Source organism: Gymnodraco acuticeps, unplaced genomic scaffold (genome assembly GCF_902827175.1).
Source record: "Gymnodraco acuticeps unplaced genomic scaffold, fGymAcu1.1, whole genome shotgun sequence".
Classification (NCBI taxonomy): Eukaryota; Metazoa; Chordata; class Actinopteri; order Perciformes; family Bathydraconidae; genus Gymnodraco; species Gymnodraco acuticeps.
The window spans coordinates 1-56,400 of record NW_022992346.1 but is presented as its reverse complement, the minus strand read 5'-3'; the positions used below and the strand labels follow the sequence as shown (position 1 = coordinate 56,400).

Sequence of the window (56,400 nt, the reverse complement as noted above, 5' to 3'; positions counted from 1 at the left end):
CCTTTAATCAAGTAGAAGTACACGCATCCTTTACTCAACTAGAAGTACACGCATCCTTTACTCAAGTAGAAGTACACGCATCCTTTACTCAAGTAGAAGTACACACATCCTTTACTCAGGTAGAAGTACACGCATCCTTTAATCAAGTAGAAGTACACGCATCCTTTAATCAAGTAGAAGTACACGCATCCTTTACTCAAGTAGAAGTACACACATCCTGTACTCAGGTAGAAGTACAGATACTCGTGTTTAAAAATACTCTGGTAGAAGTACTGACTAAACTTCTTTACTCAAGTCAAAGTAAAGAGGCTTTGAAGTGTACTTCAGTAGAAAGTACCCATAGCTAGCAGCTGCTTTAAAGAGTACCTGACCTCCCCTTATATTACTAGAACAATAATGTCATTGTTAGCTAATGAATGTTTCCATGCTGAACAACGGCAACATGACATCTATGTATATACTCGCATTTTAGACTCTGTTACTAACTGTATATCTGTAGACTTGGTATGTCTTAAATGTCCGGTTAGGATGTATTAGAACGAAATCTAAAATGAAAATTGTAAACAAGCAATCTGTATGTAAAAAACCACCTGTATGTAAATTGTAAATAAGCCATCTGTATGTCAAATATGTCTTATATGTCTTATATGTCTTAAATGACATGATGAATTGGAAATGGGGGACCCTGATGTAAACAAGACGAAAGTCTTTCTCTGGTCTGCATCCCCTTAACAATTGTATGTTTTGAGCTGTACTCTACTGTACCCAATATACAAGCTGTTAATAAACTTTTCAATCAATCAATCAATCAGACAACGTTTCCATTGGTCCCTCTTCTTTAGAGAAGACCAGGAAATGATGGATACACGGATCGTGTTCAAATCAATCAATCACGCAATGACTCTAAAGAATAATGATCACGCATCAAACACACATTCAGACTAAAGGAACCAGCTGTTTGGAAAATGAGAGAAGTAGAAAGTACAGGTATTTGAGTTCAACATGTAAGAAGTAGAAAGTACAGGTATTTGAGTTCAACATGTAAGAAGTAGAAAGTACAGGTATTTGTGTTCAACATGTAAGAAGTAGAAAGTACAGGTATCTGTGTTCAACATGTGAGAAGTAGAAAGTACAGGTATTTGAGTTCAAAGTGTAAGAAGTAGAAAGTACAGGTATTTGAGTTCAACATGTAAGAAGTAGAAAGTACAGGTATTTGAGTTCAACATGTAAGAAGTAGAAAGTACAGGTATTTGGGTTCAAAGTGTAAGAAGTAGAAAGTACAGGTATTAGAGTTCAACATGCAAGAAGTAGAAAGTACAGGTATTTGTGTTCAACATGTAAGAAGTAGAAAGTACAGGTATTTGAGTTCAACATGTAAGAAGTAGAAAGTACAGGTATTTGTGTTCAACATGTACGAAGTAGAAAGTACAGGTATTTGGGTTCAACATGTAAGTAGAAAGTACAGGTATTTGAGTTCAACATGTAAGAAGTAGAAAGTACAGGTATTTGGGTTCAACATGTAAGAAGTAGAAAGTACAGGTATTTGTTTTCAACATGTAAGAAGTAGAAAGTACAGGTATTTGGGTTCAACATGTGAGAAGTAGAAAGTACAGGTATTTGAGTTCAACATGCAAGAAGTAGAAAGTACAGGTATTTGGGTTCAACATGTAAGAAGTAGAAAGTACAGGTATTTGAGTTCAACATGTAAGAAGTAGAAAGTACAGGTATTTGGGTTCAACATGTGAGAAGTAGAAAGTACAGGTATTTGAGTTCAACATGTGAGAAGTAGAAAGTACAGGTATTTGTGTTCAACATGTAAGAAGTAGAAAGTACAGGTATTTGGGTTCAACATGTAAGAAGTAGAAAGTACAGGTATTTGAGTTCAACATGTAAGAAGTAGAAAGTACAGGTATTTGGGTTCAACATGTAAGAAGTAGAAAGTACAGGTATTTGAGTTCAACATATAAGAAGTAGAAAGTACAGGTATTTGTGTTCAACATGTAAGAAGTAGAAAGTACAGGTATTTGAGTTCAACATGTGAGAAGTAGAAAGTACAGGTATTTGAGTTCAACATGTAAGAAGTAGAAAGTACAGGTATTTGAGTTCAACATGTAAGAAGTAGAAAGTACAGGTATTTGAGTTCAACATGTGAGAAGTAGAAAGTACAGGTATTTGGGTTCAACATGTAAGAAGTAGAAAGTACAGGTATTTGGGTTCAACATGTAAGAAGTAGAAAGTACAGGTATTTGGGTTCAACATGTAAGAAGTAGAAAGTACAGGTATTTGGGTTCAACATGTAGGAAGTAGAAGTACAGGTATTTGAGTTCAACATGTAAGAAGTAGAAAGTACAGGTATTTGGGTTCAACATGTAAGAAGTAGAAAGTACAGGTATTTGAGTTCAACATGTAAGAAGTAGAAAGTACAGGTATTTGTGTTCAACATGTAAGAAGTAGAAAGTACAGGTATTTGAGTTCAACATGTGAGAAGTAGAAAGTACAGGTATTTGAGTTCAACATGTAAGAAGTAGAAAGTACAGGTATTTGGGTTCAACATGTAAGAAGTAGAAAGTACAGGTATTTGGGTTCAACATGTAAGAAGTAGAAAGTACAGGTATTTGGGTTCAACATGTAGGAAGTAGAAAGTACAGGTATTTGAGTTCAACATGTAAGAAGTAGAAAGTACAGGTATTTGGGTTCAACATGTAAGAAGTAGAAAGTACAGGTATTTGAGTTCAACATGTAAGAAGTAGAAAGTACAGGTATTTGTGTTCAACATGTAAGAAGTAGAAAGTACAGGTATTTGAGTTCAACATGTGAGAAGTAGAAAGTACAGGTATTTGAGTTCAACATGTAAGAAGTAGAAAGTACAGGTATTTGAGTTCAACATGTAAGAAGTAGAAAGTACAGGTATTTGAGTTCAACATGTAAGAAGTAGAAAGTACAGGTATTTGTGTTCAACATGTGAGAAGTAGAAAGTACAGGTATTTGAGTTCAACATGTAAGAAGTAGAAAGTACAGGTATTTGGGTTCAACATGTAAGAAGTAGAAAGTACAGGTATTTGAGGTTCAACATGTAAGAAGTAGAAAGTACAGGTATTTGAGTTCAACATGTAAGAAGTAGAAAGTACAGGTATTTGAGTTCAACATGTGAGAAGTAGAAAGTACAGGTATTTGAGTTCAACATGTAAGAAGTAGAAAGTACAGGTATTTGAGTTCAACATGTAAGAAGTAGAAAGTACAGGTATTTGTGTTCAACATGTAAGAAGTAGAAAGTACAGGTATTTGAGTTCAACATGTGAGAAGTAGAAAGTAACAGGTATTTGAGTTCAACATGTAAGAAGTAGAAAGTACAGGTATTTGTGTTCAACATGTGAGAAGTAGAAAGTACAGGTATTTGAGTTCAACATGTAAGAAGTAGAAAGTACAGGTATTTGAGTTCAACATGTGAGAAGTAGAAAGTACAGGTATTTGAGTTCAACATGTAAGAAGTAGAAAGTACAGGTATTTGTGTTCAACATGTAAGAAGTAGAAAGTACAGGTATTTGTGTTCAACATGTAAGAAGTAGAAAGTACAGGTATTTGTGTTCAACATGTAAGAAGTAGAAAGTACAGGTATTTGTGTTCAACATGTGAGAAGTAGAAAGTACAGGTATTTGAGTTCAACATGTGAGAAGTAGAAAGTACAGGTATTTGGGTTCAACATGTAAGAAGTAGAAAGTACAGGTATTTGAGTTCAACATGTAAGAAGTACAAAGTACAGGTATTTGGGTTCAAGATGTAAGAAGTAGAAAGTACAGGTATATGAGTTCAACATGTAAGAAGTAGAAAGTACAGGTATTTGAGTTCAACATGTAAGAAGTAGAAAGTACAGGTATTTGAGTTCAACATGTAAGAAGTAGAAAGTACAGGTATTTGAGTTCAACATGTGAGAAGTAGAAAGTACAGGTATTTGTGTTCAACATGTAAGAAGTAGAAAGTACAGGTATTTGAGTTCAACATGTGAGAAGTAGAAAGTACAGGTATTTGAGTTCAACATGTAAGAAGTAGAAAGTACAGGTATTTGAGTTCAAAATGTAAGAAGTAGAAAGTACAGGTATTTGTGTTCAACATGTAAGAAGTAGAAAGTACAGGTATTTGTGTTCAACATGTAAGAAGTAGAAAGTACAGGTATTTGGGTTCAACATGTGAGAAGTAGAAAGTACAGGTATTTGTGTTCAACATGTAAGAAGTAGAAAGTACAGGTATTTGGGTTCAACATGTAAGAAGTAGAAAGTACAGGTATTTGAGTTCAAAATGTAAGAAGTAGAAAGTACAGGTATTTGAGTTCAACATGTGAGAAGTAGAAAGTACAAGTATTTGAGTTCAACATGTAAGAAGTAGAAAGTACAGGTATTTGAGTTCAACATGTGAGAAGTAGAAAGTACAGGTATTTGAGTTCAACATGTAAGAAGTAGAAAGTACAGGTATTTGTGTTCAACATGTAAGAAGTAGAAAGTACAGGTATTTGTGTTCAACATGTAAGAAGTAGAAAGTACAGGTATTTGAGTTCAACATGTAAGAAATAGAAAGTTCAGGTATTTGAGTTCAACATGTAAGAAGTAGAAAGTACAGGTATTTGAGTTCAACATGTAAGAAGTAGAAAGTACAGGTATTTGAGTTCAACATGTAACAAGTAGAAAGTACAGGTATTTGTGTTCAACATGTAAGAAGTAGAAAGTACAGGTATTTGAGTTCAACATGTAAAAAGTAGAAAGTTCAGGTATTTGTGTTCAACATGTAAGAAGTAGAAAGTACAGGTATTTGAGTTCAACATGTAAGAAGTAGAAAGTACAGGTATTTGAGTTCAACATGTAAGAAGTAGAAAGTACAGGTATTTGTGTTCAACATGTAAGAAGTAGAAAGTACAGGTATTTGAGTTCAACATGTGAGAAGTAGAAAGTACAGGTATTTGTGTTCAACATGTAAGAAGTAGAAAGTACAGGTATTTGAGTTCAACATGTAAGAAGTAGAAAGTACAGGTATTTGAGTTCAACATGTGAGAAGTAGAAAGTACAGGTATTTGAGTTCAACATGTAAGAAGTAGAAAGTACAGGTATTTGTGTTCAACATGTAAGAAGTAGAAAGTACAGGTATTTGTGTTCAACATGTAAGAAGTAGAAAGTACAGGTATTTGAGTTCAACATGTGAGAAGTAGAAAGTACAGGTATTTGAGTTCAACATGTAAGAAGTAGAAAGTACAGGTATTTGAGTTCAACATGTGAGAAGTAGAAAGTACAGGTATTTGGGTTCAAGATGTAAGAAGTAGAAAGTACAGGTATTTGAGTTCAAAATGTAAGAAGTAGAAAGTACAGGTATTTGAGTTCAACATGTGAGAAGTAGAAAGTACAGGTATTTGTGTTCAACATGTAAGAAGTAGAAAGTACAGGTATTTGTGTTCAACATGTAAGAAGTAGAAAGTACAGGTATTTGTGTTCAACATGTAAGAAGTAGAAAGTACAGGTATTTGGGTTCAACATGTAAGAAGTAGAAAGTACAGGTATTTGAGTTCAACATGTGAGAAGTAGAAAGTACAGGTATTTGAGTTCAACATGTAAGAAGTAGAAAGTACAGGTATTTGAGTTCAACATGTAAGAAGTAGAAAGTACAGGTATTTGAGTTCAACATGTAAAAGTAGAAAGTACAGGTATTTGAGTTCAACATGTGAGAAGTAGAAAGTACAGGTATTTGAGTTCAACATGTAAGAAGTAGAAAGTACAGGTATTTGAGTTCAACATGTAAGAAGTAGAAAGTACAGGTATTTGAGTTCAACATGTAAAAAGTAGAAAGTACAGGTATTTGTGTTCAACATGTAAGAAGTAGAAAGTACAGGTATTTGAGTTCAACATGTAAGAAGTAGAAAGTACAGGTATTTGTGTTCAACATGTAAGAAGTAGAAAGTACAGGTATTTGAGTTCAACATGTAAGAAGTAGAAAGTACAGGTATTTGAGTTCAACATGTGAGAAGTAGAAAGTACAGGTATTTGAGTTCAACATGTAAGAAGTAGAAAGTACAGGTATTTGTGTTCAACATGTAAGAAGTAGAAAGTACAGGTATTTGAGTTCAACATGTGAGAAGTAGAAAGTACAGGTATTTGAGTTCAAAATGTAAGAAGTAGAAAGTACAGGTATTTGTGTTCAACATGTAAGAAGTAGAAAGTACAGGTATTTGTGTTCAACATGTAAGAAGTAGAAAGTACAGGTATTTGTGTTCAACATGTAAGAAGTAGAAAGTACAGGTATTTGGGTTCAACATGTGAGAAGTAGAAAGTACAGGTATTTGTGTTCAACATGTAAGAAGTAGAAAGTACAGGTATTTGGGTTCAACATGTAAGAAGTAGAAAGTACAGGTATATGAGTTCAACATGTGAGAAGTAGAAAGTACAGGTATTTGAGTTCAAAATGTAAGAAGTAGAAAGTACAGGTATTTGAGTTCAACATGTGAGAAGTAGAAAGTACAGGTATTTGTGTTCAACATGTAAGAAGTAGAAAGTACAGGTATTTGTGTTCAACATGTAAGAAGTAGAAAGTACAGGTATTTGTGTTCAACATGTAAGAAGTAGAAAGTACAGGTATTTGTGTTCAACATGTGAGAAGTAGAAAGTACAGGTATTTGTGTTCAACATGTAAGAAGTAGAAAGTACAGGTATTTGAGTTCAACATGTGAGAAGTAGAAAGTACAGGTATTTGTGTTCAACATGTAAGAAGTAGAAAGTACAGGTATTTGTGTTCAACATGTAAGAAGTAGAAAGTACAGGTATTTGTGTTCAACATGTGAGAAGTAGAAAGTACAGGTATTTGTGTTCAACATGTAAGAAGTAGAAAGTACAGGTATTTGTGTTCAACATGTAAGAAGTAGAAAGTACAGGTATTTGGGTTCAACATGTAAGAAGTAGAAAGTATAGGTATTTGAGTTCAACATGTAAGAAGTAGAAAGTACAGGTATTTGAGTTCAACATGTAAGAAGTAGAAAGTACAGGTATTTGAGTTCAACATGTAAGAAGTAGAAAGTTCAGGTATTTGAGTTCAACATGTAAGAAGTAGAAAGTACAGGTATTTGAGTTCAACATGTAAAAAGTAGAAAGTTCAGGTATTTGTGTTCAACATGTAAGAAGTAGAAAGTACAGGTATTTGAGTTCAACATGTAAGAAGTAGAAAGTACATGTATTTGAGTTCAACATGTAAGAAGTAGAAAGTACAGGTATTTGAGTTCAACATGTAAGAAGTAGAAAGTACAGGTATTTGTGTTCAACATGTGAGAAGTAGAACGTACAGGTATTTGTGTTCAACATGTAAGAAGTAGAAAGTACAGGTATTTGAGTTCAACATGTAAGAAGTAGAAAGTACAGGTATTTGTGTTCAACATGTGAGAAGTAGAAAGTACAGGTATTTGTGTTCAACATGTAAGAAGTAGAAAGTACAGGTATTTGGGTTCAACATGTGAGAAGTAGAAAGTACAGGTATTTGAGTTCAACATGTAAGAAGTAGAAAGTACAGGTATTTGAGTTCAACATGTGAGAAGTAGAAAGTACAGGTATTTGTGTTCAACATGTAAGAAGTAGAAAGTACAGGTATTTGAGTTCAACATGTGAGAAGTAGAAAGTACAGGTATTTGGGTTCAACATGTGAGAAGTAGAAAGTACAGGTATTTGGGTTCAACATGTGAGAAGTAGAAAGTACAGGTATTTGGGTTCAACATGTGAGAAGTAGAAAGTACAGGTATTTGTGTTCAACATGTAAGAAGTAGAAAGTACAGGTATTTGGGTTCAAAGTGTAAGAAGTAGAAAGTACAGGTATTTGGGTTCAACATGTAAGAAGTAGAAAGTACAGGTATTTGTGTTCAACATGTGAGAAGTAGAAAGTACAGGTATTTGTGTTCAACATGTAAGAAGTAGAAAGTACAGGTATTTGTGTTCAACATGTAAGAAGTAGAAAGTACAGGTATTTGAGTTCAACATGTGAGAAGTAGAAAGTACAGGTATTTGAGTTCAACATGTAAGAAGTAGAAAGTACAGGTATTTGTGTTCAACATGTAAGAAGTAGAAAGTACAGGTATTTGTGTTCAACATGTAAGAAGTAGAAAGTACAGGTATTTGTGTTCAACATGTAAGAAGTAGAAAGTACAGGTATTTGAGTTCAACATGTGAGAAGTAGAAAGTACAGGTATTTGAGTTCAACATGTAAGAAGTAGAAAGTACAGGTATTTGGGTTCAAAGTGTAAGAAGTAGAAAGTACAGGTATTTGGGTTCAACATGTAAGAAGTAGAAAGTACAGGTATTTGTGTTCAACATGTGAGAAGTAGAAAGTACAGGTATTTGTGTTCAACATGTAAGAAGTAGAAAGTACAGGTATTTGAGTTCAACATGTAAGAAGTAGAAAGTACAGGTATTTGTGTTCAACATGTAAGAAGTAGAAAGTACAGGTATTTGAGTTCAACATGTAAGAAGTAGAAAGTACAGGTATTTGTGTTCAACATGTAAGAAGTAGAAAGTACAGGTATTTGAGTTCAACATGTGAGAAGTAGAAAGTACAGGTATTTGAGTTCAACATGTGAGAAGTAGAAAGTACAGGTATTTGAGTTCAACATGTGAGAAGTAGAAAGTACAGGTATTTGAGTTCAACATGTGAGAAGTAGAAAGTACAGGTATTTGGGTTCAACATGTGAGAAGTAGAAAGTACAGGTATTTGTGTTCAACATGTAAGAAGTAGAAAGTCCTCTGTGCAGACTATTCTATTTACATGTATATAGACTTTTTGCACTACTTTTTATTTGTATTTAGTATTTTTGTATTCTATGATATATGTTGCTTTGTTGGAGGAGATCAGGTCAGAATAATTTCATTGCCATTTCTACACTCTAGCTGCTGAGCATATGATGATAAAACCTTTGAATCTTGAATCTTTGAAAACTGACCTCGGCCACGCTGATGCTCTGCTTCCGGCCTCGCGGTGCCTCGAAGAACAGCTGCTCTTTGTTTCCTGTGTTCACCTGCAGCAGCTTACCTGCAGGGGACACAGCTCCATGCTTACCAGGAAATACATTTCACTTTCTGTTTCTCAACATTCTGGGACTTAAATCTCAGAGAATATTAGTTTTGTTTTTCTCTTACATTTATGACTCAATCTTGGAAGTTTTTCCCCCTTGCCTCAATCTGTATTTATACTTGACCTTCACTGGCCTTCATACATAGATACATGGTATATTTCATGATTTGATTGTGTCTGTATTATTTGTGCAGACAGATTGGAATTAGCTGCAAACCATTAGCCTGTTAGCGTAGCCTTACCTCTGGAGTCCCAGTCGATGTGTGTGATGTAGCTTCCCGCTCCTTTGCAGATTCCCACCCTCTTGCTGGTCAGAACGTTGTAGATGTCCACGAAGGAGTCGTGTGACGCCACGGCCAGGTACTTCCCGGAGTCTGAAACACAAACAGCTGATGGTCACAGACGGACCAATCACACGCCGCCTCCTCACACCTGCGTGGTGCGTTCAGGTACCTTGGGAGAAGCGGATGTCCGAGATGAGCTCCCTGCGGTGGTGGAAGGTCACCATGTCCTCCAGCGTGTCAGCGTTCACCACCAGGAAGCTTCCGTCGCTCAGACCCACTGCCAGCGCCTTCCCGTCCGGAGAGAAGGCGCAGCAGCGACCTCCTGGGGGGGAGAGACTCTTTAATGAGAGGAACCATGAAGATAAAACAAATAGTCGTTATAGGCCGCAAGGTGAACCTCGAAAAGTCCTTTAGAAAAGAAATCCCGCTCCACAGAAGTGGAACTACATAATCTTTAGTTCATAAAAAAGAACGAGTCATGCTTATCCACCAAAGAAAAGTTTGTCGCTAAAATTCCTGTCAATTATTCTAGGCACGTAATTATTGGCTGAACTATTCCCTTCAAAGCGTAATAATATCTTGGTCAAAAGTAGTGCCACGGTTTGTCACGTGATCGTGCTACACCAATTGGGTAGCTGCATATTGTCAACAGAAGTGAAAGATGGCCGCCTACAGGGTTACGCTAAACCAGACCAAATGGATTCTAAACAGTGCTGTATGCTTGTTTTATGTCATGTTTTGTCATATGTCTTAATACATCACTAAGTCCGAGGTATTTGCGTTATATACGCGATATTTGTGAGAGGTTTTACTATCTGGGAACAGAGTTGACCATCGAATCAACATTGGCTAGCAGCGTTTATCAGCCAACTCCAGCTACAACAACATTCCTGGACTACCATGTTCGCATCGCTAGGTTCATTGGCTGAGCTCGTGGATTATTCCATTAGACTGAGGACTTTTTGTCCGTCTGTTGTTATTGTTATCCTGTACACGTTAAATGCACTCTTACAATAAACATGACTTGATTTCATACATAGCTGCGTCCAAGAAGGTTAACTTGTTACGTTAAGTAATTTAGATCAATAAAATGCAGTACTTATACCAATGACCATTGATTCATTTATTTACTCATTCATCATATAATAATTTGATGAATTGCATTATTATTATTATTATAGATTATTATTATAGATATATAGATTATTATTATAGATATATATAGATTATTATTATATATATATAGATTATTATTATAGATATAGATTATTATTATAGATATATATATATTATTATTATAGATATATATATTATTGTTATAGATATATATAATATATATATTATATTATTATTATTATTGTAATATGATAATATTGTATTTGTAACTTCAAAATCAATGCCACCGTTGTAAGCTTGTCCTGTACGTATTCCATCTTGTATTGGTAAAATAATCAACCTTTTCGTGCTTCACAGACGTAATATGCATGTAACAATGTTTGTGTGTTGATAATTTTGACTTTTTGAGACTTTCTGGTGCGTTTCCTCGTCCCCGCTACTCGATGAAACCATGGCGGTCGCCATTTTTTCCAAATCTGTTTGTTGATACCGGTATATGCAGCTACCCAATTGGTGTAGCACGATCACGTGACGGACCGTGGCACTACTTTTGACCAAGATATTATTACGCTTTGAAGGGACTAGTTCAGCCAATAATTACGTGCCTAGAAGAATTGACAGGAATTTTAGCGACGAACTTTTTTTTGGTGGATAAGCATGACTCGTTCTTTTTTATGAACTAAAGATTGTGTAGTTCCACTTCTGTGGAGCGGGATGAAACGATAACAGGGTTCACCTTATGGCCTATTACTGAGAGGAACCATGAAGATACAACAAGTAGTCTTTACTAAGAGGAACCATGAAGATACAACAAATAGTCTTTACTGAGAGGAACCATGAAGATACAACAAGTAGTCTTTACTGAGAGGAACCATGAAGATACAACAAGTAGTCTTTACTGAGAGGAACCATGAAGATACAACAAGTAGTCTTTACTGAGAGGAACCATGAAGATACAACAAGTAGTCTTTACTGAGAGGAACCATGAAGATACAACAAGTAGTCTTTACTGAGAGGAACCATGAAGATACAACAAATAGTCTTTACTGAGAGGAACCATGAAGATACAACAAGTAGTCTTTACTGAGAGGAACCATGAAGATACAACAAGTAGTCTTTACTGAGAGGAACCATGAAGATACAACAAGTAGTCTTTACTAAGAGGAACCATGAAGATACAACAAGTAGTCTTTAATGAGAGGAACCATGAAGATACAACAAGTAGTCTTTACTGAGAGGAACCATGAAGATACAACAAGTAGTCTTTACTGAGAGGAACCATGAAGATACAACAAGTAGTCTTTAATGAGAGGAACCATGAAGATACAACAAGTAGTCTTTACTGAGAGGAACCATGAAGATACAACAAGTAGTCTTTACTGAGAGGAACCATGAACAACAAGTAGTCTTTACTGAGAGGAACCATGAAGATACAAGTTCTTTACTGAGAGGAACCATGAAGATACAACAAGTAGTCTTTACTAAGAGGAACCATGTAGATACAACAAGTAGTCTTTACTGAGAGGAACCATGAAGATACAACAAGTAGTCTTTACTAAGAGGAACCATGAAGATACAACAAGTAGTCTTTACTGAGAGGAACCATGAAGATACAACAAGTAGTCTTTACTAAGAGGAACCATGAAGATACAACAAGTAGTCTTTAATGAGAGGAACCATGAAGATACAACAAGTAGTCTTTACTAAGAGGAACCATGAAGATACAACAAGTAGTCTTTACTGAGAGGAACCATGAAGATACAACAAGTAGTCTTTACTGAGAGGAACCATGAAGATACAACAAGTAGTCTTTACTGAGAGGAACCATGAAGATACAACAAGTAGTCTTTACTAAGAGGAACCATGAAGATACAACAAGTAGTCTTTACTAAGAGGAACCATGAAGATACAACAAGTAGTCTTTACTGAGAGGAACCATGAAGATACAACAAGTAGTCTTTACTAAGAGGAACCATGAAGATAACAACAAGTAGTCTTTACTGAGAGGAACCATGAAGATACAACAAGTAGTCTTTACTGAGAAGGAACCATGAAGATACAACAAGTAGTCTTTACTGAGAGGAACCATGAAGATACAACAAGTAGTCTTTACTGAGAGGAACCATGAAGATACAACAAGTAGTCTTTACTGATAGGAACCATGAAGATACAACAAGTAGTCTTTTACTGGAGAGAACCATGAAGATACAACAAGTTAGTCTTTACTGAGAGGAACCATGAAGATACAACAAGTAGTCTTTACTGAGAGGAAACCATGAAGAATACAACAAGTAGTCTTTACTGAGAGGAACCATGAAGATACAACAAGTAGTCTTTACTGAGAGAACCAAGAAGATACAACAAGTAGTCTTTACTAAGAGGAACCATGAAGATACAACAAGTAGTCTTTACTAAGAGGAACCATGAAGATACAACAAGTAGTCTTTAATGAGAGGAACCATGAAGATACAACAAGTAGTCTTTACTGAGAGGAACCATGAAGATACAACAAGTAGTCTTTACTGAGAGGAACCATGAGATACACCAGTAGTCCTTTACTGAGAGGAACCATGAAGATACAACAAGTAGTCTTTACTGAGAGGAACAATGAAGATACAACAAGTAGTCTTTACAGAGAGGAACCATGAAGATACAACAAGTAGTCTTTACTGAAGAGGAACCATGAAGATACAACAAGTAGTCTTTACTGAGAGGACCATGAAGATACAACAGTAGTCTTTACTAAGAGGAACCATGAAGATACAACAAGTAGTCTTTACTGAGAGGAACCATGAAGATACAACAAGTAGTCTTTACTAGAGAGGAACCATGAAGATACAACAAGTAGTCTTTACTAGAGGAACCATGAAGATAACACAGTAGTCTTTACGAGAGGAACCATGAAGATACAACAAGTAGTCTTTACTGAGAGGAACCATGAAGATACAACAAGTAGTCTTTACTAAGAGGAACCATGAAGATACAACAAGTAGTCTTTACTGAGAGGAACCATGAAGATACAACAAGTAGTCTTTACTGAGAGGAACCATGAAGATACAACAAGTAGTCTTTACTAGAGGAACCATGAAGATACAACAGTAGTCCTTTACTAAGAGGGAACCATGAAGATACAACAAGTAGTCTTTACTGAGAGGAACCATGAAGAACAACAAGTAGTATTTACTGAGAGGAACCATGAAGATACAACAATAGTCTTTACTAAGAGGAACCATGAAGATAAAACAAGTAGTCTTTACTTAAGAGGAACCATGAAGATAAACAAGTAGTCTTTACTAGATGGGAACCATGAGATACAACAAGTAGTCTTTACTGAGAGGAACCATGAAGATACACAAGTAGTCTTTACTGAGAGGAACCATGAAGATACAACAAGTAGTCTTTACTAAGAGGGAACCATGAAGATCACAACAAGTAGTCTTTTACTGAGAGGAACCATGAAGATACAACAAGTAGTCTTTAATGAGAGGAACCATGAAGATACAACAAATAGTCTTTACTAAGATGGAACCATGAAGATACAACAAGTAGTCTTTACTGAGAGGAACCATGAAGATACAACAAGTAGTCTTTACTGAGAGGAACCATGAAGATACAACAAGTAGTCTTTACTGAGAGGAACCATGAAGATACAACAAGTAGTCTTTACAGAGAGGAACAATGAAGATACAACAAGTAGTCTTTACTGAGAGGAACCATGAAGATACAACAAGTAGTCTTACTGAGAGGAACCATGAAGATACAACAAGTAGTCTTTACTAAGAGGAACCATGAAGATACAACAAGTAGTCTTTACTAAGAGGAACCATGAAGATACAACAAGTAGTCTTTACTGAGAGGAACCATGAGATACAACAAGTAGTCTTTACTGAGAGGAACCATGAAGATACAACAAGTAGTCTTTACTAAGAGGAACCATGAAGATACAACAAGTAGTCTTACTGAGAGGAACCATGAAGATACAACAAGTAGTCTTTACTAGGGGAACCATGAAGATACAACAAGTAGTCTTTACTGAGAGGAACCATGAAGATACAACAAGTAGTCTTTACTGAGAGGAACCATGAAGATACAACAAGTAGTCTTTACTGAGAGGAACCATGAAGATACAAAAAGTAGTCTTTAATGAGAGGAACCATGAAGATACAACAAATAGTCTTTACTAAGAGGAACCATGAAGATACAACAAGTAGTCTTTAATGAGAGGAACCATGAAGATACAACAAATAGTCTTTACTAAGAGGAACCATGAAGATACAACAAGTAGTCTTTACTAAGAGGAACCATGAAGATACAACAAGTAGTCTTTACTGAGAGGAACCATGAAGATACAACAAGTAGTCTTTACTAAGAGGAACCATGAAGATACAACAAGTAGTCTTTAATAAGAGGAACCATGAAGATACAACAAGTAGTCTTACTGAGAGGAACCATGAAGATACAACAAGTAGTCTTTACTGAGAGGAACCATGAAGATACAACAAGTAGTCTTTACTGAGAGGAACCATGAAGATACAACAAGTAGTCTTTAATGAGAGGAACCATGAAGATACAACAAGTAGTCTTTACTAAGAGGAACCATGAAGATACAACAAGTAGTCTTTACTGACAGGAACCATGAAGATACAACAAGTAGTCTTTACTGAGAGGAACCATGAAGATACAACAAGTAGTCTTTAATGAGAGGAACCATGAAGATACAACAAATAGTCTTTACTAAGAGGAACCATGAAGATACAACAAGTAGTCTTTACTGAGAGGAACCATGAAGATACAACAAGTAGTCTTTACTGAGAGGAACCATGAAGATACAACAAGTAGTCTTTACTGAGAGGAACCATGAAGATACAACAAGTAGTCTTTACTGAGAGGAACCATGAAGATACAACAAGTAGTCTTTACTAAGAGGAACCATGAAGATACAACAAGTAGTCTTTACTAAGAGGAACCATGAAGATACAACAAGTAGTCTTTACTGAGAGGAACCATGAAGATACAACAAGTAGTCTTTAATGAGAGGAACCATGAAGATACAACAAATAGTCTTTACTAAGAGGAACCATGAAGATACAACAAGTAGTCTTTACTGAGAGGAACCATGAAGATACAACAAGTAGTCTTTACTGAGAGGAACCATGAAGATACAACAAGTAGTCTTTACTGAGAGGAACCATGAAGATACAACAAGTAGTCTTTACTGAGAGGAACCATGAAGATACAACAAGTAGTCTTTACTGAGAGGAACCATGAAGATACAACAAGTAGTCTTTACTGAGAGGAACCATGAAGATACAACAAGTAGTCTTTACTGAGAGGAACCATGAAGATACAACAAGTAGTCTTTACTGAGAGGAACCATGAAGATACAACAAGTAGTCTTTACTAAGAGGAACCATGAAGATACAACAAGTAGTCTTTACTGACAGGAACCATGAAGATACAACCTCATTAATAGTCTTTACTGAGAGGAACCATGAAGATACAACAAGTAGTCTTTACTGAGAGGAACCATGAAGATACAACAAGTAGTCTTTACTGAGACTAACCATGAAGATACAACTACAACAAGTAGTCTTTACTGAGAGGAACCATGAAGATACAACTACAACAAGTAGTCTTTACTGAGAGGAACCATGAAGATACAACCTCAACAAGTAGTCTTTCACATGCTGATATACAAGAGAGGGAGTTACACAGTTACAAGATTGAGGAATGCCGGTTATTGTAGGTAATCATACATCCTGTCATGTACAAAATAATGACTTTTTCCTGAAAAATTCTGACTTTTTTCTGAAAATCTAAACATTCAGACTTTTTCTCAAAATTTGACATTTTCCTCAAAATGTTGACATTTTCTCAAAATTCAGACTTTTTTTCTCAAAATCTCAAAATGCTGACTTTTTCACAATATTCTGAGTTTTTCACAAAATTCGGACTTTTACACAAAATCAGATTTTTTTTTCTTTCTAAAATTCTAAAAATCCTGATTTTTTTTCGGAAAATCACAAAAATCTGACTTTTTCTAAAACAAATTGCATTTTACTGAAAATCTCAAAACTGACTTTTTCTAAAAATGTCAAATTTCTGACTTTTTTTCTCAAAATGTTGACATTTTCTCAAATTTCGGACTTTTTCACAAATTCTGACTTTTTCAAAAAAAATTCTGACTTTTCTGAATACTTTAAAATGTTAATAATCACTGGTCAACAGTCCGGTGAACAGGTGAACTGTGAACTCTCTCACCCTTCTTCAGTTTGCGGACGGCCACCATGCGATGATTGGCCGACAGCTCCCAGATCCTCAGGGTTTTGTCGTCGCTGACGGTGGCGCAGACAGGAAGTAGAGGATGAGCCGCCAGACCCCACACCTCCCCCTCCATGTGACCCTGAATACAACACAACAACAACATGAAACTCCAACAGACAGTGAATGCATCACATTGGCTTTTCAAAGACCTTTACCATGCCTTTATCTTCAGTAGACCCGACTACTGTAATAGTGTCTTCTTATTTAAATAAATAACGGTCCCTCTGACCTGCAGCAGGAGGGTCATCGGGCCGCTCTTATCGATCTCCAGGATCTCTCCATTCTTGGTGCCCAGCAGGATGTGACCGTGACCCAGAGTGATGGCTCTGATGGAGGGGTTGTCCTCCAGCAGCAGACCTGACACACATGTAAGAGAATATTTTAATCTGATCTTGATTATAGAGTTTCTTATTGTTTCTTAGAATCTGTGATACTGCAAACATCTGTAAGTATCAGTCAAAAACTCCTCTGTAAGTTGAGGTCACAGGTCAAACGCTTCTCCTATATCCGTGGGGGAAGGGTCCAGGCCTGTCTGCATTTCCTTAAGACAAGTAGATTATTGTCTCCCATCTGCTATTGATTAGGTAAACGCGGGCTTCTGTGGGCCCGCCTCTCCTCATGTTGCTGCGTGTTGGGGCTATTCGGGGGCAGAGATGATTTTGGTGGACCACAGGACAGTGTGAAACTAAGTGATCTCCCCGGCCGTATTTGTTTGTATTGTGTTCAATAAACTCTCAGTGCTTTGGCTAACGACGTTCCAGACACCTTCATTCTACCTCAACATTGCAACAACAGAAGTTTATCTTCACAATTGGCGTCACGAAACAGTACCAAGATTTCTTCAGAGACTGGTAAGTGCTATTTCAAATCTATTTGAACACTGCCTTACCAGACTCTGTGATTGACGGTATCAAAATTACCTGTGAAACTGCGCGAGTGCAATTTGTTTTGGTCTCTCTACTCTGTACATTTGGGGCATAATTATAACCTGAGAAATCGGTGTCAAATGGGGATTCTATCCTGGCCGGTTTTTCCTGTGATTGCTGCTGGGGCAAGTGCCCACAGAAGCAAGCACAGCTCATGTATAAAACAATAAGAATATTTGGGGCTAATAAATAACCTCGGAATATCGACTTTTACCGATTTCCGCTGTGTGTGGTTCCTAGAATTAAATTACTGGACAATTACACACTGCAAATATTCGGAGAGACTTTAAGGAAAGCATCAGCAAGGTGGAACTTCTGTTTTCAAAAAGCAATGTGAGGATTTGTAATTGAAACAAATCGCCGAATTCTGGAGATTTCAACGGGTTAAATCAGATCAATCCGCCTCGGGTATCTGCTCAGCCTGCAGGAGGAAGGGCGAATTCCCCTCCCCCCTGTGGTGAACGGCACACGAGGAATGTAGAACACAGAGTTGTACTTTTGTTAATCACACCATGAGCTTGAGAACTAAATTTAGCTATTAAATGGGAAGGGTGATACCAGAATATTACATTCACACTGTGTTTAATAAACTAACGGATTATTGAATTGGCTGTTGTTTAAAAAACAAAACAAAAAACAAAAAAAAGTACTGAATTAATTAAAAATCTCTGCTCTCGGTCGGTAGAGCAGTTTTACCACTACATTTGCATAGTGGTTTTGATTGAGAATAAGGTAGTTTATTGCTCATCAACAGATTACTAGTAAATATGGCTGAGAAGAGCCCATATTAAACAGATATTTCAGTGCTCCCGTTGAGGTTTCCGTAATTTCGGATTAAATTAAACTGGATGACTTTTTGGCCAGGGCGCTGATTTTGTTGCGAGTACATGTTTGTTTGTCTAATTGCAGTGTTTGTTTTATTGTACTAACCGTTAAACATGGGTAATACTGCCTCCACAAACGATTCAGTTGGTAAGAGGAAAACCATTTCACGCACAAAGACACTTACAAAAAATCCAATTGCAGAAAACCACTATACGCATTTGTTTTCTCCAAACATGCCGTCTGGAATTGTCGGAAGGACCTTGGATTGGTCTAAAGTTATGCCGTTTACATCGTTACTTTGCGAACACTCACAACAGATTAATCAGAAAGGATTGATTCAATTTGACTGGCCTCTTACAGGTAGTTTTGATATGGCCGTGTTGTGGCAGGCCTTTAAACTGGTGGAAGATAATTCTAATTGTTCATGGGATCAGAAATACATGACAGAATGTGTGAAAGCTTGGATGACTATAGCAGAAAAAAGGGGTTATGAGGAGCGGAAGAATGCAAAATCTGTTGGCAGCGAGCGAGGCTCCATTGAGCTCAAGGCGCTTATTGATAAAGTTTCTCAATGTGCAAAAAGTTGTCATTTGCTTAGCCTAGAGGCTGCTTTTGATGTAAGATCAGAAAACATGTCTAGAATTAGGGAAAGACACGGTGAAAATGTTCCAGACATTGCAAAATCAGTAATGTATGATTGGGTTAAACGACAAGGTAGATCTCCAAGCCCATCTCAGCTCATTTGTATTTTGACAGATGCGGGGCTGTTGGAAGGAAAGCAGGCTGTCTCTCTCTGTACACAAATAATTCCCGCGACAGAACTCTCAAATCCCGTTGCGAGAAACTCCGATGATGATCTGTTAATGACAACTGCCGCTATCATGAATGAAAATGGGTTGAGATATCAGACAGGACAATATAGAGAATTAGAATCGGCACACGAGGAGCAGAGTGCAGCAGCAGGGGAAGGGAATCTTTCACACGGCAGTCCGTTACAGACCCCCACTCCTCGCACTCCGCCACTCCTCTTACAAGATCATCCAGGTTCGCCGTACGGCAGCAGTTTTCCAAAACATGTCCAGCGTAAATACATCACGACAATGCAAACATCTCAGAATAATAATTCTGCAAAAACTGTGACCGCCCCGAAAATTCTGATAGGAGAGGTTCCAGTTTTTAAGCCCTGGACACCCGCTGAGGTCATTGATGTCACTAACCACGCTCCCAGTCCCACTAAAAGTCCAGATGAGTATCTGTCATGGTTGACTAATGTCTGCTCAGTTTATAACTGTTTGGTTCATGATGTTAAATAGCTGATAATCTTAACATACAAAGCAGATTGGCCCACGTGCAGAGACGAGTTTAAATTTCCTGAGTGTACGGCCGCAGGAGATTGGCCTCTGACACAGACGCGAGACATGTGGATACAAAACGTCGCCGCATTGGCTATCAGAGCATGCGCTAAGACTCACACAGATTTCTCCCAAGTGACGGCTTGTGTACAAAACTCAGCAGAAAATGTCCCAGAATTTATCCAGCGTTTCATGACAGTTTGGGACAATAATGCAGGCATTAAAAGAGAGGGTAATGATTTGTTTGCCATACAGACCTTGTTACATAATTTAATCCCAGAGACAGCTCAGGCGTACATGATGTCGACTCCCGATTGGCAAATGAAATCTTGGAAAATGACTATCACCACAATGCGTGCGTTGCATAGGAGCCAAATATTCCTTACCCCCAGAATTTCACAACTGCTTCAACAATTTCCTCAAAACACCCAGGCTTATCAAACGCAGGGACAAAACCACACACAGCAGTATCAAAATCAGGGGAGATCACAGGATTATCATGATAAGAGCAGACAGCAGCAGAACAAAAATCCCCAAAAGTTGATGCCATGTCATGTTTGCGGAGAGACCGATCACTGGGCAGGACAGTGTGATAAGCGGTGGGGGGTCCAGCAGCACACACAGCCCCCCCTTACACAGCCCCCCCTCACCCAGCCCCCCTTTTCCCAGCCCGCCCTTCCCCCCCCCCCCTTCCCCAGCAGTCCAGACATCTGGCATTAACGCAGCCTCCACGGTATGACAGACAGATCCAGGAGCAGAACGCTCAACAAAGCGGATTTAATAGAAGATAGGGGTGCCAGGAAGATATAGGATCAGATTCACAGCATTTCCCCATTCAAGCAGCAACAATTCGCCTTTCCAATAACCCGCGTGAAGATCCGATTATGCCCGTTGATTTTAGTGGTACGGCTGTAGATATTTTGATTGACAGCGGAGCCACCTTGTCTGCCGTGCGTACTAAGGAGAAAGTGTGTGAAGCAACCAATACATTTGTCACAACCATCGGTGTTGCTGGAATTTCTATGTCCGAACCCATTTCAGAGAACACTAATGTTTCAATTAATGGATCAAACGTGGAACACTCTTTCATTATTTCAGATGGAAGTCCTATTAATTTAATGGGCAGGGACTTACTATGTAAGTTACAGGCAACAATACATTGCACTTCAGACGGATTGTTTTTGACAATTCCTGACAGTAAGGTCTATCAGGCAGTCCAATTCATTCAATCATCGCGAGACAACCTTTATTGTTGGTCATTTCCAGATTTCAACATGATTTCTGTTTTCTCCACAACAGGGATTCAGAAGATTGCTAGCATTTCTCCGGTGTGTGCGTCTTTAATGTCTCTTATGCGACCTGTGTTGAATTGTCATTGCACAGCAGCCTTTAATCCGTCAGATGACTACGTGCGATCAGTAAGAGGTTTTTGCAATAGTTCAGATCGGTTGATAAGTGAACAATATTTATTCATTGGCCGACAAGGATGTGCATTACCCCTCAGGCTAACACCCTCACATCGGGGCTTTCATCTTGAAGAAACCCTCCCCTACATCACAGTGGCTGTTACGCCAGGCAGTAACCCAAAAGAGGTGGGGGCCATGGCAGCCCGCTGCCAGGCCCAGCTGGAAGCCTCACTTTCCCCTCTCTCACACACACACACACGCACCTAACGTAATTAACTTTGGAGGGGAGCATTTCCTGCTGCGTCTCGTGGAGCCAATTGCTCTTCCCCAAAGCACCTTCCTTCATTTACAACCAAACCCCCCACAGAGTATGGCCCCCCCCTCAGATTTTTCAGAAGTCCCAGCTACATTATGGGCAAAACACAAGAATCATGTTGGGTTTGTTGCCTCAGCGCCTCCACATCGAGTAACACTTAAAGCCAACGCCAGATTGCCAGCTATCAGACAGTACAATTTTCCCCATAGAGCCATTTTGGGGATTGAAGGAGTAATCCAATCTTTGCTTGATCAGGGCGTGTTAATTTACACAACCAGTCCCTGTAATACTCCAATTCTACCCATACCTAAACACAATCGCCCTGATGAGTGGCGCTTTGTCCAAGATTTGCAAGCTATTAATGCTATTGTCATTCCGACAGCTCCTATAGTGCCGGACACCAATTCGATTTTAGCTTCTCTGCCCCCGGACTCTAAGTACTACACAGTGATTGATTTATGTTCAGCGTTTTTCTCTGTTCCTCTGCATCCAGACAGCCAGTATCTGTTTGCATTTACTTTTAAAGGTAAACAAATCACATACACGCGCCTCCCACAGGGGTTTGTTGAATCTCCTACGGTGTATGCAGCAGCTGTGAGGAGATATCTGGACACTTTGGTCCTGACAGGAGGTAGTACCTTGCTTCAGTACGCAGATAACCTGTTGTTAGCTTCTCCCAATAAAGACGCCTGTCGCATCGACTCCATTCTGCTCATGAAAAGACTTTCTGAATGCGGACACAGAGCATCCCTGGCCAAGTTGCAATACTGCCAGACTGAGGTCACGTATTTGGGTCACATTCTGAGGGATGGACACCGTCTCCTCTCGCCAGCAAGGATTTGTCTGTTGAACAAAGTACCACCACCTCGCACAAAGAAGGACATGCTTTCCTTCTTGGGCATGGCAAATTATTGCAGACACTGGATTTTTGAGTATGCTGCGATGGATTCTGTCCTGCGTGCTGCCACTCTGCAGGCTGCCCCTAACATTGTTCAGTGGTCTGAGGACATGCACACTGCCTTTCAGGACTTAAAGCAGGCCCTCACATCTGCTCCTGCCCTGGGTCTACCTGATTACCATCAGCCGTTTCACCTGCACGTCCATGAGAAGGGGGGCTTTGCAACGGGCATCTTGGTGCAGAAGCATGGCTCTAATTTCCGGCCTGTTGCATACTACTCATCTCGACTGTCCCCTGTGGTGCTTGGTATGCCTTCATGCCTGCGTGCTGTGGCCGCAGTTGCGATAGTTGTAAAACAATCCTCTCCCATTGTACTGGCCAGTGACTGTGTAGTACATGTCCCACATGCAGTTTTGCATATTCTGAACACCTCTGCTACTCAGCATATGACGGCAGCAAGGCGATCTGGTTATGAAGCGGTAATTCTTTCAAGTCCACACATCACTCTTAAACGTTCCCCCCCCCTAAACCCAGCTACACTGGTGCCAATTCCAGATTTTGAAATAACACATGACTGCATCACAACGATTGACATGTCTTCCTCCCCCAGAGCTGATATGTTGCAAACCCCTATCCCTAATTCAGATATGATTCTATACACAGACGGGTCTGCGAGCAGGCCGTCTGACACAGTACACTTAGCAGGCTATGCTGTTGTGAATGACTGGGAAGTTTTAGAAAGCCGGGCCTTGCCAAATGGCACGTCAGCTCAGGCTGCAGAGTTGTATGCTCTGCTCAGGGCGTGTATTTTGGCTCAAGGTAGAGTTGCAACCATTTTCACAGACTCCAGGTATGCATTTGGTGTGTGCCATGATTTTGGTGTCTTGTGGAAAATGCGCGGTTTCTTAACATCGGCTGGTAAGCCTATTCAACATCATGCGTTAGTAGCTGAGCTATTAGACGCTATCCTGCTCCCTGCACAGCTAGCAGTAGTTAAATGCGCTGCTCACACAAATTCTAATGATCCTATTTCGCGTGGAAATGCGTTAGCCGACACCGCGGCTAAACAAGCAGCAGTTTCCTCCTCTTCTATGGTGCTCCAATGCCCCTCGACACAACCCGCAGAAACCATTTGTTTGCCTTCCTGTAATGATGTCGCAGACATGCAAGCCCGCGCTGATGTTAGGGAGAAAGATTTATGGCTAAGACGAGGTTGTACACTTGACGCTGAGTCCAGCTTGTGGCTCCACCCAGACGGCCGGATGGTCTGTCCCCGTTCATTCCTCCATGTTTTGGCACATGTTGCACATGGCAAATCACATGTAGGAAAAGGAGGGATGAATGGGATTATAAAGTCACAATGGTTTGCTCCAGGCATTACACTAGCTACACAGACACTCGTAGATAGATGCATGATATGCCAGCAGACAAGAAGAAGAAAAGGTCCAGTTCAGCATGAACATTTACCGCCCCCCTCGGGGCCCTTTGTAAATATGCAAATTGACTTTTCGCACATGCCACCATGCCAAGGATTCAAATATATTTTGGTGATAGTGTGCCAGTTCTCCAAATGGGTAGAGGCCTACCCTACCAGAAAAGAAGACGCCAGAACAGTTGTAAAGTGTCTTCTCAAAGATGTTGTCCCTAGATTTGGTGTTCCAGCAGGGATTAACAGTGACAGAGGTCCAGCATTCATTTCTAAGATAACCCAGAGTCTAGCTACAGTGTTAGGGTTCAAATGGCAATTGCATGTTCCCTATCATCCACAGAGCTCAGGCCAGGTTGAGAGAATGAACTTGACTATAAAGGAGAAACTCACTAAAACAATGTTGACCACAGGACTAAAATGGGTAGACGCGCTGCCGCTAGTTCTGTGCTCAATCAGAAACTCACCAAATGCAACGACAGGGCTCAGCCCACACGAAATATTGATGGGAAGGCCAATGTTCACAGGATCTAGCCCCCCAGTAATACCCCACAGACTCACTCTTTTGTGGACATGACTAACTATGTCAAATATCTAACTGACATGCTGAGAAAGTTTCACAGGCAGGTGGCTGACAGGCTCCCCCAGCCTGGTGAGGAGCCCACCCACCCTTTTCAGATTGGTGATAATGTACTAATCAAATCGCTTGAAAAAGATTCTTTGTCTCCCAGGTGGAAAGGTCCTTTCCAGGTATTAATAGTAACCAGAACAGCCCTGAGAGTACAAGGTAGAGCGGAGTGGATTCACGCTTCAAGATGTCATCTCTCTCCTCTACCGGATGCTGGCGTGTGAAGGCAGTCATCATCATCGTCGTTCTAGGGTTACTGTACCTGGCGAAGAACGCCCTGCTAGATGAAGCTGTGAAAATCCCAACGACAGGTGGAGAGGGCTCTCGCCCGTCTGAGGGAGAAAATAAGGTGCTCTTATCTAAGAGCGCAGACGACTTGACCACTCAGGGTCCAGACCCTGAGGGCAAAACAACACCAACGGGCAAAGCAGTGCCTAGCGACAAGGACAGGTTGTATCCAAACACCACACAGACATTCAGTATGGTGCAAGAGACACAAAGAGAGAGAAAAGGAGGGAGAATAAGGAGGATTGTCTCCCTCCCTGATCATAAGTGCAAAAATGCAATGTAATGTAATAAGTCAGAGACTATTTCCTTTAACTGCCCAATTTCAATATGTGACTCATCTAACTGTATTATTGTGTTTCCTGTGTCCTCAGTTTACCCAACATGGGAGATATATCCAAAGAACCAGGACTCTTGGTTCAGAGTCGCACCAGAGGGGGTAAGGATGGCTCTTAACACCATCGAAGAAATGCCCCCAGAACTGTGGTGTAGCACTGTATAACAGTTCAAGACACTGATAAGGGATAAGGTAAAATGCACAATGAGGAAGCCAGATTACCGGGTTCCCAATCCAGGTGATACTGCATGCACATTTACTGGACCAGATAGCAAAACAAATGTTCCATCTACTCCACTTAAACAATCAGGAGGTGATGTTACTCCACTTAAACAATCAGAAGGTGAGGTAGATTCTTCAAAAAAGGCCTTAATTACTCCTTTTAAACAAACTAAAACTATTTCTGCAGTAAGTTTAATGTTAGACTACGCACATGAACGTAATGTTAGCAACTGTTGGCTGTGCCAAAATATGCCAGAATCAATGCATTCTCCCATGTTTAGCCCAATTCCTTTCACAAAAGCTGATTACGGTTTAGTAAGCTGGAATGACATAGCATCCAGAATTAGCGACGAGGCGGAGGATTGTTATACTCCTTCCTACCCAATAGACTCTGAACAACCCTTACAATACAAGGGCTTAGTCTCTCTCATTGTTGATACAGTAAATAAAGATTACCTGCCTGACGGTTTCAAACGGTTGATGTTTTTAAAACTAATATATATGAAGAAATACGTTAACCTAGCTTTTGAATATAGATTCCAGTTAGCTCTAGCTCAGACTAATTGTTCGGCTAACGTCACAAGTCCATGCATAATGCAACCACACACACCCACTTTGTTAGTTGAAGCTTTGGTAACAGTTGTGCCCTGGTTCGGCTCTAGAACAGTGGACTCCGTTGAGGTTAAAATACATGACTGTACGCAGCCAATACCCTTAGGCAAGCCCCCTACACGTGACTGCTCAGTATATGTTCCCCCAATTGTTGTGCATGAATGGAAGAATGTGTCCATCTGCTTCCAGAATGCAGTAGGATCTCACACCTCTCCTGATGTGGGACACAGCGACTGTAACGCCATAGTGAGAGTAAATTTAGCCAGAATTCCCCTCCCACAGAGAGTTTACTTAGTTTGTGGGGACCGGGCCTATGGCTGTGTGCCATATGACGTTTTTTATGGTACCTGTTATCTAGCCTACCTAATCCCTTTAATCCGTAAAGTAGAGGCTAAGGAGATCACAGCGATTCTTCCCTCTCTACACAGGAACAGCAGGTCAATTACACAAGGACAAAAGATAGCTAACCTATTCTTGCCTTGGTACGGTATTTATGTTACTCAGCAGGAAATTGTGGTCCTTTCAAAAGTGGTAGAACACCATCTAAATGTATCCAACACAGCGATGTTAGCTGAACACAAAGAATTGCAGGAAGTTAGGACAGTAGCACTACAGAATCGTATGGCGCTTGACCTCCTCTTAGCTGCCCAAGGAGGAACATGCAAGGTGATAGGATCTGAGTGCTGTTCTTTTATTTCTGATGCCACACCTGAAGTTATGGACATGGCTCATGATACTGCCAGGGGAATAAAAGAATTGCATGAAACTCATGGGTTTACATTTGGGGAATTAAGTGGAAACTTTGGATCTTGGGGAGCGGGGTTGGTTAAATTTGTTGTTACTGTTTCAGTGTTTATCTTGGTTGTGCTAATCCTAGTGATCTGTTTGATCACTGTAGTTAAATTAGCCATACGAAGGGTTGCCAAGACTGCCCTCCAGGCCCCACAAAGACTAGTTGGGCATTCGACTGTAAAGGACACAATATTAATGTACAATGCCGAGCTTCCGGATCCCTGGGTCTCCATCGTGATCTCTGACCCGTGGGTACCTCCATTCAGCGATTGAGATGTTGTTTAAAGTTGATATTCTGAATAAAGAACAGAGGTTTTGATAATTGATTACAGTTGATACACTGGATTAAAGGACAAATGTCTGATTTTTCCTATTCAGGTTGTTATACAAATAAAATGTCTGATTTTTCCTTTTCAGATTTTGAACAAATGTATTTGAATGAAATAAATGTATCACTAAGTGCCTTACTCTTGAATAAAGCGTAATGAAGTAAACGTAAAGTAATGTTAAAGATTGAGGACACTGTAACTTTACAGATTACAGATTGATCGATTCATCACTGTGAATTTATACCTTAACTAGGAACCTTAGCTGGATCTCTCATGATTCTGATTTATACCTCAATTGGATTTCTCATAATCCTAAATTCTAATTGTGTTTTTAATAAGTAATTGCCTTAAAGTAAATCTTTGAGATGTAAGCTGATTTAGAATTTGTGTTTGATGAATGAGATTAACTGAATGATAAATGATAAAAGATCTTATTTTTGAAACATATATTTTGCTATAATATTTTGTATCCCATGTGTTTATTATTGTGCCTTTTGACAAAAGATGCCAAGCACTGAAGAGAGATGATTTTTATTATGATTGACTGTGTTCAATCATGGTGATTGAAGTGTTTTCAATTCTGTTTACTTTTGATGTAATTAATGGGAGTGAGCCCACACAACTCTGAAGACGCTTATTGATTTAAGTATTGACTGAAATATTCTTAGACTAATGTTAATTGGTTATCAATAGATTGATAAAAAGAGTGAATCTGTAAGAGAATATTTTAATCTGATCTTGATTATAGAGTTTCTTATAGTTTCTTAGAATCTGTGATACTGCAAACATCTGTTTGTAAGTATCAGTCAAAGACTCCTCTGTAGGTTGAGGTCACAGGTCAAACGCTTCTCCTATATCCGTGGGGGGAAGGTTTCAGGCCTGTCTGCATTTCCTTAAGACAAGTAGATTATTGTCTCCCATCTGCTATTGATTAGGTAAACGCGGGCTTCTGTGGGCCCGCCTCTCCTCATGTTGCTGCGTGTTGGGGCTATTCGGGGGCAGAGATGATTTTGGTGGACCACAGGACAGTGTGAAACTAAGTGATCTCCCCGGCCGTATTTGTTTGTATTGTGTTCAATAAACTCTCAGTGCTTTGGCTAACGACGTTCCAGACACCTTCATTCTACCTCAACATTGCAACAACAGAAGTTTATCTTCACAACACACACATTATATATGTTATACTCTGGGGGGAAACTGGATGAGTAGTATAGGCAATGCCTGTTGTTGAGATCTTCATAGTATGTTGAATACTTAAAACGAAAGTTAATTATAATCAAGTATAATCAATTATATTCTTGTATAACTCACAATGAAAATGTTTCATATGTTATGTTTTTCTATATTTACAGTATAAACCAAGTGGTTTGTTAAGTTGAGTGTAAGGCCTATAATGATTTATGGGTGTCACTGATAAGGGAGAAGGCAGTTTCTTCCCTCTTCACTCACAGGGAGGGAGCTCCGGACTTAAGGAGAAATACATTGAGGTCTCAAAAAGGTAGTTATGTCATAGCCGAGAATAATATTTTGCAAGTCCTGCAGAGTAGGGGTCATGTCCTTTTTACTAGGGCCGGGACTCTATTAAAAAAATTAATCTAATTAATTAGAGGCTTTGTAATTAATTAATCTAAATTAATCGCATTTTTAATCACATATAAATATTTGACCTGAGAACAGTGAGAAGCAATTTTTTTCACATGGATTTTAGTATACGATTAGGCGCATTCACACCGCAGTTTTTTTCCCACAAAGGTTCATGAGAATTTAGTTCATGAGAAATCTTTGAACCTGGGGGTGGATTAGGCAAATGAAGCCGCTGACGTCACTTCTTCTTCTTCTGCTTTGGGTTTACTGGCAGGCCGCAAACCACTTCACGGCGTATACTGCCGCCCAAAGTCCCCGGCCGGAAGTCCCCGGAGTTGGGGACTGGCTTCAGTAGAAGCTGCTGGGAGTCCCAGCAGCCTTCCGAGTAAATCGCCAGAACGCCGACACCTCCTCATCTCCACCGCTCCCATGTTTTATTTTGTGTTGCCATAAGTTAGTCTCTCTGCGTTTCTGCGCTGGGCTAATGCTAATAATGCTAATGCGAGGATAATAAAATGGCGGCTTCACAAAACTTTTTGGGAGTTTTACGGGGCGTGGTTTGCAATCCGCCCAGCCAATCAGACATATAGCTCTTTTCTGACAAGAGAGCCGTACGAAAGTCCCTGCTCTCTAGCAGCTCTCTGCTCTCTAGCAGGGACTTTCGTGGGGGTAAAAAGGTTCTCATGAACTAATTTTAGTACCGGCTCTTTTTGGTGTGAACGCGATAAAAGAGGCTAACGTCCACACTAGCTTCCACGCTAGCTGCTATATGTTTTTGCATTGAGGTGATACTTGAGGCTTGATGTGCTGCGGTGATATGCGAATTCCTTTTTGCATAATTTGCACACAACCGTGCTCTTATCGACGCTTCCATCCGTCCGTTTTTAAAACAACATTTCCCACTGTTGTTCACTGTGGTTTGTTGTTGTCTGAAGTCATGAACGTTAGTTGGTGCTCCAGTATAATCGGTACGCCTGAAACTCATCCAGTGAGAAACGTTCCGCGGTGCAAAAATAAGTGCGATTAAAAATGCGTTAATTTTTTTAACGCGTTAATTTTTGTGTAATTAATTAATCTTAATTAACGCGTTAAAGTCCCGGCCCTACTTTTTACACAAACATGGGAAGGTGTGTCTTATGCCATAGCCAATAGAATATGTCTGGTCATGTCCAGTCCTGTACATCAGAGGCCATGCCCAGTTTTCCACAAATATGGGTGTGGAGGAGGTGTTTTGGGGGTTTTCCATCCGGTTTTTGAGCATAAAGATACTGGCGGAGAGAGAGAGAGAGAGAGGGGGGGGGGGGGGGGGGGTTCCCCTGGTATACTCTCTCCCGGTAAAAGCGCTGTCCCTCAGAGCTGGGTTAATAGCTCTCGGTAAGGTTCTCTCAGACTTGGTCAATATCTCTCAACATTTCTTGGTTGAATGCTGAGTGAATTACTTTGTGAAATGAGTGCAATGAATTGATGTTTGTTGAATGTTAGTACCCTGCGACCTGTGAGGAAAGGCCCTCCGAATTCATGCGGGACTAGTTGAAGTATACGAATGTCGAAATGAGAAAATGAATTGATTTGGTGAATGAAAGGTTGAATGTGCTTTTTATTATCACCGGTCTTTTATGAGGAAATGCCTCTAAATTCTATCGGGAGATTTTAAAAATCACAAACTGAATTGGGCAGTTGAAGTTAAAAATTATGGTAATAAATGTAAAACTGTGAATTAAAGTTTCATATTAGAACATGATCACAGCATGATAGGTTTAGTATGATTATAATGTTGTAAAGAGAGAAGGTAAAAACCCTGTATTAGTTTGGACCTATTTTTCTTCAAATAAACTGATCCCACCTTTTGGACTGGGACAACAAGACATCTGTGCTCTCCTCTCCTGCTTCAAAGGTGAGACTGCACCATGCCACACTCACACTTAGGTAGGAGCACACTCCATTTACTGATATCAAAATCCTTCAGGATCGCTTCAACAGATTTAAAAGAGTTGTCTGAATTGAAACAGCAGTTCATTGAACCTGGTTCTTCAGGAGTTAATAGAGGTGAGATCTTGCTGACGTTGGTGGATCTGAGCCAAGCAGTAAACTTACAGAGACTCAATATCTTCGGAAAGGTCAATTAGTAGGTCAGAGTCATTTCCCGGAATAAATTATCAGCCCTCACCGACTCTTACACTGTGTTTTAACATGTTCTTACTTAGTTCAGTTTTTATTTGACTGTATTTACTTGTTTAAAATGACATTTGTTGTAGGTTGACTTATAACATCTGTCCAGGAACTACAGATGAAAAAGAGCCTCTTGGCACATTGACAGAAATTATGATTAATGTGCACTGTCCCTGTTAAATAAGACCTCTCTGAGACCTTTGGAGGCGGGGGACAGCGCGGCCCTCTTGATGGCGTACGTCTTCAGACATCTCTCGAACATGTCGTCCCACAGCTCCACGATGCCGTCCTTCCCCCCCGTCACAAAGCCCTGGACAGTGAACGCACCACGAGACCGGAAACAAAAACAGAGGCAGAAATAAAGTTTATTCATACAGCACCGTTCAACACAAGGCAATTCAAAGTGCTTTACAAAAATGAAAGACATTAAGAGCCTTGAGAAACATATTATTAAATGGCATTTTAAAACACTAATTTAAAAGCAAAGATAATAAAACATGAATAACAGGTACATGAATAAAAGTTACAGTGCAGTGTGAGATATGAATAGTTCAATTAAAGGAAATTAAAAGTCTTCTTGCTGGATCTAAAAGTAGTCTTCGTTGCAGAGGACCTGCAGGTTTCTGGGAGTTTGTTCCAGATGTTTGGAGCATAACAACTGAACTTCTCCAGGTTTAGATCTGACTCTGGGGACAGAGAGCAGACCAGAAGACCTGAGAGATCTGACTCTGGGGACAGAGAGCAGACCTGAAGACCTGAGAGATCTGACTCTGGGGACAGAGAGCAGACCAGAAGACCTGAGAGATCTGACTCTGGGGACAGAGAGCAGACCTGAAGACCTGAGAGATCTGACTCTGGGGACAGAGAGCAGACCAGAAGACCTGAGAGATCTGACTCTGGGGACAGAGAGCAGACCAGAAGACCTGAGAGATCTGACTCTGGGGACAGAGAGCAGACCTGAAGACCTGAGAGATCTGACTCTGGGACAGAGAGCAGACCAGAACCTGAGAGATCTGACTCTGGGGACAGAGAGCAGACCTGAAGATCTGAGGGATCTGACTCTGGGGACAGAGAGAGACCTGAAGACCTGACCTGAGACCTGAAAACCTGACGGAGACAGAGCAGACCTGAAGACCTGAGACCTTATTCTGGAGACAGAGAGCAGACCTGAAGACCTGAAAACCTGACTCTGGAGACAGGGAGCAGACCAGAAGACCTGAGAGTTCTGGATGGTTCATCATTTAGCAGTTGGTCAGAAATGTATTTTGGGCCCAAACCATTCAATGCTTTATAAACCAGCAGTAGTATTTAGAAATTCGTTGACACACAGGAACCAGTGTAAAGACTTCAGAACTGGACTGATCCTCTTTCTTAGTGTTGGTGAGGAACCAGTATAAAGACTTCAGAACTGGACTGATCCTCTTTCTTAGTGTCAGTGAGGAACCAGTGTAAAGACTTCAGAACTGGACTGATCCTCTTTCTTAGTGTTGGTGAGGAACCAGTATAAAGACTTCAGAACTGGACTGATCCTCTTTCTTAGTGTCAGTGAGGAACCAGTGTAAAGACTTCAGAACTGGACTGATCCTCTTTCTTAGTGTCAGTGAGGAACCAGTGTAAAGACCTCAGAACTGGACTGATCATCTTTCTTAGTGTCAGAGAGGAACCAGTGTAAAGACTTCAAAACTGGACTGATCCTCTTTCTTAATGTTAGAGAGGAACCAGTGTAAAGACCTCAGAACTGGACTGATCCACTTTCTTAGTATCAGTGAGGAACCAGTGTAAAGACCTCAGAACTGGACTGATCCACTTTATTAGTGTTAGAGAGGAACCAGTGTAAAGACCTCAGAACTGGACTGATCCACTTTCTTAGTGTCAGAGAGGAACCAGTGTAAAGACCTCAGAACTGGACTGATCCTCTTTCTTAGTGTTAGAGAGGAACCAGTGTAAAGACCTCAGAACTGGACTGATCCTCTTTCTTAATGTTAGAGAGAAACCAGTGTAAAGACCTCAGAACTGGACTGATCCACTTTCTTAGTGTCAGAGAGGAACCAGTGTAAAGACCTCAGAACTGGACTGATCCACTTTCTTAGTGTCAGAGAGGAACCAGTGTAAAGACCTCAGAACTGGACTGATCCTCTTTCTTAGTGTTAGAGAGGAACCAGTGTAAATACCTCATAACTGGACTGATCCTCTTTCTTAGTGTTAGAGAGGAACCAGTGTAAAGACTTCAGAACTGGACTGATCCTCTTTCTTAGTGTCAGTGAGGAACCAGTGTAAAGACCTCAGAACTGGACTGATCCTCTTTCTTAGTGTCAGTGAGGAACCAGTGTAAAGACCTCAGAACTGGACTGATCCTCTTTCTTAGTGTCAGAGAGGAACCAGTGTAAAGACTTCAGAACTGGACTGATCCACTTTCTTAGTGTCAGAGAGGAACCAGTGAAAATACTTCAGAACTGGACTGATCCTCTTTCTTAGTGTCAGTGAGGAACCAGTGTAAAGACTTCAGAACTGGACTGATCCACTTTCTTAGTGTCAGAGAGGAACCAGCGTAAAGACTTCAGAACTGAACTGATCCACTTTCTTAGTGTTGGAGAGGAACCAGTGTAAAGACTTCAGAACTGGACTGATCCACTTTCTTAGTGTCAGTGAGGAACCAGTGTAAAGACTTCAGAATTGGACTGATCCACTTTCTTAGTGTTGGAGAGGAACCAGTGTAAAGACTTCAGAACTGGACTGATCCACTTTCTTAGTGTCAGTGAGGAACCAGTGTAAAGACCTCAGAACTGGACTGATCCTCTTTCTTAGTGTCAGTGAGGAACCAGTGTAAATACTTCAGAACTGGACTGATCCACTTTCTTAGTGTCAGTGAGGAACCAGTGTAAATACTTCAGAACTGGACTGATCCTCTTTCTTAGTGTCAGAGAGGAACCAGTGTAAAGACTTCAGAACTGGACTGATCCACTTTCTTAGTGTCAGTGAGGAACCAGTGTAAAGACTTCAGAACTGGACTGATCCACTTTTTTAGTGTCAGAGAGGAACCAGTGTAAAGACTTCAGAACTGAACTGATCCACTTTCTTAGTGTCAGAGAGGAACCAGTGTAAAGACCTCGGAACTGGACTGATCCACTTTCTTAGTGTTAGTGAGGAACCAGTGTAAAGACTTCAGAACTGGACTGATCCTCTTTCTTAGTGTTAGTGAGGAACCAGTGTAGAGACTTCAGAACTGGACTGATCCTCTTTCTTAGTGTCAGTGAGGAACCAGTATAAAGACTTCAGAACTGGACTGATCCACTTTCTTAGTGTTAGTGAGGAACCAGTGTAAATACTTCAGAACTGGACTGATCCACTTTCTTAGTGTCAGAGAGGAACCAGTGTAAAGACTTCAGAACTGAACTGATCCACTTTCTTAGTGTTGGAGAGGAACCAGTGTAAAGACCTCAGAACTGGACTGATCCACTTTCTTAGTGTTAGTGAGGAACCAGTGTAAAGACTTCAGAACTGGACTGATCCACTTTCTTAGTGTTAGTGAGGAACCAGTGTAAAGACCTCAGAACTGGACTGATCCTCTTTCTTAGTGTCAGAGAGGGACCAGTGTAAAGACCTCAGAACTGGACTGATCCACTTTCTTAGTGTTAATGAGGACTCGAGCAGCGTTCAGTCATAAAGTCTAAACTCTGCTGCAGCTCTCAGTGTAGAGAGTCAAACATAATCTAACTCTATCCTCAGTCTGAGTCTTTACTCTCAAAGTATTGACAATTGTATTCGTATTTAAGTGTGACCTTGTCCAGGGAACACATGGCGAACACGGGCCCGTCGTGCGCTTTGATGGTCTTGATGAGCGTGGTGTCTCTCCAGATGTAGACGTCTCCATTGGTCGCTCCCGAGAACACCAGGTCCTCCGATCGACCGTAACACGCCGACATCATCGTCTCCTGCTTCCCCAGGTTCCCAAAGATCCCCCGTTTAAACGTGAGGCCGCCCCCTGCAGGACGGGAGGCGTTACTCAGGACACAGAACAACACTGAATCCGACACTGAGAGGTTCTACATAACTGGTTTCAAGATTCAAGATTCAAGTCTCTATCATCAGGAGCTCAGCAGCTAGAAATGGAAATGAAAAACTGAAGTCCTCCTCCAACAGAGCAACATGAATATATATATAGGACATGAAACAAATAAAACAGATAAAATAGTGCAAGAGAATGTTTGGAGATGTGCAAGTTAATACAAATAAAATAGAAATAGTGCAAGAAGAGTCTAGAAACAAGTAAATGGAATATGATATATTAAAAATAATTAGCAAAATGCAAGATGTATGCACTGCAGCTGATGGATCAAACCCAGGTAGACTCAGGTGAGTGGGGGGGGGGGGGGGGGGGGGGGTACCTGAGTGCTGCCAGAACTTGATGTGCTTTATGCCGACCGTCACAAGCTTGTCCATCCTGAACGGGTTGCTCCTCACCACGAACGTCTTCTCTTTGTGACCCCTGCAGACCACAGAGGTAACACTCTTACCCTCTCATTATATTACCTATAACAGGTGTACAGGAGTACAGGTGTATATGTGTACAGGTGTACAGGTATACAGGTGTACATGTGTACAGGTGTAGAAGAGTACGGGTGTACAGGTGTAGAGGAGTACAGGTGTAGAGGTGTACAGGTGTACAGGTGTAGAGGAGTACAGATGTACATGTGTACAGGTATAGAGTTGTACAGGTATAGAGGTGTACAGGTATAGAGTTGTACAGGTGTACAGGTGTAGAGGTGTACAGGTATACAGGTATAGAGGTGTACAGGTGTAGAGGTGTACAGGTATAGAGGTGTACATGTGTAGAGGTATAGAGGTGTACAGGCATAGAAGTGTACAAGTATATAGGTTTACAGGTATAGAGGTGTACAGGTATAGAGGTGTAGAGGTATAGAGTTGTACAAGTGTACAGGTATAGAGGTGTACAGGTGTACAGGTATAGAGGTGTACAGGTATAGAGGTATAGAGGTGGAGAGGTGTACAGGTATAGAGGTGTACAGGTGTAGAGGTGTACAGGTATAGAGGTATAGAGGTGTACAGGTATAGAGGTGTACAGGTGTAGAGGCGTACAGGTATAGAGGTATAGAGGTGTACAGGTATAGAGTTGTACAGGTGTACAGGTATAGAGGTGTACAGGTATAGAGTTGTACAGGTGTACAGGTATAGAGGTGTACAGGTATAGAGGTGTACAGGTGTACAGGTGTACAGGTGTAGAGGTGTACAGGTGTAGAGGTGTACAGGTGTAGAGGTGTACAGGTATATAGGTGTACAGGTGTACAGGTATAGAGGTGTACAGGTATAGAGGTGTAAAGGTATAGAGGTGTGCAGGTGTACAGGTATAGAGGTGTACAGGTATAGAGGTGTACAGGTATACAGGTATAGAGGTGTACAGGTGTACAGGTATAGAGGTGTAGAGGTGTACAGGTGTAGAGGTGTACAGGTGTAGAGGTGTACAGGTATAGAGGTGTACAGGTATAGAGGTGTACATGTATAGAGGTGTACATGTGTACAGGTATAGAGGTGTACATGTATAGAGGTGTACAGGTGTACAGGTATAGAGGTGTACATGTATAGAGGTGTACAGGTGTACAGGTATAGAGGTGTACAGGTATAGAGGTGTACAGGTGTAGAGGTGTACAGGTGTACAGGTATAGAGGTGTACATGTATAGAGGTGTACAGGTGTACATGTATAGAGGTGTACAGGTATAGAGGTGTACAGGTATAGAGTTGTACAGGTGTACAGGTATAGAGGTGTACAGGTATAGAGGTGTACAGGTATAGAGGTGTACAGGTATAGACGTGTACAGGTGTAGAGGTGTACAGGTATAGAGGTGTACAGGTGTACAGGTGTGCAGGTATAGAGGTGTACAGGTATAGACGTGTACACGTGTACAGGTGTAGAGGTGTACAGGTATAGAGGTGTACAGGTGTACAGGTGTGCAGGTATAGAGGTGTACAGGTATAGACGTGTACAGGTGTAGAGGTGTACAGGTATAGAGGTGTACATGTATAGAGGTGTACAGGTGTACAGGTATAGAGGTGTACAGGTATAGAGGTGTACAGGTGTAGAGGTGTACAGGTGTACAGGTATAGAGGTGTACATGTATAGAGGTGTACAGGTGTACATGTATAGAGGTGTACAGGTATAGAGGTGTACAGGTATAGAGTTGTACAGGTGTACAGGTATAGAGGTGTACAGGTATAGAGGTGTACAGGTATAGAGGTGTACAGGTATAGACGTGTACAGGTGTAGAGGTGTACAGGTATAGAGGTGTACAGGTGTACAGGTGTGCAGGTATAGAGGTGTACAGGTATAGACGTGTACAGGTGTAGAGGTGTACAGGTATAGAGGTGTACAGGTGTACAGGTGTACAGGTGTGCAGGTATAGAGGTGTACAGGTATAGAGCAGGGTTTCCGTTAGTCGGTAATTGCCGGTTTCTAGCTGGTCAAATTGATAAAAAACTGATAAATTCAAAACCTGCCGGTCAAAATGTCCGGTAATAATTAGGGATGCTCCGATTGATTGGCCGCCGATCATTATGTGCCGATATTCACTCTTAATAGTTTGATTAGTGCTCTCTATAAAGGCCGGCAAGAAAAAATCCTAGCGGAAACCCAGGTATAGAGGTGTACAGGTATAGAGGTGTACAAGTATAGAGGTTTACAGGTATAGAGGTGTACAGGTGTACAGGTATAGAGGTGTACAGGTATAAAGGTATACAGGTGTACAGGTATAGAGGTGTACAGGTATAGAGGTGTACAGGTATAGAGGTATAGAGGTGTACAGGTATAGAGGTGCACAGGTATAGAGGTATAGAGGTGTACAGGTATAGAGGTGTACAGGTATAGAGGTATAGAGCAGGGTTTCCCACACATAGACTATACTTGGGCGGGCCGCCCAGGTATATTAACGGCCGCCCAAGTATATTTCGCGACCCATTTAGTTTTTTTTTTTTTTTTTTTATACATTTTTTTTTTAATGTTTTTTTTTTTTAATTCGTCCGTGACCACGACGCCATCTGCGATCGATTAACTTGTAGACAATGATCCCTCGCTCCCTTGCTCTGATCTCGCCTCCTTCTGGCCTGTTAAGTGGCCTGCCTCACAGGGTGACTCGCTGTCCACATGATGCCGACATGGCCACTGTCATACAGATCATAAATCAAAGCCCTTGATTGGTCTCTGTGTGTCATTCAAGCTCGGGATAACCTCAGCTCAGGTGAGGTAAAGGACTCTCTGAGTGTTTAGATAGTTCACTTAGTCTAAGTTCTCAGTGGGTCTCAAACGGTGTGGTCACCATTTATGTAAACACATATTTCCATTTGAGAGGGTAGTGATTGGTCTAATGGAGAGTGAGGTGGGCTGAAGATCGGAAGGCTGTGAGTTCAAATCCCGCCAGGAACACCACCACTAGTGTGCCCTTGAGTAAGGCACTTAGCCCTTAGTTACTCCAGGGAGAATGTCCCTGTAATCGGTCATTAGAAGTTGCTTTGGATAAAAGCGTCAGCTAAATGAAATGTAATGTGATTAGTAAAATATGCATGAATAAATAAATAAAAAGTTAACTAGGTGAAAAAAGGTAAGATACACTTTTAAAACTTGTTGAGAGAAAACTAGTCTTTGCTGCTGCCTCAAAGAGGAGGGGGGGAGAGGAGGGAGAGGGGGGGGAGAGGAGGGAGACAGGAGAGGCTGATTCAGGAGCTCAGACACACTCACAACTATAAATGAACCAAAAATAAATTAACAAGTTTCAGTGTTTTTTTCATATTGGAAATGGTATGTTATTGGTTACGGCCTTGATTTTATGATTATTGAAATGTATACAGTTCTGTTTAATATAGGTGTTTCCATTGATCTAGTCTCTTTATTTCCCCTCAAAATGCACCAGATTGATGCATTTAACTCCAAAATAAAAAATAAAATCTTGCCGGGGGGAGCATGCCCCTGGACCCCCCTAGAGGATTTGAGGTCGACCCCCACTAAAAATCACATGGATAGGTTCCTAAATACATTAATAAATACATTTATTTTTTTAAATAGTAACCCATTTCCATATGTTCATGTGTGGGTGGTAGATTTAAACTATAGGGCTGTCACTATAGGCCCTGCCTGTACCTGTTCGCTCTGCCATCGCGTGAAGGGTCTGCTAACAAGCGACCAACAGAAAGGTTAATGTTGTTGCACGTCACCTCAACCCCCCCCGCTACCACCACCCCCCAAAGTATATTTCAGATCTGTGGGAAACACTGGCAGTTAATGGTCCAGCACCAGAGGCGTTCCCATACACACAGGCGTTGGAGCTGTTCTTCATGAAATCCCAGAAGGATGAAGTGCTCTGACAAACAGTGCCATCTTTGAGCAAAATGATTATACCGGAATGAAAAGTCAATAAATAATGTTGTTAAAACTTTTTTTTTTTTTCGCGCACCCCCCCCCCCCCCACTCCTTGCCACCCACCCGCCCAAGTATATTTCATATCTGTGGGAAACACTGTAGAGGTGTACAGGTATAGAGGTATACAGGTGTACAGGTATAGAGGTGTACATGTGTACAGGTATAGAGGTGTACAGGTATATAGGTGTACAGGTGTACAGGTATAGAGGTATACATGTGTACAGGTATAGAGGTGTACATGTGTACAGGTATAGAGGTGTACAGGTATAGAGGTGTACAGGTGTACAGGTATAGAGGTATACATGTGTACAGGTATAGAGGTGTACATGTGTACATGTGTACAGGTATACAGGTATAGAGGTATACATTTGTACAGGTATAGAGGTATATATGTGTACAGGTATAGAGGTGTACATGTGCACATGTGTACCTGGCCTTGGCTAGTCTCTCTCCTTTCTTCCAGTCCCAGATGACGATGGAGTGAAATTCATCAATTCCCACCGAGACCAAACTCTTCCCGTCCGCTGAGAGACAGAAACAGACAATATCTGTGAACACCTGCTGCGTTACATTCATCACCTGTGAACGCCTGCTGGGACACCATGAGGGGAGTTAACATGTGCAGCAGTGTGTGTAGCAGTGTCTGTAGCAGTGTGTGTGTGTAGCTAGCAGTGTGTGTGTAGCAGTGTGTGCAGCAGTGGGGTTAGGGTTAGCCTGTCACTTTAAGAGTAGCAGCCGCAAGGGGTTGTGGGTTTTGGAGTCTGTGTGTGTGTAAAATGTGATGGCCAAGGCGAAGTGCGGAGGTATGAAGAGAGAGACGAAAGTATAGAGAAAGTGGTCAGAAAGGAAAAAGTAACTAGTCTGTATGTAGGCCTATGCAATACAGTGTCAATGTAACTGATTAGACTGAAGAACGTGAATAAACAGAGGTTCTTCCCACGGCACCCGAACGCCCCGTTTGCATCCTTTTTCCCCTGGAAATGTCTGGGCAGCTGGTTACCGGCTGACAACGAGCCAAGTCAGAAACCACCGGTGTGTAACCGAAACTACGGTTTCGGTGCCGAGATACCGTTAGTAAAAAGGTAACAAGTGTGTGTGCAGCAGTGTGTGCAGCAGTGTGTGTATTAGTGTATGCAGCAGTGTGTGTGTAGCAGTGTGTGTGTGCAGCAGTGTGTGTGTACCTGTGAACTCCAGAGCACACACACCCCTGCTGTGATGACCCTTCAGCAGCGACAGACACTTCAGAGTCTGGATGTCCCACACATGGACCGCCGGGTCTCTGCCCACCTGAACACACAGTCAATCAGAACACACCTGAACACACAGCCAATCAGAACACAGCTGAACACACAGCCAATCAGAACACACAGCCAATCAGAACACACAGTCAATCAGAACACACCTGAACACACAGCCAATCAGAACAGATCTGAACACACAGCCAATCAGAACACACAGCCAATCAGAACACACAGTCAATCAGAACACACCTGAACACACAGCCAATCTGAACAGATCTGAACACACAGCCAATCAGAACACATCTGAACACACAGCCAATCAGAACACACAGTCAATCAGAAGACACCTGAACACACAGCCAATCAGAACACATCTGAACACACAGCCAATCTGAACACATCTGAACACACAGCCAATCAGAACACACAGTCAATCAGAAGACACCTGAACACACAGCCAATCAGAACACATCTGAACACACAGCCAATCAGAACACATCTGAACACACAGCCAATCAGAACACACAGTCAATCAGAACACACCTAAACACACAGCCAATCAGAACACAGCTGAACACACAGCCAATCAGAACACACAGCCAATCAGAACACACAGTCAATCAGAACACACCTGAACACACAGCCAATCTGAACAGATCTGAACACACAGCCAATCAGAACACATCTGAACACACAGCCAATCAGAACACACAGTCAATCAGAAGACACCTGAACACACAGCCAATCAGAACACATCTGAACACACAGCCAATCTGAACACATCTGAACACACAGCCAATCAGAACACATCTGAACACACAGCCAATCAGAACACATCTGAACACACAGTCAATCAGAACACACCTAAACACACAGCCAATCAGAACACATCTGAACACACAGCCAATCAGAACACAGCTGAACACACAGCCAATCAGAACACATCTGAACACACAGTCAATCAGAACACACCTAAACACACAGCCAATCAGAACACATCTGAACACACAGCCAATCAGAACACAGCTGAACACACAGCCAATCAGAACACACAGCCAATCAGAGCACACCTGAACACACAGCCAATCAGAGCACACCTGAACACACAGCCAATCAGAACACAGCTGAACACACAGCCAATCAGAACACACAGCCAATCAGAGCACACCTGAACACACAGCCAATCAGAACACATCTGAACACACAGCCAATCAGAACACACAGACAATCAGAACACAGCTGAACACACAGCCAATCCGAACACACAGCCAATCAGAGCACACCTGAACACACAGCCAATCAGAACACACAGACAATCAGAACACAGCTGAACACACAGCCAATCAGAACACACCTGAACACACAGCCAATCAGAACACATCTGAACACACAGCCAATCAGAACACAGCTGAACACACAGCCAATCAGAACACACAGCCAATCAGAGCACACCTGAACACACAGCCAATCAGAGCACACCTGAACACACAGCCAATCAGAACACAGCTGAACACACAGCCAATCAGAACACACAGCCAATCAGAGCACACCTGAACACACAGCCAATCAGAACACATCTGAACACACAGCCAATCAGAACACACAGACAATCAGAACACAGCTGAACACACAGCCAATCCGAACACACAGCCAATCAGAGCACACCTGAACACACAGCCAATCAGAACACACAGACAATCAGAACACAGCTGAACACACAGCCAATCCGAACACACAGCCAATCAGAGCACACCTGAACACACAGCCAATCAGAACACACCTGAACACAAAGCCAATCAGAACACACAGACAATCAGAACACAGCTGAACACACAGCCAATCAGAACACACCTAAACACACAGCCAATCTGAACACATCTTAACACACAGTCAATCAGAACACACCTGAACACAAAGCCAATCAGAACACACAGCCAATCAGAACACAGCTGAACACACAGCCAATCAGAACACACAGCCAATCAGAACACACCTGAACACACACACAGCCAATCAGAACACACCTGAACACACACACAGCCAATCAGAACACACAGCCAATCAGAGCACACCTGAACACACAGCCAATCAGAACACATCTGAACACACAGCCAATCAGAACACACCTGAACACACAGCCAATCAGAACACATCTGAACACACAGCCAATCAGAGCACACCTGAACACACAGCCAATCAGAACACATCTGAACACACACACAGCCAATCAGAACACCTGAACACACACACAGCCAATCAGAACACACACACAGCCAATCAGAGCACATCTGAACACACAGCCAATCAGAGCACACCTGAACACACCAGTCAGAAGCCCTGTCAGTGCTGCCCTGTGATTGGCTGTACCTGAGCGGAGGCAGCGTAGTCTGTGATTGGCTGTGATTGTCTGTACCTGAGTGGAGGCAGCGTAGTCTGTGATTGGCTGTGATTGGCTGTACCTGAGCAGAGGCAGCGTAGTCTGTGATTGGCTGTGATTGTCTGTACCTGAGCGGAGGCAGCGTAGTCTGTGATTGGCTGTGATTGGCTGTACCTGAGCAGAGGCAGCGCAGTCTGTGATTGGCTGTACCTGAGCGGAGGCAGCGCAGTCTGTGATTGGCTGTACCTGAGCGGAGGCAGCGTAGTCTGTGATTGGCTGTACCTGAGCGGAGGCAGCGTAGTCCTTGATGGGGTGCGTGGTGAGGCAGAGGATGTCCTCGTCGTGGCCCAGGTAGAACCTCTGGCTGTGCTTCAGGCGGTCGTACACCACAGCGACCGCAGCCACGTGGAACAGCAGCTCCCCTGTCTGGCTGTAGAACAGGTTGTTCCTGCAGTCAAAGCCCCGGTACCTGAGGAGCCACAACAACACATCACTTTCAACACTTCTGGTGGTTCTTTTTATACATGTATCTTGTCAGGATAATTCTTCTAATGTTGTTGTTGTAATACTGACTTTGGCCACAAGAGGCTGAAAAGACCACATAACAAGCAGCAGATTACAGCGGCTGAATTTAAGGATTGTGAGTTTCTTAAAATGCTTTTAGAATATGGATTAGATCGTGGGGCAGAGTCCTGCACGGGTCTGATTTTCAAGACCCGCTCCCGCCCCCGCGACGTGTAACACCGAACCCGCCCCGCTACCCGCACATATTGCCAATTAGTTCCGCGACCCGTCGGCACAAGATCCGCAACCCGACCCGAACCCGCATATATATGAGCAGTGAAAACGTGCAATTATTAACACACGCAGGTGCATATTTGTCTCAAAAAGCGTGGGATGTTGGTTATTTTCTCATCTAGGAACCAAAAGCCTCCAGACGTTGGATTTCGCTCTTGAGGAAGAGTTATTTACGATGCTGTATTCTCCGCTAGAGAGCTTCACCTCAGCCATTTCAAATGTGGCGCTCAGCAGCAGATTGATGCGCTGCAGAGGTTATGATTATGCGCGGTGCCGCGGGGGTACCCGACCCGATGCAGGACTCTGTCGTGGGGTGGTGCTGCAGCCTCCTGTGGCTGAAACGAGCATTACAACAACAAAAACTCTTTCCTTTAGTTCCTGAAAAAAACTTTATTGTTGTTACCCGTGAACAAACTGCAGACGAAGCCCCTCCTCCGGAGCCTTCTGGCGCTTCAGAGAACCAATCAGCTTCTTCCTCAGCTGAGGTAGGTCCTCCTTATACACCTGCACACACACAGGTAGATGAGGTAGGTGAGTCAGACAGACAGGTAAGGTTTCTTTATTTTTTTTATTCTAACCTTTTATGTTCCTAACCTTTTTTATATGACCATATTTGATTCAATATGTTCCTTAGATAACTTTAAATGTTACTGTATTTTCTCCTCATAGCATTGTGAAGCACCTTGAGATGACGTTGTTTTTAAACTGTGTTATATGAATGAAATGTATTATTATTATTACTAAGCAGACAGCATGTGATTGGTTGTCTCTGGTCACCTGACGTTCGTAGCTGGTCTGAGCTTCCTGCTCGATGTCCGAGTCGAGCTCCGGGACGTCCGACACGTCCGAGTCCGACTCTCCGCTATTGGAGTCGGCGTAGCCCTCTGAACGCAGAAACACTTGAGTGAGAACAGGAGCTGTTAGATCTGACTACACACCATGTGCTGCTGATACAGGAACTATCAGGGCAACAAGCGAGGACCAATCAGCTGCTGATACAGGAACTATCAGGGCAACAAGCGAGGACCAATCAGCTGCTGATACAGGAACTATCAGGGGAACATGCAAGGACCAATCAGCTGCTGATACAGGAACTATCAGGGGAACATGCAAGGACCAATCAGCTGCTGATACAGGAACTATCAGGGCAACAAGCGAAGGACCAATCAGCTGCTGATACAGGAACTATCAGGGGAACATGCAAGGACCAATCAGCTGCTGATACAGGAACTATCAGGGGAACATGCAAGGACCAATCAGCTGCTGATACAGGAACTATCAGGGCAACAAGCGAGGACCAATCAGCAGCTGATACAGGAACTATCAGGGCAACAAGCGAAGGACCAATCAGCTGCTGATACAGGAACTATCAGGGCAACAAGAGAGGACCAATCAGCTGCTGATACAGGAACTATCAGGGCAACAAGCGAGGACCAATCAGCTGCTGATACAGGAACTATCAGGGCAACAAGAGAGGACCAATCAGCTGCTGATACAGGAACTATCAGGGCAACATGCGAGGACCAATCAGCAGCTGATACAGGAACTATCAGGGCAACAAGCGAAGGACCAATCAGCTGCTGATACAGGAACTATCAGGGGAACATGCGAGGACCAATCAGCAGCTGATACAGGAACTATCAGGGGAACATGCAAGGACCAATCAGCTGCTGATACAGGAACTATCAGGGCAACAAGCGAGGACCAATCAGCTGCTGATACAGGAACTATCAGGGCAACAAGCGAGGACCAATCAGCTGCTGATACAGGAACTATCAGGGTAACAAGCGAGGACCAATCAGCAGCTGATACAGGAACTATCAGGGCAACATGCGAGGACCAATCAGCTGCTGTAGTAGCAGAGCGGAGGGAGCGAGTGGGAGTGTGTCTGTGGAGGAGGTCAGACAGGTAGGATGGGGCCAGGTTATGGTGTGTGTGCGTGTCTGTCTGTGTGTGTGTCTGTGTGCGTGCGTGTGTGTGCGTGTGTGTGTGTCTGTGTGCGTGTGTGTGTGTGTGCGTGTGTTTGTGTGTGTGTGCGTGTCTGTGTGTGTTGTGTGTGCGTGTGTGTGAGTGCGCGCGTGCGTGTGTATGTGTGTGTGTGTGTGTGTGTGTGCGCGTGCATGTGTGAGCGTGTGTGTGTCTGTGTGCGTGTGTTGTGTGTGTGAGTGCGCGCGTGCGTGTGTTGTGTGTGTGTGTGCGTGCGTGCGTGCGTGTGTGAGCGCGTGTGTGTCTGTGTGCGTGTGTTGTGTGTGTGAGTGCGCGTGTGCGTGTGTATGTGTGTGTGTGTGTGTGTGTGTCTGTGAGGTACGGTTTTTGGTTGTTGTTAAATAAGAAAATACCAATAAAGATATTGTGAAAAAGCAAAGCTCATAGATGCTCGTTGACCTTGCAGCAGGGGCTCCAGCACGCCGTTCATCACGCCCTCGGGCAGGAACCTCCACTGGAACACGGCGTGGTCGGCCCCCCCGGTGCTGACCACCCACTGCAGGTCGTTGGACCAGCGCACGTTCGTTACATGGGCCGAGTGACCAATGTACTTCTTAAATTTAGCTCCTGTTAGAGGACGAAAACCAAAGAGTTTACAGAGGAGAGACGTTGTTTAGAGACAGAGAGACAGGAAGAAGTCCCCCAGAGCAGAGACGTTGTTTAGAGAAAGAGAGTCAGGAAGAAGTCCCCCAGAGCAGAGACGTTGTTTAGAGACAGAGAGACAGGAAGAAGTACCCCAGAGCAGAGACGTTGTTTAGAGACAGAGAGACAGGAAGAAGTACCCCAGAGGAGAGACGTTGTTTAGAGACAGAGAGTCAGGAAGAAGTCCCCCAGAGCAGAGACGTTGTTTAGAGACAGAGAGACAGGAAGAAGTCCCCCAGAGCAGAGACGTTGTTTAGAGACAGAGAGACAGGAAGAAGTCCCCCAGAGCAGAGACGTTGTTTAGAGACAGAGAGTCAGGAAGAAGTCCCCCAGAGCAGAGACGTTGTTTAGAGACAGAGAGTCAGGAAGAAGTCCCCCAGAGCAGAGACGTTGTTTAGAGATAGAGAGTCAGGAAGAAGTCCCCCAGAGCAGAGACGTTGTTTAGAGACAGAGAGACAGTAAGAAGTCCCCCAGAGCAGAGACGTTGTTAGAGACAGAGAGACAGTAAGAAGTCCCCCAGAGCAGAGACGTTGTTTAGAGACAGAGAGACAGGAAGAAGTCCCCCAGAGCAGAGACGTTGTTTAGAGACAGAGAGACAGTAAGAAGTCCCCCAGAGCAGAGACGTTGTTTAGAGACAGAGAGTCAGGAAGAAGTCCTCCAGAGCAGAGACGTTGTTCAGAGACAGAGAGACATGAAGAAGTCCCCCAGAGCAGAGACGTTGTTTAGAGACAGAGAGACAGTCAGAAGTCCCCCAGAGCAGAGACGTTGTTTAGAGACAGAGAGACAGGAAGAAGTCCTCCAGAGCAGAGACGTTGTTCAGAGACAGAGAGACATGAAGAAGTCCCCCAGAGCAGAGACGTTGTTTAGAGACAGAGAGTCAGGAAGAAGTCCTCCAGAGCAGAGACGTTGTTCAGAGACAGAGAGACATGAAGAAGTCCCCCAGAGCAGAGACGTTGTTCAGAGACAGAGAGACATGAAGAAGTCCCCCAGAGCAGAGACGTTGTTTAGAGACAGAGAGACAGTCAGAAGTCCCCCAGAGCAGAGACGTTGTTTAGAGACAGAGAGACAGTAAGAAGTCCCCCAGAGCAGAGACGTTGTTTAGAGACAGAGGAGACAGGAAGAAGTCCCCCCAGAGCAGAGACGTTGTTTAGAGACAGAGAGACAGGAAGAAGTCCCCCAGAGCCAGAGACGTTGTTTTAGAGACAGAGAGACAAGGAAGAAGTCCCCCAGAGCAGAGACGTTGTTTAGAGACAGAGAGACAGGAAGAAGTCCCCCAGAGCAGAGACGTTGTTTAGAGACAGAGAGACAGGAAGAAGTCCCCCAGAGCAGAGACGTTGTTTAGAGACAGAGAGACAGGAAGAAGTCCCCCAGAGCAGGACGTTGTTTAGAGATAGAGAGACAGGAAGAAGTCCCCAGAGCAGAGACGTTGTTAGAGACAGAGAGTCCAGGAAGAAGTCCCCCAGAGCAGAGACGTTGTTTAGAGGACAGAGAGACAGGAAGAAAGTCCCCCAGAGCAGAGACGTTGGTTTAGAGACAGAGAGACAGGAAGAAGTCCCCCAGAGCAGAGACGTTGTTTAGAGACAGAGAGACAGGAAGAAGTCCCCCAGAGCAGAGACGTTGTTTAGAGACAGAGAGACAGGAAGTAAGTCCCCCAGAGCAGAGACGTTGTTTAGAGACAGAGAGACAGGAAGAAGTCCCACCAGAGCAGAGACGTTGTTTAGAGACAGAGAGACAGTAAGAAGTCCCCCAGAGCAGAGACGTTGTTTAGAGGACAGAGAGACAGTAAGAAGTCCCCCAGAGCAGAGACGTTGTTTAGAGACAGAGAGACAGGAAGAAGTCCCCCAGAGCAGAGACGTTGTTTAGAGACAGAGAGTCAGGAAGAAAGTCCCCCAGAGCAGAGACGTTGTTTAGGAGACAGAGAGACAGGAAGAAGTCCCCCAGAGCAGAGACGTTGTTTAGAGACAGAGAGACAGTAAGAAGTCCCCCAGAGCAGAGACGGTTGTTTAGAGACAGAGAGACAGGAAGAAAGTCCCCCAGAGCAGAGACGTTGTTTAGAGACAGAGAGACAGTAAGAAGTCCCCCAGAGCAGAGACGTTTGTTTAGAGACAGAGAGACAGGAAGAAGTCCCCCAGAGCAGAGACGTTGTTTAGAGACAGAGAGACAGTCAGAAGTCCCCCAGAGCAGAGACGTTGTTTAGAGACAGAGAGTCAGGAAGAAGTCCCCAGAGCAGAGACGTTGTTTAGAGACAGAGAGACAGGAAGAAGTCCCCCAGAGCAGAGACGTTGTTTAGAGACAGAGAGACAGGAAGAAGTCCCCCAGAGCAGAGACGTTGTTTAGAGACAGAGAGACAGGAAGAAGTCCCCCAGAGCAGAGGATGTTGTTTAGAGACAGAGAGTCAGGAAGAAGTCCCCCAGAGCAGAGACGTTGTTTAGAGACAGAGAGACAGGAAGAAGTCCCCCAGAGCAGAGACGTTGTTTAGAGACAGAGAGACAGGAAGAAGTCCCCCAGAGCAGAGACGTTGTTTAGCAGACAGAGAGACAGGAAGAAGTCCCCCAGAGCAGAGACGTTGTTTAGAGACAGAGAGACAGGAAGAAGTCCTCCAGAGCAGAGACGTTGTTTAGAGACAGAGAGACAGGAAGAAGTCCCCCAGAGCAAGAGACGTTGTTTAGAGACAGAGAGACAGGAAGAAGTCCCCCAGAGCAGAGACGTTGTTTAGAGACAGAGAGACAGGAAGAAGTCCCCCAGAGCAGAGACGTTGTTTAGAGACAGAGAGACAGGAAGAAGTCCCCCAGAGCAGAGACGTTGTTTAGAGACAGAGAGTCAGGAAGAAGTCCCCCAGAGCAGAGACGTTGTTTAGAGACAGAGAGACAGGAAGAAGTCCCCCAGAGCAGAGACGTTGTTTAGAGACAGAGAGACAGGAAGAAGTCCCCCAGAGCAGAGACGTTGTTTTAGAGACAGAGAGACAGGAAGAAGTCCCCCAGAGCAGAGACGTTGTTTAGAGACAGAGAGACAGTAAGAAGTCCCCCAGAGCAGAGACGTTGTTTAGAGACAGAGAGACAGGAAAGAAGTCCTCCAGAGCAGAGACGTTGTTTAGAGACAGAGAGACAGGAAGAAGTCCCCCAGAGCAGAGACGTTGTTTAGAGACAGAGAGACAGGAAGAAGTCCCCCAGAGCAGAGACGTTGTTTAGAGACAGAGAGACAGTAAGAAGTCCCCCAGAGCAGAGACGTTGTTTAGAGACAGAGAGACAGGAAGAAGTCCCCCAGAGCAGAGACGTTGTTTAGAGACAGAGAGACAGGAAGAAGTCCTCCAGAGCAGAGACGTTGTTAAGAGACAGAGAGACAGGAAGAAGTCCCCCAGAGCAGAGACCTTGTTTAGAGACAGAGAGACATGAAGAAGTCCCCCAGAGCAGAGACGTTGTTCAGAGACAGAGAGACATGAAGAAGTCCCCCAGAGCAGAGACGTTGTTTAGAGACAGAGAGACAGTCAGAAGTCCCCCAGAGCAGAGACGTTGTTTAGAGACAGAGAGACAGTAAGAAGTCCCCCAGAGCAGAGAGACGTTGTTTAGAAGACCCGACAGAGAGGACAGGAAAGAAGTCCCCAGAGCAGAGACGTTGTTTAGAGACAGAGAGAACAGGAAGAAGTCCCCAGAGCAGAGACGTTGTTTAGAGACAGAGAGACAGGAAGAAGTCCCCCAGAGCAGAGACGTTGTTTAGAGACAGAGAGACAGTAAGAAGTCCCCCCAGAGCAGAGACGTTGTTTAGAGGACAGAGAGACAGGAAGAAGTCCCCCAGAGCAGAGACGTTGTTTAGAGACAGAGAGACAGTAAGAAGTCCCCCAGAGCAGAGACGTTGTTTAGAGACAGAGAGACAGGAAGAAGTCCCCCAGAGCAGAGACGTTGTTTAGAGACAGAGAGACAGGAAAGAAGTCCCCCCAGAGCAGAGACGTTGTTTAGAGACAGAGAGACAGGAAGAAGTCCTCCAGAGCAGAGACGTTTGTTTAGAGACCAGAGAGACAGGAAGAAGTCCCCCAGAGCAGAGACGTTGTTAGAGACAGAGAGACATGAAGAAGTCCCCCAGAGCAGAGACGTTGTTCAGAGACAGAGAGACATGAAGAAGTCCCCCAGAGCAGAGACGTTGTTTAGAGACAGAGAGACATGAAGAAGTCCCCCAGAGCAGAGACGTTGTTTAGAGACAGAGAGACAGTAAGAAGTCCCCCAGAGCAGAGACGTTGTTTAGAGACAGAGAGACAGGAAGAAGTCCCCCAGAGCAGAGACGTTGTTTAGAGACAGAGAGACAGGAAGAAGTCCCCCAGAGCAGAGACGTTGTTTAGAGACAGAGAGAATGTCAGAAGTCCCCCAGAGCAGAGACGTTGTTTAGAGACAGAGAGACAGGAAGAAGTCCCCCAGAGCAGAGACGTTGTTTCGAGACAGAGAGACAGGAAGAAGTCCCCCCAGAGCAGAGACGTTGTTTTAGAGACAGAGAGACAGTAAGAAGTCCCCCAGAGCAGAGACGTTGTTTAGAGACAGAGAGACAGGAAGAAGTCCCCCAGAGCAGAGACGTTGTTTAGAGACAGAGAGACAGGAAGAAGTCCCCCAGAGCAGAGACGTTGTTTAGAGACAGAGAGACAGTAAGAAGTCCCCCAGAGCAGAGACGTTGTTTAGAGACAGAGAGTCAGGAAGAAGTCCCCCAGAGCAGAGACGTTGTTTAGAGACAGAGAGACAGGAAGAAGTCCCCCAGAGCAGAGACGTTGTTTAGAGACAGAGAGACAGGAAGAAGTCCGCCAGAGCAGAGACGTTGTTTAGAGACAGAAAGACAGGAAGAAGTCCCCCAGAGCAGAGACGTTGTTTAGAGACAGAGAGACAGGAAGAAGTCCGCCAGAGCAGAGACGTTGTTTAGAGACAGAGAGACAGGAAGAAGTCCCCCAGAGCAGAGACGTTGTTTAGAGACAGAGAGACAGGAAGAAGTCCCCCAGAGCAGAGACGTTGTTTAGAGACAGAGAGTCAGGAAGAAGTCCCCCAGAGCAGAGACGTTGTTTAGAGACAGAGAGATAGTCAGAAGTCCCCCAGAGCAGAGACGTTGTTTAGAGACAGAGAGACAGGAAGAAGTCCCCCAGAGCAGAGACGTTGTTTAGAGACAGAGAGACAGTAAGAAGTCCCCCAGAGCAGAGACGGTGTTTAGAGACAGAGAGACAGGAAGAAGTCCCCCAGAGCAGAGACGTTGTTTAGAGACAGAGAGACAGTCAGAAGTCCCCCAGAGCAGAGACGTTGTTTAGAGACAGAGAGACAGGAAGAAGTCCCCCAGAGCAGAGACGTTGTTTAGAGACAGAGAGACAGGAAGAAGTCCCCCAGAGCAGAGACGTTGTTTAGAGACAGAGAGACAGGAAGAAGTCCCCCAGAGCAGAGACGTTGTTTAGAGACAGAGAGACAGGAAGAAGTCCCCCAGAGCAGAGACGTTGTTTAGAGACAGAGAGACAGGAAGAAGTCCCCCAGAGTAGAGACGTTGTTTAGAGACAGAGAGACAGGAAGAAGTCCCCCAGAGCAGAGACGTTGTTTAGAGACAGAGAGACATGAAGAAGTCCCCCAGAGCAGAGACGTTGTTTAGAGACAGAGAGACAGGAAGAAGTCCCCCAGAGCAGAGACGTTGTTTAGAGACAGAGAGACAGGAAGAAGTCCCCCAGAGCAGAGACGTTGTTTAGAGACAGAGAGACAGGAAGAAGTCCCCCAGAGCAGAGACGTTGTTTAGAGACAGAGAGACAGGAAGAAGTCCCCCAGAGCAGAGACGTTGTTTAGAGACAGAGAGACAGGAAGAAGTCCCCCAGAGCAGAGACGTTGTTTAGAGACAGAGAGACAGGAAGAAGTCCCCCAGAGCAGAGACGTTGTTTAGAGACAGAGAGACAGTAAGAAGTCCCCCAGAGCAGAGACGTTGTTTAGAGACAGAGAGACAGGAAGAAGTCCCCCAGAGCAGAGACGTTGTTTAGAGACAGAGAGACAGGAAGAAGTCCTCCAGAGCAGAGACGTTGTTTAGAGACAGAGAGACAGGAAGAAGTCCCCCAGAGCAGAGACGTTGTTTAGAGACAGAGAGACAGGAAGAAGTCCCCCAGAGCAGAGACGTTGTTTAGAGACAGAGAGACAGGAAGAAGTCCCCCAGAGCAGAGACGTTGTTTAGAGACAGAGAGACAGGAAGAAGTCCCCCAGAGCAGAGACGTTGTTTAGAGACAGAGAGACCAGTAAAGGTTCCTGACCTTTCTTGAGGCAGGGGAACCTGAAGAGCTTGACGAGGCCCAGGTCGTCTCCCGTCACCAGCGCCGCGCTGCTGTAGTTTGCGTCCACAGAGTTCACGTTGCTGACCGTGGAGTATTTGGGCCAGATCCCGTTCACCTCCAGCCCGATGACGCCGGTCCATGTCATCCAATGGATCCCCTTCGCCTCCTCTCTGGGGACCAGCTTCCCTGCTGCAGGACACAGAGGGTCAGGAGGTCAGGAGGTTAGGAGGTCAGAAGGTCAAGAGGTGGCCAGGAGGTCAAGAGGTCAGGAGGTCAAGAGGTAGCCAGGAGGTCAAGAGGTTAGGAGGTCGGAAGGTCAAGAGGAGGTCAGGAGGTCAAGAGGTGGCCAGGAGGTCAGGAGGTGGTCAGGAGGTCAAGAGGTGGCCAGGAGGTCAGGAGGTGGTCAGGGGGTCAAGAGGTGGTCAGGGGGTCAAGAGGTGGTCAGGGGGTCAAGAGGTGGTCAGGGGGTCAAGAGGTGGTCAGGGGGTGGACAGGAGGTCAAGAGGTGGTCAAGAGGTCAAGAGGTGGTCAGGAGGTTGTCAGGAGGTCAAGAGGTGGTCAGGAGGTCAAGAGGTGGTCAGGAGGTCAAGAGGTTGTCAGGTGATCAGGAGCTCAAGCGTTCAAGAGGTGGTCAGGAGGTTAAGAGGTGGTCAGGTGATCAGGAGCTCAAGCGTTCAAGAGGTGGTCAGGAGGTCAAGAGGTGGTCAGGTGATCAGGAGCTCAAGCGTTCAAGAGGTGGTCAGGAGGTTAAGAGGTGGTCAGGAGGTCAGGAGGTCAAGAGGTGGTCAGGTGGTCAGGAGCTCAAGCGTTCAAGAGGTGGTCAGGAGCTCAAGAGGTCAGGAGGTCAGGTGGTCAGGAGGTCAAGTGGTTAGGAGGTCAAGAGGTGGTCAGGAGCTCAGGTGGTCAGGAGGTCAATAGGTGGTCAGGGGGTCAAGTGGTGGTCAGGAGGTCAAGAGGTGGTCAGGAGGTCAGGTGGTCAGGAGGTCAAGAGGTGGTCAGGAGGTCAAGTGGTTAGGAGGTCAAGAGGTGGTCAGGAGGTCAGGAGTTAGTCAGGGGTTCAAGACGTGGTCAGGAGGTCAAGAAGTCAATAGGAAGTCCTAAAAGGTTAGTCCCAAGTCTGGTCTTAAGTCTTTACAGGTCAATCTTAGCATAAATTGGAGTCTAAACAAGGAATTGCCAAGACGAGTCCCAAATCTAGACATGTTAGGCCCTAGTAAAGGGCAGTAAAAAGTCCTAGTGCAGAGAGGGAAGTTCTTAATCAAGTCCTAGTCTAGAGAGGGCAGTTCTTAATCAAGTCCTAGTCTAGAGAGGGCAGTTCTTAATCAAGTCCTAGTCCAGAGAGGGCAGTTCTTAATCAAGTCCTTGTCTAGAGAGGACAGTTCTTAATCAAGCCCTAGTCTAGGGAGGAGAGTTCTTAATCAAGCCCTAGTCCAGAGAGGGCAGTTCTTAATCAAGTCTAGAGAGCACAGTTCTTAATCAAGCCCTAGTCTAGGGAGGAGAGTTCTTAATCAAGTCCTAGTCCAGAGAGGGCAGTTCTTAATCAAGTCTAGAGAGGACAGTTATTAATCAAGTCCTAGTCTAGAGAGGACAGTTCTTAAGCAAGTCCTAGTCTAGGGAGGAGAGTTCTTAATCAAGTCCTAGTCTAGAGAGGGCCGTTCTTAATCAAGTCTAGAGAGGGCAGTTCTTAAGCAAGCCCTAGTCCAGAGAGGGCAGTTCTTAATCAAGTCCTAGTCTAGAGAGGACAGTTCTTAATCAAGTCCTAGTCTAGAGAGAGCAGTTCTTAATCAGGTCCTAGTCCAGAGAGGGCAGTTCTTAATCAAGTCCTAGTCTAGAGAGGGCAGTTCTTAATCAAGTCCTAGTCCAGAGAGGGCAGTTCTTAATCAAGTCCTAGTCTAGAGAGGGCAGTTCTTAATCAGGTCCTAGTCCAAAGAGGGCAGTTCTTAATCAAGTCCTAGTCCAGAGAGGGCAGTTCTTAATCAAGTCCTAGTCTAGAGAGGGCAGTTCTTAATCAAGTCCTAGTCTAGAGAGGGCAGTTCTTAATCAGGTCCTAGTCCAAAGAGGGCAGTTCTTAATCAAGTCCTAGTCCAGAGAGGGCAGTTCTTAATCAAGTCCTAGTCTAGAGAGGGCAGTTCTTAATCAGGTCCTAGTCCAGAGAGGGCAGTTCTTAATCAAGTCCTAGTCTAGAGAGGGCAGTTCTTAATCAGGTCCTAGTCTAGAGAGGGCAGTTCTTAATCAAGTCCTAGTCTAGATAGTCCAGGTCAGACAGATAGGTGAGTCCAGATCAGACAGGTGAGTCCAGATCAGACAGGTGAGCCCAGGTCAGACAGGTGAGTCCAGGTGAGTCCAGGTCAGATAGGTGAGTCCAGATCAGACAGGTGAGTCCAGGTGAGTCCAGGTCAGACAGGTGAGTCCAGATCAGACAGGTAAGCCCAGGTCAGATAGGTGAGTCCAGATCAGACAGGTGAGTCCAGGTCAGACAGGTGAGATCAGAGAGCTGTTACCTGGCATCCTGTAGAAGAGCCGCTCCCCGGCCCCGTCGTTGGTCATCAGGAAGCGGCTATCCACAGCCCAGTCCAGGTGCGTGATGAAGGAGGCGGAGCGGCTGCACTCGCCCACCTTCTTGTAGCGCTGCGCCACGGCGTACACGTCCACTAGCCCGTCGTTAGACCCCACCGCCAGGAAGGAGCCGTCGGGGGAGAACTTCAGCTCGTGGATCACCTCCTTCCTGTCCTTGATGTGCACCACCTCCGTCATGTCCCTGAAGACAAAGGAGATTAAAGAACCTTGATCCCAGGTCCTAGAACACTGAACTTTTGAAAGAACATCCATAACAGCACATTTTTAAGATCAAGAGCGTCTGGAGTGTACTTTTCGTAGTTTCTCTTAACTTAAATGTAAGAGACTTTTTTTGCTTGAATCCCATTAACACATAGAGACTCAGGGAGTTTCATCCTCATCTGCTCAAAACCTGAACTTTTGAAAGAACACCCATAACATTCATCTGGCTGCTACTTACAAATTATGTATCTAATATATCATATTCCAATCACTTGTGTATAGACTCTCCTTGCACTACTCTATTTTATTTGTATTTACTTGCACTATTTTAACAATTGTACCTGTTTCTCCCCGAGCTACAGGTCATTCATCTGTATGTCTTCTTGCTATCTACTTATTTATATAACTATTTATCACGGCAATAAACCGTATTTAATGTAGTCTGAATTTACATTATTTAATTTCATATTCTGTTCTTGTACATATCATATTCTCTTTACGTGTATATAGACTTGTTGCACTACTTTGTATTTTTGTATGTTATTATATATGTTGCTTCGTTGGAGGAGCTCAGCTCAGAAGAATGTCATTCCTACACTGTAGCTGCTGGGCATCTGATGAGAACACCTTTGAATCTTGAACATTTGAATTTGATATACTGTAACTCCAGCATGTTATCTTGGTTCTCTTTATGGATCCAGGACGCAGTCAGCAGAGCTACGTTGAAGTGGGCGTGGCTACATCTCACCTGTGGACCACTCACCTGACACGCAGCACGGTGAAGGATCCGTCCTTCATGCCCAGAGCCAGCTGAGAGCCGTCGTTGTTGAAGGAGACGCTGCGGACCGACTCCTCCATGTTGCAGCGAGCCAGCAGGGTGTGGTCGAGGAGGCTCCAGAGCCTGCAGAACACCGGGGGGTAGGGTGGGGGGGGGGGGGGGGTACACTTAGCACAAAGAGTAAGGAAATCTGTGTTTGGTAG

At 43.1% G+C, this 56,400-nt stretch overlaps 1 protein-coding gene across 1 annotated transcript; it reads right to left on the bottom strand.

Moving 5' to 3' along the window:
* Nucleotides 1-8,950: 8,950 nt before the first annotated feature.
* Nucleotides 8,951-56,320, bottom strand: LOC117541592 (echinoderm microtubule-associated protein-like 6; the record flags this gene model as incomplete). Its single annotated transcript, XM_034208803.1, is given in 17 exon segments — nt 8,951-9,039; nt 9,324-9,455; nt 9,535-9,687; nt 16,743-16,884; nt 17,035-17,162; nt 31,111-31,222; nt 34,692-34,894; nt 35,298-35,398; nt 39,766-39,859; nt 40,517-40,622; nt 43,236-43,422; nt 44,155-44,255; nt 44,529-44,635; nt 46,137-46,304; nt 52,621-52,830; nt 55,143-55,399; nt 56,183-56,320. Coding segments are annotated over 17 exon segments (2,428 nt in total), but the record flags the coding sequence as incomplete, so codon positions are not given.
* Between the last annotated feature and the right edge of the window lie 80 nt (nt 56,321-56,400).